The sequence below is a fragment of the Miniopterus natalensis genome, chromosome 1, assembly GCF_054644295.1.
Source record: "Miniopterus natalensis isolate mMinNat1 chromosome 1, mMinNat1.hap1, whole genome shotgun sequence".
Lineage (NCBI taxonomy): Eukaryota > Metazoa > Chordata > Mammalia > Chiroptera > Miniopteridae > Miniopterus > Miniopterus natalensis.
The window spans coordinates 14,974,729-15,046,817 of record NC_142081.1 but is presented as its reverse complement, the minus strand read 5'-3'; positions in this window follow the sequence as shown (position 1 = coordinate 15,046,817).

Sequence of the window (72,089 nt, the reverse complement as noted above, 5' to 3'; positions counted from 1 at the left end):
AGTGAAAAGTGTTCTATTAAAATTCAATAATATAATATTAATTAATAATGTAATATATTTATAGATCATAGAATCTATGAATGTACATGTAACTCCTAAATGTTTCAAATGGTTATATATTAATGGTGGGGTAGTAGATTAGTTTTATTTTTCTCATATTTATTTTATTTTGTAATTTAAGATTATTATATATTATCTTTATAATCAGAAAAAAATCAAAATTGTTAATGGCATGCTGTAGAACTAATTGAATCTCAGAATATCTAAAAATCTAGTAGAATTATAGCTATATATAGCTGATAATGCTAGTTTGCTTTATTGAACTTAACATTCAGCACATACTACATTTCTAAAGGGATGAATCTTGCAGTCATTCTCCACGAAGTTTCTATAGAAAAAAGACTGTAGAAAAGGCTCAGTCGTGGAACAAATTTATGTATGGGAGTTCATTTTTATTAGTTTCTTTTTCCTTTCCCAGAGTTACTGAGCTTTTTTTTTTTTAATACAAAAGTTGACCTTTTAAAGAAAATTTCAATCTCTAATAGTTTTAGTGTTTCACAGATCAGACATATACATCCTGCTATTGAATTGGAACAACTTTACCATGAGCGATGCAGTTAGCTGCTTTTAATGACTCTGCAGTCATGGCAGTGATTAAAATGAGTTAAAATAGGTAGAGAAAGTAGCCATTGGCATGCCATTGTTTCATATGCACAAAATAGCCTGATTATACACTGCAAAACAAGTGGCTCCTTTCTACCCATTCAAATGACAGAGAAGAGTATCTATAACTGCTAATAATTTCCTCTAGTAAAACATTGATCCAAGTGCTGGGTAGAGAAAGTAAGATTTTAAAAATATTCAAAATTGCACATCGTAAGCGATCATCAATCCTATTATCAAAAATGGTAAAATGACCCTGGAATGTCACTTATTTTGTGTATAATCCTATTCTGAAATCTAGAAAAGATAATATGGTTTTGTTTAAAATTAAATTTTATATATATATATGTGTGTGTGTGTGTGTGTGATATATTTTTTAAAAATATATCTTTATTGATTTCAGAGAAAGGAGGGAGAGGGAGAGAGAGAGAAACATCAATGATCGGCTGCCTCCTGCATGCCCCTGACCGAGGATGGAGCCCGCAACCCGGGCATGTGTCCTGACCGAGAGTTGAACTCCGATTTCCCGGATCCTAGGTCTTAGCTCAACTGCTGAGCTACTCCTGGCCAGGCTAAAGTTAAATTCTTGAGTCTCAAACTTTACATGTACATGGAAGCTAAATTATTTCCTTTGGACTCCATCTCCTCTCATTGGTCCTTAAACAGAAAACAAAGACAATAACTACCCTTTATAACAAAGATACAATAATCTTAAATAACCTTAGGTACATTTTACAGTGGTCTTTTTGCCATCTTAGGTAGAAATTTAATCAAAACAATTCCTTATATACAGGGTGGAGCAAAAGTAGGCTTACAGTTGTTCGCAGGCTAAATAATACAGTAATTAATGACTAATAATACAAGAACAAACTGTGTTTCGAGTACCCACAACTATAAACCTACTTTTGCCCCGCCCTGTATAACCATGAACAAGGCTTGAATTTTAGTGATAGTTCCACATGGAGAAGCAAGGGCAGTCATTTCTGGAAGCGTTAAGAAACACCCTTACCAGGAAGAGGGGGAGATGGGGTGGTAAGGCCTGGCTTGCTCACCGCCTGGGTGTACCTGGGCCAGTTTCCTCACCACCTGGGCTTTAGTTATTGGCTTATTTTCTCTAAAATGGAGAGAACAGGAATACCTGGCTTTACTGAGTTTCAAATCTAAAAATGTAAGTGAAAGAATTCCGTAAAAAAAGGATACTACATCTGAAAAAGAGCCCTGCAGTTTTGTGGTCAGCTATAGCAGGCAGAATCACACTGCTATTCTTCAAGGATTGCAACTGTTTACTCAGCATAATTTGAGGTGTCATCAGAATACCTTTCCATGAATCAGAGTAACCTCTGTGAAGGCATAGTATCGATGTCTTACATTCTGCCAAAAGGTATTTATTTCTCCAGGCCTTACTTATTTCCCTGGGTCAGCCACTGAAACCTCTGTTTCCCCAGAAAGGAGCAGATGGCCAGGCGTGGGCAGCTCTTTACTGCTTACTGAGATGAAGCCCGACAGACCTTTCCTCCAGGTAGATTCTGGAAATGGGGAATCGTGGGAACAGCGGAAGGGTCCCAGGTGTGTGGCGATCGTAGCACAAAGGGGGTTAGAAAAGGAAGACAAGGAAGCCACATGAGCTGACACGAACATTGATTTGGTATCACTGAGTGGAGGCGTGAACTTGAGCAAGTCATTGGATCTCTTTTAATTTTAAATTTTTCATCTTTAAAATAGGGATATAAACAATATATTTCTCCCCAAAACCCAATTATTAAGTGAAATACAATTTCTAAAGTGCTTACTGTGCTAAACCTTTTTCTATAGCTGGGAACACAGTATAATACATTTTGATTGCCTTTCCCCTGATTAAAGGTAGGGATGTTTACTGACAACTAGCCGCCTGTGGATGACTGTACTTGAGACTCAGACAGAAGTTTTCAGTTATGTAAAAGCAACCCTTTTTGTTGGTGTCTTTCTTGGGTTTTTATAGGCAGTTTCCTGTAACTCAGTCGCATGTGCTTTACTTTTCCATAAACGTATCTATGTTAAAGTGTAGTGACATCGCATGGATATTATTTGGAAGATGCAATCAGTATTTACAATGTGGCTGAAGGTTAGGGTGGACATGTAATGGTCTCTGAAAGGTATTGTATCATGTAAGGCCAAAATAGTATTTAGAGTCTATTCAATGTAAAGTGATGTCCCATAGGAAAAGTTTTTTTGAAAAGTATAGAGTAAGAAAGGTTCAGATTCCTTGTGTCTCATGGAAGACAAAAGATTACCCTTACTGCACTAGACATTGTTACTATGGGCCACATGTACTTGTCAAGTGTTGAGAAGTTCAGGTCATTATCTGTGACTCTTAACAGGTGTCATTTCTTTTTCTTCATTTTATTCTAAGCGGAGGTCATTTCATTTTCTCGCTGACTCTGCTGGCCCATTGGCAAATTTTTCACTGTATATTTTTGGAGTAAAGTCAGTTCTGAAGGAGAGTGTTTGATTAAGGTTGTTCAATGTTCTCATTTGATGAAGCGACCTGAAACTTCTCAACCTTTCCTACCTGAGTATTTGTCATGCACACTCTGTTTGCCCCAAAAAAGTTTTGATAATTTATTTTCCACAGCTAAACACTTCATATATACATGATTTTTGTTTGCGGGATAATTCGCAATAACCGTAAAATCATATGGATGAAGCGCTGCTTTTAGATGGAAATTGCTGGCTAGGAGGAGTCTTAGATGCCTTTCAGGTCAGGCAGTTGTGCAAGAATACATACACTCTGCGTGTCCCATGTTCTCCGGAGCTCTAAAGAGAAATCTGAATAATGCAGTCAATCTACAGAAAGAACTCAGCCCCATCTTCAAATTATCTAGCATCTAACATCTATAGAGATACGCACTCACATGCACAAGGACCACAATAACTTAAAATACACAGCCCAAACTTCGAGCTCCTGGGCTCTAGGCCCTTTGTAGGTCACCCCAGCTTTCCCCTTCTAATGGTAGCGCTTCTCTGTTCTCCTAACAGCCATTGCATCCTGCCTGTGACAAACCTGCTTGCTCACTGTTCCTCAACTGTGAGCAACAAATGAGGTAATGCCCGAGTAAAGTGCTTTCAAACCAATAACACATTATCTAGAGTATGAGTTATTATTATTTTTATTCATTGCTCACTTTTATAATCTAGGTCAAGTCCGATTTCCTCCACCAAGCTCTTTCTCAGCAGCTGAGGTCATGGCGATCAATCTTTTCTCTAACATCTCATAGGAGATATGGTCCTTATTTGCCTCTTCTATGACTCATGGCCCAAAGCAGAGTGCAGGTTCAGCAAGAGGAGAGGCCAAATGTCATTTATCTCTGAGTTCACCATGTCTGGCAAGAGGCCTCCCATAAAGCAAAATGAATGCACATTTGTTGATAACTATGTGCTGTACTCAGATGCCAATTAAGGCCTTTTAATAAACAAGTTACTCTTTTTTTAAAAAAAAAAAGGTTTTTATTGATTTCAGAGAGAGGAAGGGAGAGGGAGAGAGAGACAGAAACATCAGTGATGAGAGAGTCACTGATCTGCTGCTTCCTGCACGCCCCCAACTAGGGATCAAACCTGCAACACCAGACATGCACCCTGACTGGGAATCAAACCAGTGACCGTCTGGTTCATAGGTTGACACTCAACCACTGAGCCATGCTGGCTGGGCAACAAGTTACTCTTTTAAATAGTTTATATGATCTGCTTCAATAGAGACTTTTTTTTTTTTTAACTTTCAGGAAGTTTGTCGTGGAAAACCAATACACAAATACCAAAAATAAAATATACCTGCTTTTTGTGTGATGTGCTCGACATCACTGTGATTTTAAAGTTCCCTTGTACCATTGCCTCAGCATCTGTTCTCATTCTACTTACACATTGTACTCAGTATCACACAGTTTGTAATCTCATGTTTTTCTGCTCAACCCATGCTTTCCAATGCCTGCGTGTGGATCAGTCTCATCAGGTAGCAAACTGGCTCAAATGAAAAGAGTTTCTTAATATCATTTTCTTTCAAAAACGTCCCATCTCTTTTGAGTGAGCACTATATCCCTCCAAAATCAATCCAGGCCATTTCATTCATGCTGTTATGGTTTTCTTTTAATGAGGAACTTTGAAACCAGAAATGCTTTTTCATATTCAAGCGTCCCAGAAGCCTCCTACCCTCTATTGTGTCCCCTTTCTTGTAGGCTTTTCAATCCATTTCATGCCGGTCACCCCCTCCCTTTGCCAAACCAATAATCCTTTTAAGATGCAAATATTGATATTTAGAATAATGAAATATCTTTTGTAATTAGAATTGGGAGATTTACAAGCAAATGGAAATCTAAGCTTTGGAAACTGTATCAATAACTGTCTTTTTATTTATTTATTTTAAAAATAGGATTTCAGGGGTAGGAGATAATCCTATTCTTGTAAAAACACAGTAGGTAGCTTTTTCACTTATGTCTCTAGATGAAATTCAGTCCTAGTGTGGACAAGTATAGACTATAGCTTTTTACATAGACTATATTGTTACAGATGGATCTCTAGATTAAAGCCTTCAAACAATTTTAAAAAATTTACCAAGTAATGAGAAGATTATTAATATTTTTTTAATTTAAGCAAATTTAAAAATGAATAAATAAATAAAATGTGTCAAGTAATTTGCAATCTTTTGTTACAAATGATTTAAAAATTAGTGCCATTGCTTGGCCGGCATGGCTCAGTGGTTGAGCATTGACCTAAGATCCAGTTCAATTCCCAGGCAGGGCACATGCCTAGGTTTTGGGCTCACTCCCCAGGAGGGTGCGTGCAGGAGGCAGCCGATCAATGACTCTCATGACTGATTTTTCTATCTCTCTCTCCTTCCTTTCTCTATCTGACATCAATAAAAACCATTAAAAATAAATAAAAATAAAAATAAATTTAGTACCATAAGTTTATCACAATGTTTTAAGTACCAAATGCCAATATTTAACTCAAATTTTCTGTAAAGCTTCAGAAGTTGTATTTAATCAGCTCTTAATTAAAAACTGTTTTTCATGCTCTTCATCTTTAAAACAAACAATCATATTGAAAAAATAGAAATCACGATGTTACTGTTCTCTGATATTTGTATAGCTTTAAGATAAGAAATTTCTATAGGGCACCAATTGCAGAAAAGACTCCAATACATATACAAATGTGACAGACATAGTTCTGGACAGAAAACAGTCTTACCTCCTTTGCTACCAATGGATTTCTTGTAGTTAATCTTCTTTTCATGATGTTGTCACCAGAAGTAGCACTAGGATCATAAATTTTACTTGACATTATTATGATGAATGGATTACTAAGACATTGTAAATGATGTAGACATCTCAATAGCATTAAGAAGTCAAACTCAAATGTTTATTGCAGAAGATGTGTAGTAAGTCTAGACATAGCAAAGCAATAAAGAGCCTCAGAGAATAAAATATGAACCCGACTCAAGTTCTAATTGCAAGAAATATGCATTAAATTGAAGCAAATAATTATACTTAAAAGTGCATTGAAGAGACAATAACAAAATCTTGAAGCCATTTGGTTATCATACATTTGAAAATGTTAAAATAGATATAAAGGGTGAATCAGAGGATAAAAATATTCTTTAAGGAAAAAGTATTTAGTTAAAGAATAACCCCAATGTATTACAGTATTATTTACCTTACCAAAATTTTATCTGTTTTGTAGTCTGGTCCAGAATTGTCATTGAACACTAATAGTAATTTGACTTCTGTTTCTGGTAAAGCAGAATTGTCCCAAATCATTTTTATGGAGCTTATTTTTAACTCTTAGAATCTTACAAATTGTTCCTTTTGCTTTAAACATTATAATGCTTTCTACAAATATACTTCGTGTTTTATTCCTATCCAAGCCATAGGAGTTGGTCCAGCCATGATACTGACCTCAGTATAAAGTAATATCATTCATCAATTATACTGTCTAGAGCAAAAATTAAATTTCCTGCTATTTAAACTCAATTGAAATTTAAATAAATGCAATAAACTACCATTACAGTAAAATCCCTTTCCCAGGCACTAACACTGAGAAGATAACATCTTTGTAAAAGAAAAAAAAAGTCATCCAAAACCCCAACCAAATGCTGGCTTACTTTAAGTCATATTTAATCCAGTACAGGATGAGTCCGATCAAATAACTTAGATGCTAAGAAAATGTTGAAATGGCATCGTGACCTCAGGATACCCCAGAAGAGGCAGCAGCCTTATCCTGTTTTGAAATGTAATCGGCACAGATAGAATTGTTATTTTCAAGTTAAACAGGAATGGCTTGGGAAATACAGTCTTGATCAAATGCAACCTCAGACAATTGCATGAGGCAAATCAACCTTTCGGGACGTTGGGTCTGTGCTGATGTCAACGGTATGGTGGTTAAGAGCCAGACTTCGTGGGTTTAAATTCTGGCTCCATGTATCAGTTCTGTTTCTGTCCATAACTAGTTCTACCACTTTGAGCTTCCTGTTCCTCATGTGAAAAGTTGGAGTGATAGCAGGGTCCTTGTGAGGTTTCAATATGTTAACATACATAAAGCAGTTAGAAGTGTGCATGGTGCAGAGTTTGCGTTCATTCCAGCAAGAGCTCACTCTTACAAGGCTGACTTGTGTCTACCCAAAATTCGTATTTAAAGCCCTAATAGTCAGTACCTAAGAATGGACTGTAATTGAACTTAGAGTCTTTAAAGAGATAATTAAGTTAAACTGGGGTTAGTTAGGTGTGAATCTGGTATGACGGGTGTACTTTTAAGAAGAGGTTAGGACACAGATGTGCGCAAAGAGAAAACCATGCAAAGGCCTGGGGAGAAGACCGCCATCTAGAAACTAAGCACATGGGCTGCAGGGGAAATCAGCCCTGTTGACACCTGGACCTTGGACTTCTGTGCTCCTACTGTGAGAAAATAAGGTCTGAGGTCGCCCTAGAAATCTGCTGTACAAATTTCATTTAATCACCATTAATTATTCATTCTATTCTTGACGGATATTTGAGTTCTTTCAAGTGCTGCTGCAATCAGCATTTTTATAAATGACCTTGCATGAATATACATAGATGAATATACATATAATTCAATTTCTAGGTAGATGTTGAATATCTACCTAGAAATTGAATTATGGGGGCATAGGATATGTCTGTTCAGTTTAGGCAAGTACTCTGAAATGTTTCCAAAGTATCAATTTGTACTCTTACCAACAGTGCTTGAGATTTCCTTTTTTCATAAATTTAGCCTTTCTGATGGGTCGATAGTAATCACCTATTTTTGATTTAACTTGAAGTATTATTAACATGAAACCAATTGCACTCATTTTAAGTATAGAATTTGATCAGTTTAGATACATTTATCCATGTAAACACCACAGCAGTCAAAATGTAAAACATTTCCAGAATACCCCAAACTCTCTCATACCCTTTGTAGTCACCCCCTCACCTTCTGTCACCCTGTTCTGTGACTACAGATGTGTCTTTGCTAAAGTTTTACATGAAATAAAATCCTAAATATGCAATCTTTTATTCCTCTTCTTTCATTCTGGAAATTCCTGATATCCATCCCTCCTGTGTGTACCAGTAGTTCAGTCATTTTTTTTTTTTTTTGCAGAGTCATGTTCCATTATAAAGATCTACTACACTGTGTTTATTTCTTCAATTATTGATAAACATTTGCATTATTTATAGTTTGCACTATTATGAATAAAGTTTCTATGAACTTCCTCATACAAATTTTTGTGTTACCTATTTTTACTTCTCATGGTTAAATAAATAATTAAAAATGAAATGTTTGGGTTATATGATAAATATTTATGCAGCCTTCTAACACAAAGCCAAACTCTTTTTCAAAGTGGTTGGATCAATAGTGACGAGCTTGAGAAATGTTGCTCCAAGACTAGATTTGCCCTAGGTTTACTAAGCTCTGACATTTCTTTGGTCTATACTGAGTGCCTCAGGTGACCCAGGAGGTCTCTCTGTCTGGTTTTGTTAGCATCTCTTCCAGGCTTGTGTTAGGTGTTGGAATGGTTCACCTTTCTGCCCAGCCTTGTGCAGCGTCACCCTAAACACGCAAAATGTAATTTTTACCTGCGGGGTGAAGGGAACATTGTGAAGATTTCTGGGGCTCATTCTTTGCATAGCTTCTTCCTTTCTGCTTCTCTGCCCGTGACTCTCAGACACCTCAGGCTGTCTTACATTTCTCGGTGCTGTGTCCTGTTCAGACTCCCTGCCCAGGGACTGGTCTGGAAGCTGCCTTCCAGCAGAAAGCTGAGGAAATCCCAGTGTCCCCTCTTAGTATTCTCCTCCTCTCAGGTGTGACATTCTTGTGTTGTGCGTTGCCCAATAGCTGAAAATAGTTATATATGTTTTCAGGTTTCTAATTAGCTACAATGAGACTACGAAGCTGTCTCAATTATTTTATTGAGGCTGGAATTTGAAGTACCTCATTTTGGTTTGAATCTCCATTTTCATGATGATTAATTATGTGAAGAACCTCTTTTTAAATATCCATTTATATTTATATATCCTATTTTATGAATCACTTTTTAAATTTCCCCCCATTTATCTACAGGTTACTCTGTCTTTTAAATATTGATTCTTAAGATTTCATTTTATATTCGAGCTGCAAGTTCTCTGTTGTAAAATTATATTCTCCCAAACTGTGACTTACTTTCTATTTTCTTTAATGTTGTCTTTTGATGAGAAGAATTTCTTAGTTTTATTAAAGTTCCATTGATTTTTTTTTTGCTTTTCCTTCTTGGTAAGCATTTCATGTTCTTTGCAAGGAATCTTCCACAAGCTGAGGTCATAAAAATATTCTCTTATGTTTTTGTCTAAAAGCTTTATTGTTTTACTGAGCACTTTTATGTTTATGATCCACCTGAAATAGACTTCTATGTAAGATGTCCAGTTGCCATAGCAATTCAATTTTCCCAGCATCATTTTACTGAAAGGCCATTCACTCTCCATTGCACTTCAGTGTGTCATATGTGTGGGAAGCAGTGCCTGTAGAGTATTTAATTAAATTGTTCACGTCACTACATTTTTGCTGCTTTAATTGACATCACTTAAAATAAAGATTATATCTTGTATGTAATTCCTCATTTTTTATTCTCCCAGATATCCAAGATTGTCTTGAGATATCTAGGTCTTCCAAATTTCTGTATAAAGTTTACAATTGGCTAATTTTCACATGTAAAAAATGGGCTATGGTTTCTTTAATGGGAGTGCATTGACTCTATAGAACAATGAGTAGAGATTTAACTTAGCAATATTGAGTATCCCATTACCTGAAAAGGCTATATTTCTCCAGTTATTTAGATATTGACATGTTTGGTAGTGATTAGGATTAGTCAATAGGGAGGTTTCACAATCTTTTACAAGAGTCGTTGGAAAATATTTAATATTTTTTGATGATGCACAGGGTATATATTTCTTAAAATTTTTATATGTTTGTGAGTAGTATATAAAATAAAATTGAATTATCTACATTTACACTGTAACTTAAAATCTTTATAGATTATTAAGTCTCATAATTTCTTTAGATTTGCTAAACATGCATCATATTAAATGCAAATTGTGTCAGATTTATTTCTAATTTTCAAGTAATTAAACTTTTTATTTCTTTCCATTACTAATTACAATAGCTCACCACTAAGTCGGATGTTTGTTAAAGGTTAATGTAGGTGCTCTTTGTTAGACTAAGAAAGTTCTTTTCTAATTATAGTATGTTAAAAGGTTTTTAAAAATCTGTCATAGATGTTGAACTTTATCAAATGTTTTTATTGCATCTATTAAGATTGTCATTTTTCTATAAACATGGTAAAATAAACTAGTTTATTTGTTTTGATTTTATAAATTAAGGTACAATTTACATACAATAAGTTACATCCTTTTAATGCACACTTCAGTGAGTTTTGACAAATCAAATAGTTACCTAAACAACATCACAATCAAGATATAGTACATATATACAATAGAAACATTTTTCCTATGCCTCATCGGAATCAATCTCTCTGTACGTCCTGTGGCAAACACTGACCTTTTAATGTCTGAACAATTTTGACTACACAGATGCCATGTAGAGGATATCACACAATATGTAGTCTCTTGAGTCTGCCTTTACCAGATACATAGCTTGCAAATATTTTCTCAAAGTCTGTGGATTGTTTCAATTTTCTTAATGATGTTTTTCAAAGAGCAGAAGTCCTTAATTTTGATGAATTCTAATTTATTATTCTTTGCAGGGGGAGGGCGTGTATAATGATTTTGGTCTCATATCTGAGAAATATATATACATAGACCTAACCTAATATAATTTTCAAATATTGAAACCTACTTCCATTCTAGAATTCACATTTGATTATTTTGAAGATTACCATTATTGGGTTGTTAAAGTCCCCATTATTGATCTTTGTGTTCATTTTTTCCATCTTAATCATAATTTTACTGTCACTAGGCACTACATATTATTCATAAGTTTTCCCTCAATATATTTTTTTCCCATCACAGATCAGCAATTTTGTCTTCTTTAACACTTTTTCTGGTTCCCAGCTCAGAAACAGGGTCCCAAACATGGTGGACACTGACTAAACATCCTCTAAGTGAATGAATAACTAACATAGTTCCAGAAAAATAGACAAGTTCATCAAAATATGCCATCTTATTTTGAATGTGTTGATTTAACTCTAGATAACTATATTTTATGTCACTATTGTATCCTAACATTTGTTGGTAAGTAATTATAGGTTTAGTTTCTTTATAATTTTGATTTGTTAGTAATAAGATATTCTGTCACTATCTTATCTCACCTTATTACTGATACTTTTAAAAAGAGAATAAAAATGAAGACAAAACCCTGTTATAAACAGAGGTGTACTTTAAGAGATTTTCTGAAATTATATGCCTAAAAAATGTTTGTGTAAGTATAGGTGGGAAGGTAAAATCTGAATACCAGTAAATAAGCTCTCTCAGAAAATATATTATAATGCACAAATAATTTAGTTGCATATAATTTCTGTTAAACTATCTTGATAGATTTTCCCTACATAAAATAGTGCATCAGGAAACAGAAGAGAAAATTGCCTCCCGAAATGCTTTTATTTGAAAAGTATTAGTCAAATTGATTCCCCTGGTCACTAAAATCAAGGGTAGAGATCGACTAGAAATATTAGTCACAAAAAGAACAAAATGATCTTTTTATGCAATGTTTATTACTAGACCCTGACACAAATCCAAAGAACTTGAACTTTATTTTGAGTCCCTGGGGTAAGCAAGCACTTTTGAATTGGTATATTACCTTTTATTTGTTGAGAGTATAGCTAAAGAATTAATAATTATCATGAGACAGTGAATTTCCACTATCAGACAGAAGATACCTTAGTGGGGACAGGAATCATATAACAACGAACCTTAAACTTATACTTTCATGTTAAGATTTGATCATTTCACATAGTTCTAAGATGCTGGGGGTATGTGCCTGCATGTATGTGAGTAATATCTATTTTGTTTTTTTACATAAATTTTTATATATTTAATGCCTGGGAGAAATCCCCAATCATTGCTTTTATTTTTCTTTCATGTGTCCATTCTCACCTTGCTCTCACCATTGACATCACAGGCTATTACTAAATTTAAGAGAGTAATAAAATAAAGGAATTTTTCCTAGGTTTAACAAGTCAAGATAATTTGTCTGGAATGAGTTCTCAAAACTAGACTCCAAATTTTGCAGATTTCACAGCACAAGAGCTGTAATTTCACAATCTGAAACGCCTACCTGACCCTGGGTTGCTCATTTTAGATTATAGCCTTTCTGGTACCATTGCCCCTGGCGGCATAACTCCCTCCACTTTCCTGAAGCACCAGGCTTGAAGGGACCAGGGTTATTATTTAAGGACATTTCAAAAGGAAAGCTGACACTACCAAATAAACACATTTAATGAAGTGAGATGACTAGTCACTGAGGTGCTAATGAACTGTGAGATTAGCTGCAGCAAACAAACCCTCTCCCTGGCCCTCCTGCCAATAGCCAGGACTCCACCCGGAGAGATAAAGATGTAGAGTCCATCCCGTTCAATACCCCGACAGCTGCCAAGACAGAGTTTTCTTAACCTACAGCCCAGATGCTATCAAAATGGCAGCTGTGTCCTGGATCAAAACGAATATGAGGAGAGACGTATGCAAATTGGATTTATTTTTGTTTTACTTTTACAAGGAGAGTTCTTTGGAGTCTTTGAAATACCTAGTATATAATTATATATCTCTAAAATTTTCTTTTATTTTGCCAATTGTCTTCACTTCCAGGATTCTGCTTAAAAGATATAGCATGATTGATTTACACAGCAGGAATTCTGCAGAATCTTCTAGGCCTGTGTTGGGCAAATGTCATGATGAAATTAAACACACAGATGGTAGCAATGACTTGAATATTGCCAAAGAGACTGCAGAGACTGCATCTTCTCTTAACACTACACACACACACACACAGACATACACACACACACCCCTATCCCATGGCTGGCTAAAGACATACTCTTCTCCGCCTGCATGCACATAAAGCAAATAATTTGTGTGTTTTGTGGATGCATCCTTTGCCAACTGCCTGTCTCAGAGTGTGATGGGGACCAATAAATGGATTCTTAAATGCACTAAATTGTACATGCATACACGCACAGGGGACATAGAGTGAGAAAAGAAGGAAAATCTAAGGAGACTGAGCAAAGGAGGGAGGGAGAGAGGTAAAGACAGAGCAGAGGAAGGGAGAAAAACACACAACAGCGGTCTTAATTGGTCTAATTGGTCTACTCATCAAAGATATAGCCACGGCCTGTTGGCCAATTGAACACATTAAGTGGCAGTTATGCATATATATTTAACACACTAAGCGGCAGTTATGTATATTTTTAAAAAATATATACCTTGTAGTCTGTTCATTTTGGTTGTCTAAAGAATTGTTGTATAATCAGTTGGCTGCAGCAGGTGGTATTGATCAAAAACAGACAGATTGGCTGTACAGGAGCCCACCCAGTAAACTTGCTCAGTTACTGTGTATAGTTAGGGCTTATTTAAAATGGAAAGAAGTTATGCAAGGGTTCAGTCCATTAAAACAAAAACCCAAAAACTTTCTGCATGACAGTTAGGTTGCTAATGCAATTTTATGATCTAGTCTGTACCGAATTTATATTATCATAATGCTCACATGGCAAACCTACTATGGACTAATACAAATTATTCGCACATATTATAGAAGTGATGCAGGTCATCTTGGTTCATTTTTTAAAAAACTGGATCTTCGTTGTTGAAAGTTTTACAGATGTCCCATTTTTTGCCTCTCCCATTCACTGCCCATGCCTGCTCCCCTGGAGCTCTGTTCAAGGAGCATCACCATAAGGTGGTTTAAAATCATAACTTCAACACATTCTGGTTAAGGAGGCAGCGAGGAAACAAGCTCAGCATAGTCGCCCTGGGGGATCAGCAGGCTTTGCAAGATTTCAACGGTTCAGTTATTTTCATCCTGATGGAGGGAATTCAGTGTCAGCAGCACATTTGTTTGTTTGTTTTTTGTACAATTTGCTGGCCTCCCGCCCTTTGCTCTGCAAGCTTCCTGTCTTTAAGTATCTGCTTTTTTCTTGGGGAGTGGGAGGCTTCCAAATTAACACGTGCGATTGTATGCTAAAGATTTCTCAATCCTTTGAGCCTAATTCCAAAATTGGGCAAATCTTAAGACTCTCAGTGACCTTCACTTCCTTCAAGGTTCCAAAATGACAGGATTTAAGTCTTTGTGATTCTCCGATTTGCTGTAGAAGCTGCTTTAATGGCTTCTCAAACGAGGCCTCATGTTTCACTTTAGCTGGAGCAGTTTTGGAAAGAAAACATGAGAACCAAAGAATACTTCAGCAGAATTTGAAATAAAAGGAAACAAACAGGGCTTTTAGTGTTAAGATGTCAGATAATAGCGTCTCTTTGTTCTTTCTGGGAAATGCAAGTGATAAATATCAGAGACAGAAGGAAGTATATGATAAACAAGAACCAAATCCGGAGAAGGAAAGTAATCTTTGATGCAGCTGATAGTGGCAATAAAAGCCCGCCTATGCTTACATGTAAAATGAGAGCTTCTTGCTAAAATATATGGAATATTAGAAATCACTCAGAATTTTTGCTTTATTAAGATCTAATGCAACTTTTCACATAGAACGGGAGATTATCTCAGAAAGATAAATATTCCCTTTTATTTACCCAGGACAAAAACACAATCATTTTTCCCTGGTTATCCATCTAGCCAGAGCTTTCTCTGATCTCTAATTTCTATAAGGGTCATACCAGTACTTTGGGCAAATATTTATGATGTCAAGGTTCTCAAAAGAGCTTTTACACATCCTTGCTTTTTTTCATTGTCTGTTTCCAACCCATCGTAACTTTATTGCTAAGAAATGACAAACTGCCTCCGTGCTCTTTGAGGGAATTCTGAGAGACCAGGAAACTCAGAGACCACAGAGCACTTTTTTTTTCTTTAATTCAGTGAAGCTTGGAGTTTAACATATATCTGACAATTTCCTAATTTAGCAAGTGACTTACTTCTTCTTTGTCACAGTGATTCGCTTCACACAGTGAAAGTACAGTTAGAGGCGTGACTAAGAGGCAGTGTCATCTTTCCTGTGCGTTTGGCAAGCCTTTTGCTCCCCGACGACAGTGTGAGCAGGGGAGCCAGGTAGACCTTCAGTCTTGAGTCCAGTCCACTGGCTGTGTGACCTTGGTTAGATTACATACAGTCTATGAGCCTGAGCTTCATCCCTCCATGACATGGAAGTAATTATACCTCCATCGTGCAGAGCTGTAGTAAGGATTAAATTAATGACAAATATAGAAACCCTGGCATCGTAATATGCATCAGAATACTAGCTCCCTTATTTCCCGGTTTAACTCGATTTCTTATGTTTAAATTTCTGACAGATGCAGGGGACACGATGTAGCTTTGGAGGGCAGGGTACAGTAGACACATAAAAAAGGCATAGGTTGGAGTCTCCCAGAGTCGGGTCGTGAAGGCTTCACCGCTCACTTTTCAGAGTTGAGCAACCTGTCCGAGCCTTGGTTTCTTCAAGAATAAAATAATAACTGCCTAACAGGGTGGTTCCAAAGATCAAAGAAGACGATACGCAAGAATATTTCTGGCATATTGTAGTGGCTTAAAAACAACATAAACCTCTTCTATAATAGGAATTTTAAAAAATTCTGGATATATATACTAGGTATTGCATAAGATTTCTCTGTCACACTTAGAATGACATCAAACCCCTCTCTCTGGACTGGCCCTGACGCCTCGTAGACCTCGCCTCCCAGTGCCATGTTCACTCTGTTTCAACCATCGTGGGCTCTGCTGGTCTTCTATCAAATCAAGCTCATTACCAACTTAGGATCCTGCAGCCACTCATCCTTTTCTGAGATATTTGCCTCCCAGCTAGTTTCAAGGCTCACTTTCTCATTTTGTGTATGACTCTCCCGAATATCTACTCCACCCCATTTAAAATAGCACCTCACTTTCAAAAGCACTTCATAATACTTTACCATGTCGTACATGTTTTGATATATGTATTGCAAATTTAAATTAAACATGTACTATTTGTTTACTTATTTATTACCTACCTCCCTTGGACAAGAGTGGGGTCCTTACAGTTTCATTTCTCTGTATTTCTATCTGTAGAAGAGTCCTTGATGTAATAATTAGTTGATATATATGTGTAGAATGAAGGAATTGATCAATGAATCAATCAAATAATACTTAATTAAATGTAAGTCTAACATTCTTTTTTGCCCAGTCATTTTGCCAACATTTTTTCTCTGAACACATGTACAAAGAAACACTATATTCAACAAATAACATGTATAGCCATTTATCCTGTAAGACAGGTTTTTGTAATGCTCACATCATAGTCGGAGAGAGCCCCAGCAATAATACTTGCCTGTAAACACTAGTGTTAATGGTGGACTTGGAAGAAATAATTATGCTGGTAAATGAATTTTGACAACATAAGTGCATTTTATTGAAATACCACCATGCTCTCCTTAGGTGATGTTGAATCATACTCTTGGCTCTTAATGGTACCATTGAATTTCCACAGTTTTTGATTTTCCAGCAGCTAGGAAAAATAATAACTTTTTAGCACAGTGCCTCCTTTTCTCTCCAGTTTCTTCTAGTATAATCAGAGAAATATATATGGCATTGGAATTTATTCAGTGCAAATGACTTCTGTTCTAATCAAATGTCTCAGCTTTCTTTCACCATGTAGTCATCCACAAAAGCAGTTTATTGCCTTCTCTGCTCCTCTGCCATAAATGCTAAACTTTAATTAGTTTGGCAGCTCCTTAGGTTTGAAGCCCGGGTTTCTGCATGAATATTCTTTTCTATATTCTAGTGGTGAGTGAGTGTTATCCTACTTAATTTGGGAAATTGGCAGATAAAGAAAAAGTGAAAACTCTGGACCAAGGACAGCAAAAACGCAGTCAAGTGTAAATTGAAAGCTCACAAAAAGCATCATTTTGGCAGGTTATTGATGTATATATTAAAGAAGAGTAGCTATGTGGCTGCTTTCAGGGAAAAATGCAGAAGTATATCACATCTACACGGGACCATATTATGAATGCTCATGTGAAGGAATACTTGTAGGAGTCATTACACGTTTATTGAGCATCTACCATATGTGCTGTTTCAGGTGCTTTGCCTATGGTAATATTTAATTCCCTCTCTCCAAACCATTTAGCATATTATTATCATTCCCCTTTTTTACAAAAAGGAAACAGGTTCAAATAAGACAACAGGTATTAGGTTGTAGATCCTAGATCTGAACCCACCACACCCCAGTTTAAAAAATATAAATCTACTGTAGAGGAACTTAAACCTGGAAGGAGAAATATAATAAAAATTAATATTTGTACAAGAAGGCAATGAGTGAATGTGAGAGATTTCATAGAGGAAGTGCGACTCGTGCAAGGCCTTGAAGGATGGGGTTAAATCTGCTTAATGATGCAAAGTAATATCTACTGAATGCTGACTCTGTATCCACTTATTAATGTAATTCTTACAACAACCCTATGAAGTGGGTACTATTATATTTCCCATTTTACATATGAGGAAATTAGGCACAGTTACAGTTTATACCACTCCTGACAAGTTATCTCATCTCAATAAACATAGACTGTGGGGTTAATCTTCAGTCTATAAAATTTACTTCTAATTGGCCATCTCTGCCTTAAGATTGGACTTCAGAATATTTTAAATTCTGGGTAAATCAGCCAGAAGTGCCTATTAAATTCAATCCATAGGGCTGAGAAGTTCCAATACATTATCAGGAGAATTTCTGCTTCAAATATTTGGCTAAAACATTAATTTGTTCCATATATAGATACTATGTAAATTGTATATATCAGGCTCTCTGAGAGGAGAAATTTTGCTGTCCATTAAATGTCATTAATTTTCCTTAGTGGTTACTAATAAATAGATCACAGGCATTTTCTTTCTTTCTTTTTTTTTTAAATTCTCTTTTCTTTGACACTGTATAGTAAAACAGAGTCATCTGATGTTTAAAATGCATTCACCTTGGGAAAAGCTGTGATAATTCTTTTATATAATATTTATTTATTTATTTATTTATTTATTTATTATTTTTAAATATATCTTTATTGATTTCAGAGAGACGAAGGGAGAGGGAAAGAGAGAGAGAGAAAGAAACATCAATGATGAGAGAGTCATTGATCGAGCCCGCAACCCGGGCATGTGCCCTGACAGGGAATCGAACCCAGATCGCCTGGATCCTAGGTCGACGCTCAGTTGCTGAGCTACACCCGGCCAGGCTCTTTTACATAATTTTAATGATGTGACTTCCATTAGGAAGAATAAATTTCTGTTGTCACTAGCATTTTTATAAAGGCATTAACACAGTAAAATGAGACCTTGGCCTATTTCCTACTCATGGTACACTTTTCATGTATGGAATTCTGATTGGTGTTTACAGTTGAGCCTATAGAACATGGGGATTATTCAGACAAAATGTGAATTGATCCATTTTCCTGGTATAGAGTAGATAAAAATACCTGCATCATTTAGCTGATTATAGTAGAATCATACAACTAAAACCCAAAGTTTTAGCAAATTTTTATTTTAACAAATATATCATCACTTGATAATTCTTGATTGAATTTGATGCCAGTCAATGATATGCAAATAAGTACATTACAGTTTCTAGAAACTTCACACTTATCAGTAAAATTAGAAAAACAAACTGTATGTCCCTCACACGTTTATGAATAAACAAAAAAAGAAGACAAAATAACAACCAAACCAAAAGATCATCTGAGCAGTGCTCTCCAATACAAACATAATGTAAACTGTATAAGTAATTTAAATGTTCTAGTAACCATATTAAAAAGTAAAACAAAACGGTGAAATTAATTGTAATAATGTATTTTAACACAAATTATCCAACATACTAATATAGAATCACTACAAAACTGTGGAGAGAGTTTACATATTTTCTACTAAGTCTTTGACATTTGATTATATTTTTTAATTTATAGCACATCACAATTCAGATTCTAAATTTTTATTAGAAATATTTTATCTGTATTTAGATTTTTTAAACTTATAGTTTGAAAATTAGTTTCATCTACTCAAGTTATTCTAAGTACTTCTTATAGTAATCCAGGAACAGAAATATACTCCGAAAATAATTTTACTTTATATTTGTATCCACATCGACATAGCTGGTTCATTTTCTTTAGAAGAATTGATTTAGTTTAGAATCAACAGCGTATTAGTTTCAAAATCTATCTTTTAAAGGTAAGTAACTCCTGAGTCAACTCAATAACATTAACATTGATTTCAAAAGAGGTTTCATAAATTAAAAATAAATTCTAAAGTTATCAATATCACTAAAATTTTTCTTACAGTTTCTCTACCAATTTTCTTAGCAATGTTAATGAAAATTAAAAACTTCTGCATATTGATCTTATTAGAAAAATGTGTAAATCATTATTATTGGTTTGTATCTTGAAAAGTTTCAGTATCAACATAAATTCACTTACCTGTTTAGCTAGTTCATAAGATTTTCTTTTTCTTGGAGCTCCAAATTTAGCTCACTTACAAGTCACCTGAAACTGGGGAGAAGATACAGCTCGCACCACCATTTTTTTTGCCATTGTTATGAAATATTGGGAAAACATTTATTTTGTTTGAATTGTAGTTAACAACAGTACAGTAAATCTTTGAAAAACACTCCCACAAACCACTGAACAAGCCTTGTTACAGAGCATGCGATTGTTAACTCATTTTCTTCGGTTCCTTTCAATAGTTCCATGGGATTCAGAGCATTTTCAAAGTACCTACAGCTATAAATTACTCCTTTGGCCCTACTTTTGCTGTTTTCCATAAGTTTTGATATGTTGTGGTTCATTCATCTGTATTGCTAATTTCCTTTGTGACTTGTTCTGTGATCCGTTGGTTAAGAGTATGCTGTTTAATTTCTACGATATTGTGACTTTTCAGTTATTGATTTCTACCTTCATATTTTTTGTGGTTGGAGAAGATCCTTTTTAAGATAAATGCTTTAAAAAAATACATTGAGACAATTTGTGGACCAACATGTGCCTATGATGGAAAATTTTCCATGTACATTTGAAAAGAATGTGTTTTTTGTAGAGTGTTCTTTATACATCTGTTAGATCTAGTTGGTTCACTGTGTTGTTCAATTTCTCTATTTCTTACTTCTATATAGTTTTTGTTCATTATTGAGAGTGAAATATTAAATTCTCCAACAATTTTTGTAGATTTGTCCATTTCTCCCTTTAATTCAGTTAATTTTTCTTCATATGTTTTGATGGTCTATTATTCGAAGCATCCCATAGCTAATTTTTAAATTAGAAAAATAATGCATTTATAATTAAAACTATTATTTTAATTTAAATGCCAAATGTAATTTGCACAAGTATAATTGTAACTCAGGATCTCTGCATAAATTATTTAAATAAACACTTTACAGTGTTATATCAATGTAGGAAAATTTGTTCAATGAAATCAATTCATTAATATTATCTAGATCAGTGATGTGTTTATGTGCAAGACTATATATGATACAAGTGCCTGACTTACAGAGTGATAATAATGATGTCCTTTGCAATGCAGTGGCTAAAATGGAATATAGATCTATCAGAACATAAAATTGTATTTAACATAAGACATATTTACAGTGTTTCAACTTTTAGAGTAAAATTTCAGTTAATTGAAATAAAATAAAATTAAAATTTTAGTTCCTAGACTATACAAGCCTCAGTTTATGTGCTCAACAAACATGTTTATGGGATACCCTATTGTACTGTGTAGCCTTAGAGAATTTAAAGTGAAGGGGCACTTAATTTTTTACATGATAAAGTTGAAGTTGAGAAAACATCTCAATTGAAATTTTAGTCATTCACTCATGGAGTGGTTCGTGGACAAGTAACACAATCACATTCTTGATGATCCTTGATGACCTGGCTAGAGATCTTCGTGAATGCATTTGTTTCAGTGGTTAAGACGGAAGGTTCTGAGGACTCTTTGTGTGGCCCTGAATCATAAGCTTTGTAGTATTGTAGGGAGGGGTTAGACATATCTATTTTTTGATAATTATTCAATAAAGGGTATTGTTACAAGTATCGTTATTGTCAGAACTACTTAAGAGGCACCTTAATGAGACCTATGATATCATTTTAATGCAAATTTTAAAGCCTTTGATAAAAGGCAAAACATCATTGATGCATTAGCTTTATTTACTGTTATTTCACCACAAATCTTTATTTCTAACTTAGGTAACTTCCTTAGTTTCCTGTTAACTTTATATTTTTCTTATTTTGTTATTAAACAAAAATTTTCTCATGCTGCCAAACTAAACTAAATATGTGTATTCATTCTGGTTCTTTTGTGAGTAATTATTTTGAAATATGCAGGGAGGGCTAGACAAATAAACCTTTGGATGGATAAACAAAGACAAGAGGTGGCAAATGGAGTTAAACAAGTCTTAAGTTGTCTTTGGGAACATTTTTACTGGAAGAGGCAGATTCTGGAACTTGCATGATTAATAGATATAATTAGTTTACATAGGCTGAAAATCAAGGCTATCTAATGGCCAATTTACTCTATATGATAGCCCTGGCCGGATCAATAGGGTAACGATCATCCTTTTTTCCATTGAGAAGCGTGAAGTGCAGGATAGGTGTGGGGGTGGGTACAGGGTGGTGATGGCCTCGGTGGGTCGGGCTGGATCCAGAGCAGGACAAGGGCACGCACCGCTTCTAGACTGCCCGCTGTTAGATTGCCAAGGCATTCGAGTCCTGAACAGAAAATACTGGGCTTATCTGTTTTGAGTCTAATTGCTGTGAAACATAGTGAAAGATTAACAAATAAAAGATAATGAAAGCACATGTTCCTTGGGAGAAGAAGAAAAAATGGAACATTGACTTTTTCATTGCTGTTAGATAACCTCTGTACATTTAAGAAGTGAGATCTATTAACTGAAATCATTCACGTTTAATATCTCTAGCAAAGCTTCAAACTAAAATGGAACATTTAGTACAATTGCTACAAAAAGATAGAAATTACATAAAACATGCTTTTATGGAATGTTAAGTGTTTGTAGAACTAAAAAATAAATATGTTACATACTCTTCTGTTGACCCTGAGCAAATGACTTCATGTCTCTGAGACTTAATATTCTTATGTATTTAATGGTACTTCATAAGATTTTTTAGAACTGTTGTATAATTCATATATCAAAGAAATAGGCAGAGAATAAAGAACTAAAGTGTTTATTTTTGCAGCCTATATTATTATTATTATGATTTTTAAGTATTATGATTATCTCAAATATAAAGAGATAGGATACTATATATAAATATGTAGAGAGAGATGATAGGTGGATGGATGGATGAATGGATGATGAATGAATAGATGATGATAGATAGATGATAGATAGATATAGATGATAGATAGACAAATAGAGTGCAGTATATAGTACACTAGAGTATATTAGAGAGATCTCTTATACAATGAAATATAGTTAAAGAAGCTGGTGATTTCTCTAGGAAGAGGAATGTGGTGGCAGGATTATTACCCATTAGTTTGAAGTCTTGATTCCCACTTTAGCTCTGCTATTTGTTGATTTTATAAATGTAGGTAAGTTATCTGCCTATAGGTACGTTTCTTTTCTAGGAAAAGAAATAGAACTAACAATACCTCTTCTGGTCTTCCAAAAAGGATTATTTAAAGATTGAAATAAAAGATAAGTGCCAAGTATTTTATATTCGCGTAACTCTTTCCAATTTTCAAATGTTGTTATTAATAGAAATGACATATTAGGTGTTGAAGAAAGGGCACAGAAGTCACTAACACAAAATATTTAATGTAGAAATTAAATAAGTTTCAAGGAAAGTTAGTATATAGCTTGAAGAATGGAGGGGTTATGCTTTTAATCTCCTTAGACACTATCTGGTATAGCTCATGACCAACAGTAGAGAGGAAATCAAAATGGTCCCAGGTTTAAATTCCAGGGTAGCCATTAATGGTCTACTGCGTATAATACCCAGCTTTCAAGGTTGCTTTAAGAGTATAAGAAAATGTGTTTTTAAAGCACTTAATGCAGTGGCTGGAATATAGTCTCAATAATTTTAACTAATGAAAATTAATTGTGGCATGATCCCTCATGCACTCTTTAAAAAATAGATCTAGGGATTTGCCATGCTTCGGACAATAAAAAGGCAGAGTTTCAGAGATATTAGGATCATATGGTAATATCTGTCCCCATAATTCAGTACGGCAATACAGTCAGCACACCTATAATAAATTAAAGCCAGGGCCATAATACCCACAAAAGTAAATACAACAACCAGTGATAATGACAAATATGAATCACACTTGGAGAGTTGCCTCTGAATTGAAATTGCTTGGCCAGGTATCACCTCATTAATTTTCTTACCCTCAAGATAAATGAACCAATTTTATAATCTTAAGAACACTGAATTATATTGCAGAGAATAATCAGAATTACTGATAGAAAAGAACACACTTGAAATCTCCCCTACTCCATAAGGCTTCACATTTCAATGCAAAGTCACGGCTCTTTTAGAGGTTGAGTTCTATTTATGGCTGGACTTTCAAAAATTTCTTGATTACAGGGGAAAAGATTAAAATGCCTCATAAAAGGGCACGTGGACAACAAATGGGTCTCAGTTGACTGTATTTTTATGACTTTAGTATGAATTAATCATAGGCATAGAGGTAACATTTCCCTTGAAATACATATTTGGTTTTTAAATTAATAGGATAAAGTGCTTGGAAAAATTGCCTTTGGAGAAGGTAACTGTAAACTTCAAAGTGTTTTCAAATAGTGTCTTGCACCAAATTTAACAAAAAACAGGACACATTCTCTAGAAGTAAACCTCTATACTACTGAGATTTGTCCCTTACTAGTGTTCTTTTGGGTTGGTTCCTGGAACTTAGTGATTAAAATTAGCCTGTGGAAGGAGAGATATTAATGTTATATGAAACCTGGGTAAACTTTGAAGATGCACAAGCTTTCAATAGAGTTCTAGGCACACTGTGCTTTGTGAGGTGTTAGGGAACCTGAGGGCTGGGGTAGCTGAGAACTGAGGGGAAGAGAGCCTTATACATGCGACATGCCAGCATCGCATATTATCTCTTAGAAGTATTAGATGTTCATGGAAGATTTTATTTTGAGAGGTAAAGAAAACACAACAACTTGCCAAATAAACTTGAAATCCATTGAATTTGGAGCTATAAAAGTAGTCCAAGATTGTGGAGCACAAGTCAGATTGAAAACTGGGAACTGGAGAAATCTTTTAAAATGCCTTATTAAATAATTTTCCATTTTATATTTTCATTGAATTCCCCCCCCCATGAGTTTTCTGGCACTAATAATGAGGAGGAGAAGCGTGGTGGTGGCGGAGGGGTGGTAGTAATAATGGTAATACAACTTTAGCTCTGTTCTTTACATGCATTAGCCCATGGTAAGTCTTTCCACCTCAACCCATTTTTAAACGTTCACAACTCTCCTTCCACAGAGAAATTATCTTCGTGGTCTCATTTCATTTATGTTTTTTGGGGGGAATGCTCTGGTGGCAAACTCATAACTAAAAACTCACTGTGTCTTATTTTAAATATATTTTTATATAGACTCAACCATTTATAATACCTCATTCATTAGGAAGAGGGGGCCAAAGACATTTATTCTGTCATTTCCAGGTCAGCCACCGCTTTGTATGCGTTGGTCAGCATTAGGTCCAGTGTGCCAGCTCTCTCTGCACCTTGAGAAACAGTATTACCAGATAGTCAGGTCAAGAATGCAGATCATGGAAGGGAACAAGAACACATAAATGAGAAATTAGGAAGACGCAGGACACATTGCATTTCTCCATCTGTGGGACTCTTACTCAATTGAAAGCATAGTTAGGAATTTACTACACTTATTACCAATACATATTCTTTGCCATACCCTTCTATCCAAATCTATTGTTTTCTTACCCTTCTTTTTTTTTTTTCCTCTTAGAAAAAAATGTCTGATAGTTTAAAGGATTATCATTTCCAGAAATAGTTGCATTTCCCCAGGGGATGAAGCCTATATTAAAATGACGAGAGAAATAACACATAAGCAGCGGGGTGTGGCATGTGGTGGATGTGGCTTTCAGTGAGGTGAGATGCTTTGAGGGGCCAAGGGGGAGGAAGCTCATTTTCACCGTCGGGATTGGATTCCTGCCTCGCAGCTTGATGGTCATGCACATGTAGGCAATTGTTTGACTTGACGCTTCAGTGTGTCTTGCTGGAGTAAGCAGACAGCTTACATGGAAATACCTAACCAAGTCCCGCACGATGCTAGGGGCTCAGTAAACAAGCGCCCACTTCTTCCTAATACACTGTAACAGAGGCAGTTACAAACCCCGGCCTGTTGTTCAATTAGTAGTCAGAATGACCTCAAAATTTTCTTTTTGCCCTGACAGACAAATGATAGATTGGTTGGAAAAAGCCTAGAGATAGATGTGTCTTTTTTCTTGCTGTAAATAATCTGTAGATATAAATCCTGTCCTCTGGTTTTCAGTATTGCAATATAATTCATTTCTAAATTGTTGGCAAATTGTTCTTTCTGGTTGGGAGTGTTGCTCTGTATCCTTAGAATTAAAAAATTGGCAATGCTCTAGTCCATAAGTCTTTTGAATTATAGACCCAGCCTTTCTTCAGTTTAAGGGATTTATTTTTCACATATTTTTATTATCTGTCTCTTATGCTTCCTTTCTCCCTCTGGAATGCCTATTAGAGATGTTAGATTTCCTAGTTAGATCAAAGATGTATCACTTTCTTCATGATTTTCATCTCTATATACTTAGGTTGACCAGAATTTTCTTCTACCCGTCTAGTAAATTGCTCTAATGGTGAATCATGTTGTAACCTCTGGAAAGAGGTATTTTGAGAAGAATAAAAGAGGGCTGTATTTGAGTCTATAATATAAAATCTATAACCATCTTGCTAGTTTTCCTTCTTAACTTGCCATTGGAGTATAGCACCAATGAAGTACATAATCACAAGTGAACAACTAAACTAATTTTATATACATATAGATCCAAATCGTAATGAACACATGGACTAAAATGTAGATCCATTATCCCAGAAGCCTCCTTTATACCCTGACACCCTCAAAGGGCCTCCTCAAAGATGCCATCCTGTCTCAGCCACCACTGAATAGTTTTGCCTCTTTCTGAATTTGCTATGAATAGTATAGCACACTGCATTCTCTTTTGTGTCTGGCTTAAATTATTATGTTTGTGAGATCTATCCACATTCTGTATGCGTAGCAGAAATTTATCATTGCTGCATGTTATTGCATTGTATTAATAAACCATACATCAGGAAAACATCTTTAACTTAATGTTAATGGACATTTAAGTTGCTTTGAGTTTTTGCCTAGTATGAGCAAAGCCGTTATGAACACTTGGTATGTGTTTTGTGGAACACATATGTACTCGTTAGTATTGAAATTCTGAAATAAAATTGCTAGACTATTAAGGATGGACATTTTCATATTCTGAAGACGGTTTAAAGGATATTTTGTAAGATAATCCAGAAAATATTAAGAAATAGTCTCAGAAAGTTTTATTTGAGATATGGAGATGTAGCTTGTTAAAAATTGCAGTTAAAAGAACACATGTATACAGGTATCAAGCTAAGATAAAAAGACGGAACAAAATAAGAATGTAAGACGTGAAAACTGTTGTGCAACTAGGAAGAGCAGGGTCACGGCTGAGAAAATGCTTTCTAAATGAACACCATAAAGGGAAAGTTTTCCAAGATTTTCAAAATTTTTGTTAGAAATTTAGGTCATTCTTAAGAAATAGAAACTGGAGGCAAAGATTTTCTTGAATGTGCAAAGGAAAAAAAGTAGAGTCATTTCAGAAACCATAAAGTAAAACTAGTTTTTTGAAGGGATTTTCATTAGGGTAGAGAAAATTCATGACAATTATTTAGAGTGAGTGTTTTCTTAAAAAGACTTGGTTGTCAAAACATTGTTTATTCTAGAGATGAACACTGTGGACGGGCTTTGAAAATCTCTTCTATGACATGTCAGTCATTCCCCATGGGTGATGCTTAGACATTTTGTGTAAGAACATCTATTAAAAATTAGGAATCTAAAAATAATTTGCATTTCCTTTTATTTAATTTTGCCTTATTTTATTTTACCATATATTTCATTAGATTATTCTAGCTTTATTATTAAAGGTAGAGTTTTGATGGTAAAGGCACACTTTAAAGCCCCCCGAAGTTTAAGTCTCTTAAACTAGTATCCATTTTGCAATGTTATTTTATTTTATTCCTCTTCATGTACCTGAGATAAATGAATTAATGAATGCACTTATGTAAAATATTGCCTCACTCCTATGACCATCCTAAAGCCCAAATTTATAAAACCACCTTAATAATGATTGTTGACAGAAAAACATTAAGAGAGTAGTAATTAATTTCCTGGAGAAAGATTCAAGCTGACTGTTGAATTATAGACAGTTGCATTATTATATTAACAAGCATAGTGCTAGTGATATTTTACAGTTCTTCAGGATAAAATAAAATCTTCGTAACTCTTTTAAATATTTTCTTATTTTTCTGAAAACTTTATTCTTTTCCAATAATCTGAAAGTATATAGAACAATAATGAATGCTTACATTTATTTTGGGTTACATTTGGATGCTTCACGTTCATTATCTCATTTAATTTTCATTTAATGGATATTAACAGCCCCGCTTTACAGGTGCGATCTCTAAGGCTAAGCAGCCTGTTAGTATGTCTTACAATGTTATGTTGACAAAATATAACCTCTATTCCTATTTGATTGTTTCTCTTGGTTTTAGTGCCTACCATCTGAAATGTGTTTTTCAATAGGTATTTTATGTTAATATTGCTTTAAACAAAGAAGGCAGATATCCATCCCTCAAGAAGTTCATTCTACAAACTACCCAATACAATGGTCCCAAAGCCTAGTACATAATATAGAATTTCAGGGTGCCAAGTTGGCAAAAACAATGTGCCTCTTTTCGTATTTGTATTTCTCAGATTTGTGTATTTAGATCTAATTTAAAGAACATACTCCAAGAGATAATAAATGACAAAAGAGACTAGGGTATGTTTTAACCACTGTGCTCTATACTCGGCAAAAAAACAACAAAAACACACTGACAATTCCATGAGAAAAATCAGTGACTTTATAGATTCTGCTTCTCTGCTTGTCCTGAAATGCTTATTTACTACTTAGCATGTAGACTCCCACCAGGAGACTTTGCCAAGGAGTATGTAAAAAAAGGGGACATCTGTAATACTCTCAACAATAAAGATAAATTTAAAGAAAAGAAGTGTGTGAATATAAACTTAGCAGGGTGAAGCTGAGGAGTAAAAGAAATAAAGTTTTGAGATAGAAGGCTGTAATAAAAAAGCACACGCATAAATCTTGGAGCATTCCCTGAGTTCCTAGGTACCAGTTCCTTAATCGTGCTCCATCGTTAACTTCAGATGAAAAGTCAAGTGTTTGCCAAACTAAGGTTTTCAGCTCATCATTTCATAGTTTTGGGTAACCAGATAAATTCAGATAATGAAATTAGTTTTTAGCGTGCATCATGAACGATTTGCTATAGGGAGGAAGGAAGGGCGAGGAAAGGAGTGAATGGGGGACTTTGTCATTAAATGCAAATAAATGAATGCACATTGTCCAGAATTTGAAATCAAATACTATAGAAGTTCAGAGTTTGGGGTTTCATTAAATTGTGCATGTTTTGAATCACAGGGAGTGGAGCTTGGACTTCTCTTAAGCAAATGGAATGAGCACCTCTGTCCATTACAAATTCCCTCAGTAAGCCTTTTCAAATGCTGGCTTCTATCATCAAAGAGGTTCTAAAAACTTTAGGGCAGCTCAGCATGTATTTCTAATTCCAAAATCCCTCATCCAGTTGTTAGGTTTTGAGAGTGAAGCTTGCACTGTGTTCACGTCAGGACTGCTGGGCCTTTAGTGGACGGTGCCCCCTGCAAAGCAGGATCAGCAAATGCTTGCTAGTCAACCCTGCCTTGCACAGTGCAGAGATACAGTACATAAAGCAGATGAGGACTTCTTATTAAGATATTTTTTTAGCGTTTTAGGTTCACAGAAAAATTGAAGAGGAGGTACAGAGATTTCCCACAAAGCCTTTGCCCTGACACATGCATAGCCTCCCTGATTATCAACACCCCCCGCAGACTGGTACATTTGTTACAATTGATGAAGACACTGACACATAATCCCCCGAAGTCCATAGCTTACTTTAAGGTTCTCCTTTGGTGCTTTAGATTCTACAGGTTTAAACAAATGTAAAATGACATATATCCATTATTACAGTATTTTCATTGCCCTAAAAATCCTCTGTGCTCTGCCTCTCTCCTGCCAACCACTATTTTTGTTTTTGTTTGTTTTTAACTGTCTCCATAGTTTTGCCTTTCCAAAGCGTCATCTAGTTGGAACCATACAGTATATACCCTTTTCAGATTGGCTTCTTTCACTTAGTGATGTGCATGCAATGCTCCTCCATGTCTTTTTATGGCATGATAGCTCGGTTTTCAGGCTCTCTCCTCTCTCTAGAGGAAGGGAGCAGGGGTGCAAAAACTCCAAGCTTCTAATCATAGCTTCGTCTTTCTGGCAACCAGACCCCATCTAGGAGTCATCCAGGAACCCACTCAGGGTCACCTCAGTAGAACAAAAGATGCTCCTAGTGTCCATATTTCTTAGGACATTGCATGGGTTTTAGGAACTCTATGCCATGAACTGGCAGCAGGGACCAACGTGACATTTTCGATTATCTCACACTGACACATGCAATAACATGGAAGAATCTCAAAGTCAATATACTAAGTGAAAGAAGCTAGAGTTATAAATACTGTATAACCCCCTTTGTATGATGTTTTGGAATAGAAAAGATATTAGGTTGGAAAATAGATCAGTAACTGTCAGTACTTGGTGACAGAGGGAGAGACCACAAAGGGCCACAAGAGAGTGAGCGTGCATGCTGGCCCTGTCCTGTACATCGATTGCGGTGGTGATTGCACGACTGCAGGGCTTAACTCACAGAACTATAGTCTACCAAGAATAATTGTTATTATCTGTAAGTTACACCTTAATGAAACATGCACATATTATTTAAAATTTTTAGATATAAGATGAATGGAAAAGACAGAGGAGCATATTTACTAGTAACATATCCCTCAACAAATCTCCACACTTGGTGCTCTAAAACAACAGAAATGTATTATCTCACAGTTCTGGAAGCTAGAAATCTGAAATCAGGGTAAGCATCAGCAGGGCCATGCTCCCTCTGAATGCTCTAGGGAAGCTGAAGGCAATGGGACACCAGTTTTAGAATTTAGGGCCTACCCTAAAGCAGTATGAACTCATTGTAACTTAACCAATTACGTCTATAAAGACCCTGTTTCTAAATAAGGTCACCTTCTGAGTTTCCGTGAGGACATGTTTTGGGAAATTGGGGGGTGGGTATTCAATCTATAATTTCCTTTTGGAAATTATAGACATTCAAATATACTTTGGATGGCATAGATATTTCCAGGTATTTTTCCATACCATTAATTATCTTGAGAGAAATATAAGTGGCTGAGATTCCCATATCCTAATTGTGTGTAACAGGTTTTAAATTGAGCAGAGATGTGAGCAAGGTTAGGTAGGTTAGGTTCAGCATCCAAATGCAGCAGCTGGGACACAGTGGGCAAATGATTAAATTCTAAGCAGAAATTGCAAGAATATTTTGAATAATGTGAGCGCTTTCTATGAAAATGTCAGAGGACCGTTTTATATTTGGTCAGAATTTCTCTGTAGCTTCTGTCTGGAAGCAGTGATTCCAGCAGTGCTTGTTCAAATGACTTCTTTTGCCAATCTCCCCAAATCCCATCTGGTTCTAGGACTCCGACCAAATCCATACAGGAAAAATAATTATGGATGCATCACCCATCCCTGAGTGAGAGCAGATAAGCTTACTTCATAATAAGAATATCAACATTTTCTTATACTCACCAAACACTTATTCACAAATGCATGTTGCCTGTATGAAAATTCAACCCTAATGCTTGATATTTCGGCAATTTCAAGCCTCTGTCTCCAATGCTTTCATGCTTCCACTCTTTGTCTCTCCTGGAACCAAGCCTAAACAAATCAGGGCTAAACTACTATACAGAAAGAGAAACATATTGCCAGTTTATCCCATAATTTTCATTGACAATCAATTCCCAGATATGTCAGTTCGGCAATCCTTGTGCAGCAAGCTCCAGCCAAGCTGACCTTCACACATCGGAACAAGTAGAGCCAGGGATTAGCTTGGCCTAGATCAGCAAAACTGACCTGCTTACCCGAAGATGTGTGAGCAAAACCAAATGTCAATTGTTCCAATACACAAGTTTCACAGTGGCTTGTTGATAGCAATATATATTGATAAAATAGTATTAAGAAATACCCATAAGCACCATAAAAGTATATTTGATGAGTACCTGTTAGATCAATTTTAATATGCTTCCATATTTTATTTTAGTAGGAGAAATGTGTGGGGGATCATTAGCACTTAATTAATGAAACCAAACTTTCCATAATCAATTCTTTTCTAAATCAATATACTCAATGGTCAATGATTTGCTTTTCACTGTGGCTCTACCATTTAACTTCTATTAAATTGAATTCTGAAAAGTATTTATGTTAAAACATAGAATTCATTATTGTTTTTCTGTTCTACATTATTGTGTATCTTAAGTGTTCACTGTGACAATATCCACCAGAAACATTCAACAAAGGCCACCTGTGATCTCTGCAGTCAAAAGCTCTCACAGAAGTTGTGGTCATTTTCAGGCAATTTATTTACACCATTCAGTTCGTGTCCAAATTATAACAGCTAACTTGTTTTCTAGGCACCTTAATTTTAAAAGATTCTTTTCCTCGCAGATTATTTCTTCCATCTACCTTACAGAACAAAACAGAACACAAAACTCACCAGATATTTAAGGGAAAAAGAATTCATTTCATTGTAATATGTCATTTCCTGATGATTTTGGGAATGAAACTTAACCACTTCTGAACCAGTATGTGAAATTATGTCCACTGGAAAGTTGACCTTCTTTGATGAATGGCATTTCATGATAATCATTTATTACAGGGTCTTTTCAGATATAAAATAAAGATGCCCAACAATGAGAGATTATGGATACATACACTATGGAGTCATACTAGGGTTTAAAAACATGATGATGGAATGTAGTTTTCAGAGAAAATAAGATGGACATTGCTTCCAAAGCCCTCCCTTGTGTCAGTAGTTCAGAGCAAAGGTACTCATGCTTAAAGGTCGATTGCTGTTTTATGATTATGGCTTAAGGAATAGGCTGACATGGTCTGATTCCAGAAGTCCATGAATCTATCTCACATATTTGACATTAATTGACTTCTGTGCCTTTACAGAGGCCAATAGTTGAATAAGCCTTGGAGAGTGAGCTTCTCTATCACAGGTACTATTCTTTGCTTTATTAGTAGACACAACGTGAAAGTGTTCTGTCTTACTACTGTGTGCAAAGCATACAAAATGAAAAATCACTTTCTGAGATGAAAATACAGCACAACAATGACAAAACCTCATTTTTTTTTTAAACGTATCTTTACTGATTTCAGAGAGAGGAAGGGAGAGGGGGAGAGAGATAGAAACATCAATGATGAGTCATTGATCGGCTGCCTCCTGCACGCCCCCTGCTGGGGATCGAGCCCGCAACCTGGGCCTGTGCCCTGACTGGGAATCAAACCGTGATCTCCTGCATCCTAGGTCGATGCCCAACAGCTGAGCTATGCTCAGCTAGGCACAAAAACCTCATTTTTAACCATGATCATTCTAAGGTTCTATCATCTGTTCCAGTTCTTTAGAAAATGTATGGGAGTCTTTTCCAACTGTTTATTACTCTTAAGATTAAGGTCTTCTATTTTAGGACCTATATGAAGTTCAACACCTCTTTTCAATCTTATTTTTCTAAAAAATAAAATAATCCAAGTATATCTTTATGTTATCTTATTGTTTGTTTTGTCTTTCTGTGACAACTGTTATCTCTAGCAATTTCAGATCTGCCATTATAGTTCAGAATGCAGCTCCAGGAATGTATACTCATTGGAAATGCAGAGCAAAACTCATCCTCGCGTGCTCATAGAGCACTTCTCTGAAGGAAAGCTTGAAAGGTCCCTATAAATTGATCTCAGCCTAGTTTTCCCAAGTACAAGGCTGTGTTACCTTTGCTTGATCCAATATGCTTCATGAAGGAGTGTAACAGGTTGCTCCAAGGCCCACTTATGATGCTAATTTGCCCTAATTACACATCTCTCAGGCAACTAACTTTTAGAAAAAAAATCATATCTGCAACTTAGGATATCCTTATTTCCCTTTCTTTCTTCAAAAGCTATACGGTTATTTCTTGCCACTCACTTTATTATTTTTTCCCCTTCTGGCTGTTTTTCCTAATTATCCTCAAATTAGTTTTCATAAAATTAGTGTTTTTTGAAGTTTTGCATATTAAATGAGTTTTATTTAAAGTATTTTCTTCCTTTTAATTTTGAATACTTCTCTACCTTATTTAACATTCTATGAACATTCGAGACCAAAAAAACCACATGATAATTTAGAATGTTACTGTGGGTTGTGTCAGTTGTTCTAATTGAATGAGATTGTAAAATTTAGGTTGTTTGAGAAAGTTGCAGGGAAAATTTAATGCTTCACAATCAAAGACAGTGCACTGGTGCAGATCTAATAACAAAAGTAAGCCCAGATGAAATAGAATACTCTTCGAGTGACGCTGGGAGGATACATATAGCTCAAAATATGTTTCTGAGAGTTACTCAACAAATAAGCAGAAAAGGCAGGGGGGGATTCGGCAAGGTGGCTTCTGCTGGAATTAAGAAAAGAGGGTGATAGCTGGTGCTCTTATTATGTCTGATTTTGTCAGTCTGTATTGAGGAGACACAAAACAGCACGGGTAGAATTCACTAGTATTCCGCAGAAGACTAGGAGAAAAGACACAATTGTTAAAATACCAGGTCAATCACTTGCTCTTTCACCTGAAAACCTTTCATGTAAAGAGATCCTAGGAGATAGATGCTACGGTGGTTGTGTTATGTTTTCTTTGGTATTTTTTTTTTTTACTATCATTGTAATGTTTGAATGAAAGTCTTATAGATTTGAACATTTAACCAAAGGGCGTCATAGACATAATATATAAAAATATAATGTCTATATTTAGAAGGAGAAGGAAGGGAAGGAAGGGAGAGTATAATACTCAAATTCCTGTTGTTTGTAGTAGCTAACAATGTGCAATGTTATAAAGATTTGTGAAATGACTTATGCTCATTAAAGATTTGCCGCTTCAGGAAGGGTAAATTATTTACAGTTTGCTTTGGCATGTATTTCTGAGAATATTTGTACAAAGTGTCTTATCTAATCTACACATTACAAACAATAGTAATTCATTCTAAAGCAGTGCCTTTATCTCTGATTCTATCCGCTACTCTTAAGAAAGCAGCAGTGTAAACTTGAGGAGCGCCAAGAAGTGAAGGCCTGAGTCTCAGCAGGAAAGTTGTATTCCTATTTGTGTAACTCAGTTAACACCTTAGAGACAAATCTGCAGAAGTTCATGGTAAAAACTGTACAAATTCACTTTATGGACCTGGCTCAGAATTCCCAAATTTAATATGGTTGCTGTCTGTACTGTAATTAGTGGTGAGGTATATCATAAATTAGATCACTCTTCATCTCAAGCGAGTTACTGTTCTTAATTCTGCATTTTTCACCTATCATCTGCAAGCACTTTGCAGAAAGGCAGTTTATAGGCCACTCAATATAATCAAAGATCTTCATAATGTGATGTACAATTAAAATGCATCTAACCTCTAATACCCACCTGGCACCATACATAGTTTTTACAATATTATTGACTGTATTCCCTATGCTGTACTTTACACCTGTGGCTATTTTATACTCTCCAGTTTTACCTCTTATATAAATGTCTAACCACTGTGCTGTACACCTGAATCTAATATAAAATTATATTGAATGCCAACTGTAATTGAAAAATTAATAAAAGGACACACCTTACAGTACTAGCTCTCAACCCGTGTCCCACTGGCACATCCATGATCAGTGACATTCACATCCAGAACACACTCCCTTCCATGAACGCTGATATGCATTCCCCATACGCTCCATCCTTGCCTTTTCTCTCAAGAAAGCCTATTCCAGTGCAAGTGAGAATTACATTAGTACAGGAAAAATGTCAAATGTGAAGTTATTAAAAGGACTAATCATTTATAAAAAATAAAAATAGTAAAATATACCTAACTTCAACTAGCTGATAATGTTCAGCTTTTCAAATTTTCTCAATTATAATATATCAGGTGTTTCATTTTTAATTTTAGTTATTTTACACAAAATTGTTGAAAGGAAGGTGTTCTTTTACCTGTTGTTGCTTTTGTGCGTATAAGCTTACCCGAAGAATAATACTAGCTTCATATTCAAGAATCCACAATGCTTTTCCAATATTTCCTTTAGAGGACATGAAAAATACTGTTATTTAGTCCTATTTTAAACATGTTAACAGAGGAACAGAATTGTTTCAATACATTGATAGAGCGCAGAGCCTTAACCCATCCTCATAAGTCATTCATTCATAGGGAGTAAGCGGTTAAGTATAGCTACTATATGAAAAAGACACAGAATTGGATTCTTCTCTTATCTGTGACTATGTGGGGGAAATTATGCAAACTAATACATGAAAACACAATTTAACAATATGTTTGTGATTTTTTAAAAAAATTCTGTAAGATACCTAGTACCAATTCTGTTACTAATAGCTATAAATTCTTAAATAAGAAATTTACCATTTCCTCAATTAAAATTTTATTTATAACCATGTTTTCAATATATATAATAGAGCATGATGAGAAGATTTCTAACTTCCATGAAATTGAGACATTCTAAGAGATACATGGACCTTAAGAAAAAATAACATATGTATATTTACATCAGTTCCTCTGAGGGATAGAATTAGTCAGGGTTCAATGGTATTGCTCTCAGGTGAACACTTCTCTCTTGTCTTCTCCCTGCCATATCCCATCCGTGTGTAGCTTAGATACGTCTGCTTGCCTCTGATCGCACTGTGCTCATTTTCACCTGAACATCTTCCACACAGTAGAGGCCTGGAACAGAGAATTAACTACACACTGTAGTGCTAGAAACAGTTAACATAAAATTCATTCTTGAGTTAGTTACGTTTTTTTTTCCAGATAAATCTGACTTTTTATTGCTTAATTTACAGATCATGAGATGGATTCAGCTATAATGAAAATATGGGAGAAACCAGAATGATGAAAAATAAATGAATTCTGGTAAACTATTTGAAATCAAGCACAAATTATTGAGAGCATCAGAAAACAAAAACAAAAAAATCTATCATCAAAAATTATTACAAGCATCATCAGTTAAGACTCAGGGAAAAATCAGTATCTCTTCCCAGAGAAGAGCACAGTGGCTTGTGCCATTGTATTGTCCAGGTATCACCCCAAAAGTCAACCTAATGAAATCTGTTGGGAGAGAAGTAAGCTATTCAAGTTACATTTCCAAGAACAACTGTACTTCAGAGAACAGTGAATCACATCCAGGTGTGATGTTCTTCATTCCGGTGACAAAAGTCTGTGACAAAGGAGCATGAAGGGAGAATTAGCCTCTCATTTTATGGAAGAACATTCCAGATGGAGAGTAGTCAGCAAGCACACAGGCTGTTTGTATGTGCACACGTGGGTTCACATTTGCACGTCTCTGTGTGTAAATTTTCCCTGCAAACTTACTTAAATCACTTTAAAACGAACAAGTCAGCCTTCTCCTGATATCTTCCCCTAAATGTATTCATTTCCTTTTAGTCATCAAAAACATAATGTTATCAGAAATACATTGAGCTTCAAGTTCAATTTTAACAAAATGCAAAACTAAAGGAGACAGACCACATTAATACCACATATCTTAAAGCCCAAAGTTTCCTTGGGGTGTAGGGTGATGAGGAGACGGAATAAATCTGGTAATTCGCATCCAAATATAGAACTGCCCAGTGACCTCAATACTAGGAGAGCTCTCTGGGCAGAAGAAAGAATTAAAACTCGTCTCTGCAATTTCACTTGACTGACACATTCGTCAGTGTCTCTTCTGATCCTGCTGACCCTCGTTGGATGGAAAGCCCAGCTGTGTTTTTGGGATGTGATGAAGGGCTGTTGTGTTGCACTGCGAAAGTTAGGGGCAATCTCACGTTTCATATTGTGGGTTAAACGGGACAGCAGCGGGTGTTGAATGAGGCTGTGGTTTTGTTTTGCCACCAAGGCTGATCTTATGACTTGTCTTTCAGCTGCTGGAAGGAAAACTTAAAAAATAATTTTAAACTTTTCATAGTTTGCCTGTATCTTTGACCCTACAGGATGAGAAACGGCTGCAATATTTTTCAAGATTATTGTCATTTGACAGTTTCTGCCAAAATAGCAAAGACTCCAAATGTCTCCGTCTGCACTTGATGTGGATACGTCTGCAGGCTTTTATTCCCAAAGGACACATTTCCAAAAAAATGTGGTCGTATTTAATATTTTAAGACTAATTAATTAGAGTAGGGTTTAGGTTACAGCTGGTAGTTTCAAGTGATGGGTACTGTAGTTCATTTTCTACTGAGGACTGGATAGGTTTTTGCTCTACAAAATTGAAGGTAGGGCAAAATAATTCTAAGGCATGTTTTTAAATTTCTCTTGAGGTAGCTATTGTAATAGATGAAGTGCAAGTCATGGCCAGCCTTTTGGCTAAAAGTAAAACTACTTTTAGTAGAAATGCTATGTGAGTGTTATTTGGCTCTATTTTTTCCCTTCTTTCATTTTCCATTTCAAAGATTGTCTTTACCTCTGAGAAACTGTATCAGTGGCTCTCCACCTGAGCTGAGGGGAAGTCATCGGATTCTTTTCTCTTGAAATAGACTTGAAAATTCAGCTCAAATGGACTGAGATAAACTAGTCACCTGCATTATGAGAGGAGGTGGAAGGTGTCTAGGAGATGTTCACCCTGGGGTCAGCAAACTAGGAAAATTCAAAAAAGGACAATTACATTGAGCCTCCCTAAATCTCCCAGGCAGAATCTCTATCCAATATTTCTTCTCCATGAGCTATTGCCTATAAATTGGTTACTTTCACTCCCAGGTTATTTCTGTGGGGTGTTTATCCTATTAGGGGTCCTTGGAGGCTTCAGTGCACTTGGTTTAAGATTTCTGATGACAGCCACCGGCTAATTGGACTTCTTAGTCTTTAGAGTCTGATTCTTCCTGTGCAAAAAGTGCTCTTTTTAAAGAATACAGTACTCCAAGACACACATCTTTATTCAACTTACTGAAATTTATGAAAAACAAATCACGCTCAACTATTGTTTCCTCTCAGAATGAATGTGGAACTTATTTCACATCCATCTGAAATCATGAAAAATGATTGGGATAAAAGGGACTCGTTTGTATTTTTATATTATTCAGTAAATGACAAAGTTGGTCTCTTTGCAAAATAAATATCATAGGTAACATGAAAAATATAACTACTATCTTGAAAGAGTGCAGATCATACAAAAGCAGTAATTTGTCTTTTCTATGCCTTTTTGAGAGTGGCTTCTTTTCAGATAATCGTGAAGTTAAAGAAGTATCTTCTTTTTATATTTATTTAACAATTATTTATGAAGCACTACAAAGTATTCATAATACTACAAAACATTTATTAAGCATTTTCTGTCAGGCATTATATTAAGAATTTTCTAAGCATTGGCTTGTGGTACATGCCAATTTCATTGTGAAGTGGATAATCCTTAGATTAAAGATGGTGAAATTAGGCTTAGACGTAGTAAGTAGTATACTCCACATTCTCAAAGCAGGGGCATGCAGAGCTGAGATTGCGCCTGGGTGGCTGGGACTCCAGGTGCCGTGATGCCTTCCTGCCTGCCATGTACAGTGGTAAGTGTGCAATCCAAAACTGAACAAAGTAGGATAGTATCTATCCTTATAAAGCAAACTGTTCTTAGGAAGAGAAAAATATTAATTATAAATAATAGAAAATTGTAAGTGATATGACAGACAAAAGTGCATAGTGTTATGGGAGGAAACAGAACACCTAACCCAAGCTTATTGTTAAGAAGATGCCAGGGGAGCCCGGCCGGGCGTGGCTCAGCGGTTGAGCGTCAACCTAAGATCCAGGCGATCGGGGTTCAATTCCCGGTCAGGGCACATGCCCAGGTTGTGGGCTGCAGCCGATCAATGACTCTCTCATCATTGATGTTTTTGTCTCTCTCTCTCCCTCTCCTTCCCTCTCTATGAAATCAATAAAGATATATTAAAAAAAAAAAAAAAAAGAAGATGCCAGGGGAGACATTCACACCAAGAACCAAAATATGAACAAAGACCAGCTAATGGGCTAGTGGTGGGGGGAGGGCAGGGTGGTTGCATTAGTTAGGGCCCAAATGAAGTGAATGCCTCCCACAAAATAGGATACTATAAGGATAATTTAATAAAAGGATATTTGTAAACTGTGGGCATGGTGTAAGGAAACCAAAAGAATAGTCCTGTGTCTCAGGACTGTAACAGTGGGCTCCATGGATGCCATGCAAACGGTTAGCAGCACCTTGCAGAGTTCTAGTGTCCTGTTCTTTAGTTACACAAATTTGAGAAACACTGAACTAAAATGATATCCCTTAGTACTGGGAAAGTTAGTGTGATTTCCTATAGAGAAAGATGAAAAGGCAAAGGATATTTTGGTTTGGAAGAGGAATAGATCTCAGTGACCAATGACCAAGGTGTAATATTTATGGAACACATTCATCTGAGAATATTTTCTTCAAGGCTCACTTTTTTAAAACATCTAAAACTTTTAATGAAAAGGGCTGTCAACAAATTTTATGAGAGTTTCATGGAAAAAAATTTCAAACAATTGAATCATCACCACCGTTTTCTAACTTAGAAAACTCTTTGTGACAGACAGTAGTGTGGTGAAGACCTGAGGGGGGAGATGTGGAGTGGAGGGGACCAATTGGGGGGGAAAAGGGATATCTGTATAACTTTCAACAATAAAGATTAAAATAATAATAATAATAAAAGAAAATCATTGAACTTATTTTCTCTCTAAATATGACCCAGTTGTGTAAAGCAATCTTATACTTGCCTCCTGATTGGCGGGAGCAACAGGCATATGATACAATGTGTCCAAACTTGACTTAGAAATGGTGTCAGGCAATAAGCAAGGAATCTCTTCCCAACTGGAACTGAGATGCCTAAAGCAGCCGTAGTATTCGCAGGTTGAGCTTCAGCATTGCCTTTTGTTTTCTAACGCAGTTTAGATTTCTGGGTCGTGCCGGTGGCAGCAGCTCTGAGTACTCGGTTAGGCTTTGGCAGGACGGGGTAATAAGTGTAAAGGGGGGTGGGTGGGTGAAGTGAACTGAGCCAGAGGTGGGAAACTTTGAGTTGTGGCGGACACAGTGCAATGGGGCTTTCGCTGCTGAGTGCTGACACAGTAAAGCAGAGGGATCTCCTACCCTTTGGGACAACATGGATGGACCTGGAGAGTATTATGCTGAGTGAAATAAGCCAGGCAGAGAAAGACAAACTCACATGATCTCGCTTATATGTGGAATCTAAAGAGCTTAATAAACTGATGAACAAAATAAATCCAGTGACATGGAAGCATGGAGCAGACTGACAAATCTCAGAGGGAAGGTGGGGGTGGGTGGGTGGGTGGGGAGAGATTAACCAAATAATTTATTTGCATATATGCATAACACTTGGACACAGACCATAGTGTGGTGAAGGCCAGGGGCAGGGAGTGGGTGTGGGATGGAAAGGGGTCAACGGGGAAAGAAGGGGACAGCTGTAATATTTTGAACAAAACAAAAAGTTATAGTCTGGTGATCTCATCCTATTATTGTTATGGGACAGATTATTAGATGGATGGTTTCCTTCTCATTGCTGGGCTGGGATGGTTTCCCATGATGCTGGGATTTTAATACTGTATTCACAATTGTGTAGATTCAGAGCTGGAAGAAAAAGAGGAAATAACTAGCTCTGAACATAGCTGACCTAATCCTGGGTTATATTCATATATATATATAGCTTTACCTGGAACTCCATGAAGCAATGTGCCAAAGAAGAATGACTCATACACAGGAAAGTGTACAGTTGAACAAATGCTACAATGTAGCCTGAGGCTTAAATTGAATCTGGACAGAGGCAAGGTTGATGGAGGCAGTTGAAGCTGCTAAAGTGCCCATCTGCACAGGGTCAGAAGAGCTTGGAATTCGAGAATTCTAAAGTGGTCTGGGAAAGACAGGTACAGGAAGCCCAAATCAGAAAAAACAAAATTTCTGCCTCAGCTTCACGTGGAAATACCAAAAAGCCTACTTTTGGGTTACCCAATTTAGCAAATAAAAGTATAGGCACTTACCCTGTATTTGAATTTCCAATAAATAATATTTTAGTATAGTTATATCTCAAATATTGCCAGGCATACTTACATTAAGAAGTCATTTGATATTTATCTGAAATTCAAAATGAGCTAAGAATCCTGTATTGAACCTTACAACTCTCCTCCCAAGCAAATCCTACTTTCCTACAATCCATGGTTATGGGGGTTAGTCATCTGGGACGGCCTGAGAGGCACCGAATCTCTTGAGATTTTAACACTTCTCTGTTGTAGGGCGAGTCTAATGATGCTGGGTGGAGTAAACTGAATAGAAGATTCAGTGCAGTTAAAGAAGGTAATACAAATTGCTATTAGGAAACAAAAATTCATCTGAGTCCTCTGATTATGGAGCCCTCTCTTTAAATCAATATATCAAAGAATCTGAGTTAACTATCTCTATTTTATTTTTAAAAATGAATTCTTAATAACGATGGTAGAAAATACCACGTTGGCATATGTTTCCTTCTCAGATGATCTCTTTGGCCTATTTGGCCATAAATACCACAGAAGAGCCTTATCTACGACATATATACATAGTTAGAAAAATTAGGTAGTTGGAAATATTTTAAATGGTCCCATTTTGGCCTACAGAGTAGAACCATTTACGATCTCAGATAAATAACACAGTAGTCACAAAAATTCTGATCACAGCAATCTTGCCATCCCACAGCCTGTATAAGTCCTCTAGTTATTGCTGATCTTACTTTTACTCTTTGGTGCCCAGAAAGACATGCAGATCCAGGTATGTGTGAAATAATTTTGCACGCCTGGACAATGAGACATCATCAGATATTCACTGATAGGCTAATGATTTGTGTAAGTTATAGTTGATCTGCAGGGTAACTACATTTTAACCCAGTTAGGGCTCTTGAGTAAACATTTATTGAGAAATCATTAATCTTAAAAGATTAAAATATTATTGCTTTGGTGATAACGCTAGAGAGACTGACACGACACACAGTTGAAGCTGTAGACAGCTTTGTGGCAGAGACAGGAAATCACTGGCCCAGACCTGTGCGCTCTGCCCTGCTCCCTCTCAACCCACTTGCCGAGAGTGGAGAAGCAGTTTGTGCCATTCCCACGACGAGACACAGAGCTGCATCTGCCACCCACTCTGACTTTCCTGATTGAAGGGACATTAATTCTCCCAGGTGGCTCAATCTCTACTTATTGACAATGATATCACTTATCAGCTTGGGCTGTAATAAGCTGCCTTATTGACTTCTGCCTTGTCACTCCTCCAGCTAGCTCCCTGTCACAGGCACCACTGCTTTTGCTTTATTGGCTTATTGATAGTCCCATCCATCTTCTTCAAGGGCGCTGACAGGCTGGCATTTGACTCTCCTGTCTTTCTGCGATTTTTACAGCCTGCAGGATGGCTGCCCACAGTCTTTGAAGTTCTGCCCAAATGCAGTGTGCAAAATACTCCTCCTCACTACACCAAAGGATGCTATAAATTCTTTATTGCCGAATGCGGAATTGTTGACAAATCTTTGTCTGCCCAGATTGCTGTGCAAGGGAGAACAGATTTTTGACCTAGTAACTATTACGACGCAGCTTCAGGCTGTTGCTCCAGGTGCTTCCTGTGAGAGCTCTCTGATGGTGGCCCTGGCGGTGGCCCTGGCAGAGCCCTGTTTCCCCAGGTATTCAAACAGAGCCAAATAGCTGCAGGGGTGTGAGTTACTCGCTTCCACTTTGCACATCAAAACCATGTCAGAGGGGCTCTGACAAAATTCTTTGGTACTGATGGAAAGAAAAAACGAATTCCTAATACTAAACTCCATTGATTTCAAAGACAGAATAACTACTTGATTTTTAAAAATTTTTTATTTAAGGTCATTGTTTATGCCTCTGGCATGTGGAGAAATCATTTGACTTGTAAACTGAGTATGTTTGAGTTGGAACTAGTCAAATGATACAGCATGATGTAATGAGTTTTCATGGGGGGAAAAACAGGCTCTAAAGAGTGGGAACGCTTTCAGGGGTCCATGCCATTATATATTAAACATGCATTTTCACTCCATACTTACTAGATCTTATGCATGTAAATCATCTAGGCAGCATCTGTAGGAGATAAATTAAGGAGTTATTTCAGATGCAACCAAAAGTCTAGGAAAAAGTGTTCTTTAACTCTAATTGGTCTCTTTAGGATTTTCCTGTAGCCCATGGGTGAGCTTCACACCAAAGCTTTTAAAACATGCTCTTTTCTTTGAAGAACTACAAATGCCTCTTAGGAAACAAAAAAGTAAACAAATAAATATGAACAAGACCTTCCACTTATTACAGAATTATTATTATTCTCACAATTATTACATGATTTAATTCTCATTAAAGTTCTTATTGAAATTTGTATAAGGTAAATATCAATTTTCCATTACCAGATGAAGAAATTGATGCCCCATGAAGTTAATGAAGTTGCCAAAGATGCACAGTTAGAAAATAAGCTCATCTAGGAATTAGTCCTACGCTCTGTCTCTCCAAAGCTCAGGCTTGTAACTGCTGTGAGGCTTTATCTACACCCGGTGTGTACACTTTCCAATTTTTTATTATGCAAGTTTTAAAACAATAAAATCTAGATTATCTAAGGCAGACCATGTTATGCTTGGCTAAGAACAATAAGCACAGGCTTTTAAATAATTTGACATTTGAGGATAGTTAGGAAACGAGGCTGATAAAAAGGGTAATTATGAGAAACTGGTAAAATATCAGTATCAAGATGGCAACATTCATTTGCTTTCAAGCCACTGCTCCATGTTTTTACAAAAACAACTAAGGAATCTCTGTTCCCACCTGCCACCTTTCAGAGTGTCTCTGTCAGACGTTTGTTGCACTCTGCCAAGCTTTTGGGAAGATAAAATATATTTCATACTCACTCTTTTCTATGCTATGAAACAAACATTTGTAATTTATTTGACATTTTGTTTCACATTTTGTTCTTAAGCGGCATAATAGGAAAATTTTAAGGACCCGGTGCACAGAACAACACATTATATGTGACTAGCTTAATGACCACAGCAACAGAAACGCAAAATTGTATATTCAACCATCCACCTGAAGGTAAGCATAGTATCCGGAGATCAGAAACCAATGTAATTACATGGCAGTTCACCAGGGTTTCTAGAAAACATCGATAAACAACCACCATGACAAAAAAATAATAAATTTGCTCTGCAAAGTTAGTAATAGAGATCGTCAGGCCACGTGCGGGTGGAAATCCTGCGAGCACCTACACGCCACATGACCGCCCCAGCCTCGGCAGCTCTGTGCACCCTCATTTCTCTCATCTCCTCTCATGGTTCCAGAGAGCACCAGCTTAGGGAGCAGCACCCTGCACGTGTTTGCTGGGGCCGCCGTAATAAATCACCGTAACCTGGGGGCTTCACCAAGACAAACCCATCTCCTCACAGTGCTGGAGGCCGGGAATCCAAAATCAAGGGCTGAGCGGGTCCACGCTCCCTCGGGCGGTGTCATCCTTCCCGCCTCTTCCTGGCCTCTGCTGGTGACCCTCGATCCGTGGCATTTCTTGCCTCCCATCCTTGCCTCTGTCACCACGTGCTGCCTTCATGTTACCGTCCCTCTGTGTATGTGTCTTCGTGGTCAAATCGCCCTTGAAGGACAGCAGTCATTGGATTAGGGGCCCACCTTAATACCTTGTTTTAACCTGACTGCTTCTGTAAAGACCGGATTTCCAAATTAGGTCACATTCGGAGGTGCTGAAGATTAGGTCTTCAAGTGATCTCTGATGAGGGCACAAGCTAACCCACAACACAGACCACAAAGGGCACAACAAGTGCACTTCCCGCGCAGTAGGAGTGCTAAAGCCACACTTTGCTTGGAGGAGGTGGGAGAGTATGGGGGAGTGGGCCAGGCCTGCTTTTTCTACTTCTGCTGGTCTTAGAAACTTCCTGCCAAAGCAATCATGATAGCAGCCCTGGCCGGGTCGCTCAGTTGGTTAGAGCGTTGTCCCCATATCCCCAGGATGTGGGATCGATCCTGGTCAGGGCACATGCAGGAAGAGCCAGTGAGTGCATAAAATGGACAGAACAGGGAGCTGGTGCTTCTCTTTCTCCCCCTCTCTCAGCAATAAATAATATATATATATAAAACTGTGGGGACACCTTTTTCCTGCGTGCTCTCTGCTCTCTTTCGTGTGTCAGAAGATGCACATACTTCAATGCATGCTAGAAACAAGGCCCTGTCCTCTTACATGAAAAGCCCGCTGTGTCAGCCCTCCCCCTTGTTAATTAAGAAAATCCACAGTCTCATTCACTTCAGCCTGAAGCATAAGAGGTTCAGGGATGGACAGTGGAGAGATGCTGGAGACCAGGAGTTGCTAACACCCAGTTGCTACTTAGCCAAGTTGAGGTAACACGATTGAATCTCATTTATATCGTGGAGAAATAATCAGTCCTTGAAGTGAGATGGTGTCTGGGTCATTTAACATGAAGAAATAATGGAAAGAGAAGTTACTCAGCTTAATCTGAATCGTGCTGAGTGGAACTTAGTTTTAGTTTGACCTCCAAAAAATGAAGGCCTGGTGATGAGCCCCTGCTTTTCAAACGGTGGACACCAGAAGCATGTTTACAGCAAGAGGCAAGAGCGAGCCCGGGGCCTGCACAGTCTCCAGCTGTCTCACGTCAGGGTAGACCAGGCAAGGATCAAATTAAAGAATAAGTTGGAGACATTCAGATTCCAGGAGAACATTCTCATTTACCGAAATTGAATGAAGGGGAAAATTGATGATTATTAATATTGAATTGTAATTTTATTTTGGAAAAAGTGGCCTTGTTTTAAAAAGAGTGCAACATCTTTTAGAAACCACGTGTATATCTGGTATCTGAAATTAGGATTTGCTCTAAATCAGATTAGCACGTCCTTACTAAGTGCCTACTGTGTTCAAATTCGCGTACTTGGCTCTTAGCCAAAGTTGAAAGGCCTTGGCTCAAGGTCGGTTTAAATGTTTTCACCGCCTTGTATTGTGCAATGTCCATATTAAGTTCATCGGTTGTGATGACAACCAACACGGACAATTACTTTAAAGGCAAGGGGAGCAAATTTGGCCAAATGCTGCACTTATTCAATTAAAGACAGGCCATCTGGACAGATAATTTCTCCTGTTAGCTGGAATTCTAGAAATAAAGTCAAACCAAGCTAGAGAAATTTTCAGATGATGCGAGTAAAGCAACAATTTTCTTTAGCTATATTGCCTGTCACTTTGCAAATACATTCAAACTCTAGAAGGGAGTATTTAAATTGAGCTTAAAAACAATTTTCCTGACTTTGGGGGAAAATTTATCAATTATTAAAAAAACATTTTATTGTATAATTTTTAAAAATTACTTCTATTGTTGATTTTTAAATCAAGCCCCTCCTCTTAAGGTTAATTGGGGATATAAAATAAACAAATGGCCATAATAGTAGGGAAGTAGGGTTACAACATTGTCGTCACTGCTGCTGGACACCTAATCTGTGACAGTCACAGTTATGCTACTGACTCTGGACCCTGTCTCCTGAGTCACCACTGTTGACTTGTGCTTAAGTAAATCCTCTGTTCCTCCGCGGCCACTTACTCCAGGGTCAAAATTGTGACTGTGAGTGCCCAACTGGTTAAATCATGCCTATAATTTGCTGCCAATAGCAGGGAGACTGAGCGGTGGGCATTTGTAGTTTTTAAAATGAGAAATGAAGTTCTGCCTTCCACCAGCATTCATAGAGTAGTCAATTCCCCAGAGGCAGAGGGGTATCATATCACTAATGTCAGTGCCTGGAAATAGTCTGTAACACGGGCACATTTGCAGAGATGACTAAGATATGCCTCTGTCCGTGAGAAATTCACAGTTCATTTGGAGAGAGTCTTACACCAACAAATCAGAAGGCGGTGTTCTTGTACATATCATGGGGCATTTCACAGATTACTTTGGGATGAGAGACTTAGGAGGAAAATGTCCAGCATACAGTAATCTGGGAAGACTTCACAGAGGACATCGTATTTGTTCAAAGTATAATACTTGTGCCCATTTAATAATTGTTATTCTTAATATTCTGATATATATAAATTCCTCACATATATTAACATTTTCTAACCTTCTCTTAGCAATCAGAGGTAGGTGTAATTATGGTCATTCTATAGATAGTAACCAAAGAAATTTCCACAAGATTAAACCATTAGCAAATGACCAAATTAGAATGAATGTAAACTCAGGTTTTCATAGATATCCTTTGTCTTCTAACCACTATACAGAATAAAAGGAGAAAAAGAAAAGACCAAACCAGGCTTAGTGTTCATAAGGATAAATGTAAGAGCTATGAAATGGCCTGGAAAATTTGGGGAACTATGAAAAGTCAGTAAAGTAATCATAACAAATACTTTATTGAGGATTACTGTATGCTAGACCTGGATCTAAGAGCTATGCATGCCTTGCTCATTTAATACTCACACTGATACAGTGAATTAAATATTTGCTAATGAGAAAATAGAAACTTGATAAGGTCAAGTGATTCCCAAGGTTTCATAGTCAATATGTGTTCTAATAACCTATTGCTATCCAACAAACTAAACTAAACCTCAGTGGCTTAAAAACAAAAACAAATACCAGGCAAACAGACCAAAACCCCAAGCATTTTATTTATTTGTCAAGATTCTGTGGCTCAGCAGAAGAGTTTCTGTTTGTTTGTTTTTGTTGTGTTGTTGTTGTTTTTATATTTGGTGCCATTTTGGGGGATGTCTGGAAGGTGGGGCCTCCGTCCCTAGTCTCAGGGCCTGTATACCTCCAAGTGGCCTCTCCATCTGGTCGATGTCGCCATGTGCTCTCTGTCAGGGAAACCAGGCCTTTCACATGGCAACTCAGGACTCCCAACAGCTCAAAAGCAGAAGCAGTAAGACTTTCTTAAGGCTCGGGTCTGGAACTAGGACAGCGTCACCTCTACAGCATTACACTGACTAAAGTGAGCTACAGGCCCAGATCAGAGTCCGTGTGCGAAGGGACTATACAAGAATATGAATCGGGGAAAGAAATGTGTATGGGGCCACATTTGGGGAACTAGTTGCCGCAGTGTTGTGTAGTAAGACGGACAACCAGGTGTCCTGACCTGGAGCCTATTCGTTTTCACACAAAGCCTTTGGAAGTCAGGAATAGGAGAGGGTGGGGAGCGAAGGGAAAGACAGGGGGCAGGTTGTGGAGTCAGACTCAGGACAGTGTGCAAAGGATCTGTAGCACAAGCAAATTGTTCTTCCGAACTATGCTATATTTTGGAAATGAGGGAGGAATTTTTCAGGTTCTTAAAAATAGTCATCTTTCCCTCTTAAATTCGGAATGGTGCTTCTTTCTATAGTTCATATTCATGGAGAAACGAGCTGGGTTAGAGGTAAGGAAAGGGAAATGCCTTACTGATCAACTAGTTCAGGGAGCCGATTCCAATTTAATAGATCCCTCCTCTTTCTGTTTCATCTTTCATTTTCTGCCCTTCATAGCATTTCATTCTGCAAGTGGCAAAAATGTGTATTATTATATTTTCCACATATAAGTGTGATATTCCCCCGGTGTTTATTGGAATCTCTGTAGGTACCTAATTTAGGAACACATATTTGAAGGATTTCATTGGGAAAAAAGAAACAGTGTGGCCCGTGAGCAGCGGAAAGGAGAGTATTAAGGGGGTCGATGATTGGTATGGCCCCCTGATAGAGAACATCAATACAGAGAATGAATAGGTACTCAATTAAGTTCAGTTGCCACACATTTTACATAAATATCTGATGGTTGCAGAGTTGGTGCAAGGCTGTGCTATAGATTTTTAGGAATCTACGACTTTTCCATTTGAGAATGCATTATTTTTAATTAGTGTCACCTGCTGACTCTGTGATACATGAAATACTTCAAGATCATATTCTAAATTCTCACAATGAAAAAGGAACCATTTCTTCATTAATCAGCAATCACATTCCAAAACATTTCTCATGTATTGAATACCTTTGTCTTAGTTCATTTAAATGTAATAAAATTTTAATTTCTTAACAGAATGAGTGATTGTTTACCAATTTACCCTTCTTAGAGTAAAGTAGCTCAGAAGTCCTTCTAGATATTACATTCAAAAGGAAGCAGACCAATTTATGTTCATGAAGGAGAGAAAGTTTCAAACTGGAGAGAAGTATTTGTATGCGCTTAGTCAATGATGTATACATGAAATAGGTGGAATTGATTTGAAATAAAAAACCAACACACACCTTTGTGAATTTCCTGCTAATAAACAGTTCTATCAAGGAGTTCACTCTGTACTTGCAAACTCTATCAGTCTTTAACAATTAATTCTATAATAATTTATCCTATACACTCAACTAAAAGATGTATGTCAGAGAGAGATTTTTAAATCACCCATTTTTGTTGTTGTTAGAAAAGTTATACAAATTGCAGTGGACTGAATCAATGATTTCCACTCAGTGTGCTGCTAGAATTTAAAAACATGCAATACCTGACTATTTAGTCAGGGACACTGACTTCTTTTCTTTTATATTGTCAAATAAAAAAAAAGAGAACAGCCAACACAAGAGGAGCGATTCGGTGTCAATGAATCAAAATTATAACAATTTTTTGTCAGATAAGCAAAAATATATTTTTTGGTGTGCCACAGAGTTTTTGTAATTAGTTTATGTGTGCCATGAGATGAAAAATGTGGGAAATCACTGGATTAAATGTTCCTATTCCCCCAAAATGCATATGTTGAAATCCTAACCTGTAAGGTGATGATATTAGGATATGGGGTCTTTGGGAGATAATTAGGCCATGACAGTGGTGCCCTCAAGAATGGGATTAGTGTCTTTATAAAAGAGACCTCAGAAAGTCCCCTTGCCCCTTTTTGCTATGTGAGGACACAGTGAGGAGATGACCAAATCTGTTGGTGCCTTAATCTTGGATTTCTCAGCACCCAGAACTATGAGAAACAAATGTTTGCTGTTTAAGCCACCCAGTTTACGATATTTTTTATTATAGTAGCCCAAAATGACTAGTACACAATCAAATTCAGCTTTTTAAAAAGAAAAATACTGAATATGCCTAGCTCTTGAGAATTCTTAGAATGTTAGGAAGACTGAAAGTCAAGGGAGATACCAAAATATCAAGTCTGTGCCAGAAATTATATGGCATTTTCTCACTTTAGATTCTCCACAGTGTTTCTCCCTCGAATCTCTGAACCTTTGAATCTGCCTTTAGGAAAGATCCAGGCCTTTCAAACTTGATTAGGTTAAGCCCCTCCACCCAGGGCAATCCCCCCATCAACTGATTTGGAACCTTAATTATACCTGCAAAATTTCATTTGCCACATAATGTAACAAACACAGGAATGATATTTCATCATATCTCAAAGTTCTGTCCTCACTAAAGTCTGGTTATCATAGGTCAAGTGTCAAAAAGTCAAGTGTATGTCCCCCATTGCACATTGACTTGCTTTGGGTTGATATATCCATATCTTCCAGAGATAGATAAATAGCGATTGATAGATACAATTTTGAAAATAAATATATTCATAGTTTTATAATTATATGTATGATTTACAGTATGTATATAAAATCCTATAGATGTTTGAACTACATGAGTATATATAATAAGAAAATATCCCTATCTTCGATTTTAAAATAATTTTAAAAATCAAGACTTGATTCTAAATGTTATCAATTAACTTTTCTGAGGCTATGAAAGGTAATCAGAGGTTTTCAAATTAATCTATTAATATGTATATTATGTCAATAACTATCTTTCTTTCTAAAATTAGTGCCCCCCGTCGTTGGACAGGGAATGTCCATTGTTTAATGTGCCTCTAGACTATGTCTTAGTCTTTATTAAATATTTCTATGTCAGTGTTCATAAGTAAAATTGGACTTCAATTTTCTTTTTGTTATTTTTGTAGGATTTTGGCATCACTGTTATGCTAGATTTTTTTAGAAGATGCATTTTCCCTACTTTTTTACTCTCTGAACTAATCTAAAGACACTTAAAGGTATTTGTTCCTTAAATGTTTAAAAAACAACAGTAAAAATTATGAGCATATTATTTCTTTTCTAGTTCTTCTTTGGAAATGATTAGTCTCTAGAATTTCTACCTTTCCTAGGGGACATTTTGGTGATTTAAATTTCCTTAAAAATCGTATATTTCATCCAGATTCTAAAATGAATTTACATACAACAGAGAAGATGGCCCCTGATGGTTTTTTAATTTCCCTCCTTTTGGTAATTTCAACATTATAATTTCATACGTGCATATTAATGCTTTCTTCTCATGTTCCCTTTATTATTTAAAGACTCATTTATTGTTTTCTGTTTTTGTTTTTCCTCAATGAACCAGATCTTGGATATTTATTAGTTTTAAAGATATTTTTCTGTGTTGTTTCATTTCAGTTGTTATTGTATTAATGTCTCTTTTTTTAGTTTGTTATTGTTTTTTTAATGCTTGAAGTCTAATATTTATTTTCATAATTTCAAGCTTATTAATACATACTTTTAACTGAGTTTTCCTTTTGGCCTTGTTTCATCTTCCCATATGCTCTGATTTTGTCATTTTATCCATATTAAACAATTTTGGTTTTCATTTTTACTTGAACCCAGTGATGCTGATGCTTGAGATGAGTGTTTTGTTTTTTTTTCTGTTTAATAACTAGGTGGTAATATCTTAGATTTTATTTTTTTTGATTTGTATTTTGTTTCCAGTTCTGTTAATAATTTATAGTTTTATTGCACTGTGAATACAGGATACTGGCCATGCAATTACTCCAGTTTTGGAATTTATTAAATATTAATTCTTAATTGTACTACAATTCCTTTCAAGCCTTCTCCTCAAAGAATAAACATTAAAAATTAAGCGTGTCAATCTAAGAAGGGGAACCGTTGGTTGACACGCTGCCAAGACTTTCTTGAGGAAACTTTCCACCACCTACTCCTCAAAGCAGCTGCAGCTTATTGTACCCAAAGAGAAAGTGAACAGGGCCTGACTCTCACTAAGCAGCTACAAGGTGTCATTTAAAGAACATCAAGTTCACAACCACACAAAGACCTTCCTGGAAGTGCAGGTTGTCGCCTTTGTACAGATGTGACTTGACTTTGATTTCCAGAGTTATTTTTTCCACTTAAGGAGCACTTCATGTCTCAAGCAGGACATTGCAAGACAGAGCTTGATTTCCCAAGATCAGACAATATTTACTGTCCCCTTGTCATTCTGTCAACTCCGTCGCATTCCTTGTCTTAGTTTGAAGAGAAAGGAAGAAATAAACAAGAATCTCGTGATGATATGATGATAACTAAAAGTGCAATAGTGTTTTTCTATCACCTGCCTAGCTGTGATGGTCTAGGATAATGTTGGCATCGCATATTTCATCATAACTAAAACGATGGCCTTGAGCTTTCCAACTTCTCCATCCCACAGCATAATGTGGCTCGTAAACAAAGGGTGATAACAAAATTTAGAGAGGGCTTCAAGGCAGTTTGACCTGCTGCTCTTTATATGTGTTGTTTAAAATTACACACACACACACACACACACACACACACACACACACACACACACTATAGAACCTGAGCATGAATGTTACTACTGAAAAATAAGTTTAACTTCTTTAATATCTGGTTCAATGACATTCTGTCTAGTTGGCATCCTTTTCATCTTTATGTTAAAATGCAGTAGCCAACTCTTTACCCTGTGTAGTTAAAACTCATTCTAATAAGAGAGAAAAAATCAATGATATTTAATCAAAAAATCCAAAGACAGAAGACTATTTGTGTTCCAAATTTAAGACTAGTTTACATCCAAGTCTATTCTTCACCTTCACTTTCTGGTAACATGAACCCATTTCTCCTACCCCTCGGATGCACTAATCTACCTCTTATAGCCTATGAGAATTGACTGTATTTTGTTGCCTTAAAGACCAAAGAAAATCCAAAACTGGCTATTTTGTTCTGACCCAAACAAAAGGCTCCCATGACTTACGTAAACACAATAAACATGTATTGAGGAAAGTTTTATCCTGGAGTTTTAAAATTTTTCATGTAAGATTTTATTAGTCTCATCATTCACATATTGTAATGAAGCAAGATTATTTCTCTTGGAAAATTTGTTCCCAGTGAGGACACAATTATTAAATACCATCATCACTGATGATCATTAAACTTTATTACCACAGTTTGAACCCTGTCAGATCAGTCTTCAAAGGGGTGACTGCATGTGAGAGGCTTTAGAAAAGGGTATAGTGACTATACAGTGTTAAAACGAGCTGAACACCCGATCAGGGTCAGAGCCCGAGAGCCCAAATACTGTGCTAAAGGGCTCTTTGGCCAGGTTTGCAGCGGACTGTGTTCTGTTCTTGCTGCCTTAACCAGTGTGTGGAAAGGAAATTCCTTCCTGGGAAGAAATAAGAACCTTAGGTTTGAAAGTTAAAGCAGATTGGAAGGTGACAAAGAAGAGGTCATTAAGAGCCATTGTTTTTGAGATTAGCTCAGAGCTGGTCACTTTCCTCTCATATTTAAAACGCCTAGCCGGAGCTAAGTAGGGGCTCATAAAGATTAAGTGATTTGCCAGAAATCCACTTAGCTAATAACTGTTGCAAGCAGTATTCAAAACCAGGGCTCCTTGATACAAGGTACATGCACCTTTTTTCAACTACCCTATGCTGTCTTCTATTGGTGGGAGGAAGAAACCATATATGTGAAGGTGTTGGTAAATATTTGGCTGCAGTTAATTTTAACTCAGCTGCTTAAAGTGCACAGTAATTAGCATGGTCGCCTTGAGGATAATCTTACATGAGGATGCCTGGACTAAGATTGCTGTTATGAGCAAATGTAATCAAATTTGTGAAGTTGACAACTATGACACGAGGTGAACAGGGAAAAGCAAAGTACAATCTTGCATGCTGGAGACTTAAAAGCAAAACTCATCAACCTCACAGGGCAATGAAAGGCATGTTAATCCAGCCCAGTGGAACCTTGGGTGCAACCTCAGCCTTTAGATACATAGGACCTCACCTGACCACATCAAGAGGCACAGTAATTATAGATTTACAATTATCCATGCAGCCCTTATTATTTGCCTTATCTAATGTGAACTTGTTAGATTCCTGCTTTCTTAATTTTCATAAAATTTGAAAAATCATTTGCTCAAGGAAGAGGACCTTCATCAGAACCCAACTCTGCTGGAACCTTGATCTTCACTTTCCCAGCCTCCAGAACTGTGGGAAATACATTTCTGTTGTTTATGAGATAACCAGTCTGTGATATGTTGTTATAGCAGCCCAAACAGACAAAGAAAGTTTCCAGAATTATAGAAGTTACAAGTAGGAACAACAGATTTGGCAAAAACAAACAAACAAACAAATAAAATAAATAAACAACAATCAAGGCAGAAAAATTCAATATGCTCAGTTAAATTTGAATTTCAGATAAAAAATGCACTTTCCCCCACCCCCCCGCTATAAGTATATACCATAAAATACTTGTTATGCAATACTTGGGAGCCTAGAACTTTAGATCTGAAAGAAACCTTAGAGATCATTTTGAGATTTTCCATTTTATCAATGAGGACTTTGAAGCCAGAAACATCCATTGTCTTACCCAAATTGATAGAGTCTTGGGTTGATAGTTGTAGGCCTTCAGAGCTAGTGTTATTTCCACTACATCATTATTCTTCTATATGAACATTACAACAAATTGTAAATTACTGCTTGTTTCTTTTTTGTGTTCTGATCAACCTATTGTTTTGTAGACAAAGCCTCCCAGTACATTCATGGGGGAGTAGAATCCAGGAGTCCACTTGCACTTTCATCTCTACTGACTCCAGTCACTACAAACAAAAGAAGCTGTCTCTGTGTCTGGAAGCCATCATAACTCATTATTTTAATGTCTTTCATTTTTTTGTTTTTTGTTTGTTTCTTCTGAAGAAAGTCTAACTAGCAGAGAGAGTATTTCTGTTTTGTTTGTTTGATTTTGCCCCAAGTGACACAAGCAGCATTGTTAACAGTAATTTGGTCTTAATTACCACAATATCAAAAGAAAACTCTTGTGAATGAGGTTGCTTTTTTTTTTTTTTTTTAAAGAGATCAGGAGGAAGTTGGTAGCTATCTTCAAGCTTTTAATTCCTTGGGTTCTGTACTGGTCTCAGCATGAGACTAGAAAATGAAAAAACCAAACAAAAAACCTGGAAATAATGCATGCAATTATTTTGTTATTAAGATTTTATGGGTGGAATAGGGAGGGGGGAAGTAGCTAAGAAAACAAAACTCAAGTTAATTCCAATTCATAACTTTCATAGCATTTGATAAATCTTCCTGGGAAATAAATAGCAGCAAGGGATAGTGAACTGGGACATCTTTTCAGTTTGTTTTGTAAATGGAGGCAGTATATTGGAGCCTAATTAAAAGCTTCAATAATATAATTAATGCAATTTTGAATGTCTATCACTAGATATTAATTACCTTGTAGCCACCAGAACAGAAAATGATGGTACCCTCCTTCATGACGAGTGTGGGGTACACATTCTGAATATGAATGCTGTCACACTAAGATAAATTGGTTGTCAAACTAATTTTTTTTTTTTTTTAAAGCTGACATTTTCATTATTACTAGCTTAAGGTGTTAAAGGATGGTGGAATCTTCCAATGAAACATGTTTGTTTTTCTCCTGGGCAAAAATCAAGTTTATGGAAAGTCTAAGGAAAAACAATTAAACTTAATTTAAAGAATAAATATAACAGAAAAAGAACATGATGAACATCAATTAATTCCACAGGAGAAAAACACATGTCCTTTAAAGGTAAAGAAAAGAAAAAGGCTGCAGTTATTAATTTAAACAAGGAGACCATTAGAGAGTGGTGGTTCTAATGCCTTAGCAGCCTGTGTAAGCAAACCAAAGCTAAGGCTGTGCATGCCTCAAGGTTAAGGACTTGAAACCTAAGGATAGCCAGTCACAACCAATTATGCTTTGCCAACAAGGCAACCACATAAGCTTTTCAAATAATTTCCTGGCTTTGCTTCCATGTCTTCTCTGACTTTGCCCTAGATCTGTCTGGGGAAGGCCCCTAACCACTTCCAGTTTGGAGCTACCTGATTGAAATAGATTTTTGCTCACTCTTAACGTTTTTAACATGCCTCAGTTTATCCTTTAGCATGTTAAATCAGGAGAAAATTAATTGCTTTCAATTACCCTTTCATTTATTCTCACTATTCAGAGCTTGCATAATTCCTATGATTTCATTTTGAGAGGAAGCCTTCATAATCTTTGAATTCAAGAGAAAAACATCTAGCAATCTTCGCATGTGTTCAAACCTTTTAAAGACCATTTTAGGTTTTAAGTAAATTCTATAAGATTAAATGTTTTAACTTAACATAATTCTAGAAATAGTGCTATTACAATGTGCTAAACTCTCTTTATATCTTTCAATATCCCACAATCCTGTGAGGTAGGAGGTATTGGAAAACATTTTACAGCTGATAAAGCTGATGATTTAGAGGGTAAATAACTGACCCAGAGCACTTGGTACAGAAAATTACAGATCTGGGATTTGAATTGCAGATGTTATTAAAGTTGGATGGTAAATTTCATGATACTTCCCTAGCTCTATTAAATGTTAACCAAATATTTTTCCCATTTATAAAATAAAATGCCTCAAAATTGAATTACTTTTTTACCACAAGACACTTTTATAGGCCCAAAGTAACAACATTATAGGGATAGCAGATACTTTTAAAGTGTTAGCTTTTACATAGGAAAGCTCTTAATGAAAACACGTATTCCTGAAGAAATGTGATTTTTCCCTCCACTGCCAAAGAACAAAATTATCAATGAGTCATGGTTTTCATGGCTTATTTCTTGAACTATTTAACAATCTATCACTTTTGTTAGACACTTGTCCCCTTAGCACTGGCCCAGTGGTTGTAGCTTCTGTGTAGAATGAATTGCCTGGTGCCAAATGTTGTTATTGTTACTTCTGGACTTCAGTTCTGCTACAATAAATCATTATCTCATCCCATTTGAGAAAGGAATAGAGTGGGGCTGTGGCTCATGATCAGCTGCATTGTTATTGTTTTTCAGGGAAGACCAGATTCTCTTTGGCTCCTTTTCCCCAAGGCTGTTCTATTAAAAGCAAAGTCTTGTCTTACATGGGCTTCTTTCCCAGGACTCTAAGAAGTACAGAAGTCTATATGCTCACTGTTATCTTACTTAAATAATTTATATTTAAGAATTAAACATTTATGACTGACTTCAATGATAGAACTGAATCCCTATAGAACACCAATCTCAGCAAGAATAATGAAAATAAAAACAAGAGAGTGATGCAAAGGGGTGTTGTCATGCCTATGGCAGGATAGTAAGAAACTAGGAAAATTCCTGGGCAAGTGGAAGGGGGACTTGAGACAAGAAAATTAAACTAGGCCAAACAGTTTGGTTAGCTTGCAGCCAGTTTCCCCATCCAAGGACAGTTGAGAGGAAATGATTAATACCTCTCCCCCCTAACCAGAGAATACATAGCTTAAATCATCTTGGTCTGGAAAAATAAAGAACAAAGACCCAGTTAATACCATTTGTGCCAGCTAAACCCAAGGACAAATATCATTTGGGGGATGTTAGCCATGAAAGAAAACTGCTAAGGCAGGAGGTGGGGAAGGAGAAAAAAGGGGAGTTTATCTCAGCCACTGAACAAAGAAGTTAGCAATCTTGGGACTTGCAAAGATAAAAATCACCAAATGTTCTCATAAATTCTGGGGAAAGCCACAACAAAGTAAAAGGGGGACCTTGAAATCTAGTCTGTTGCTCAAGATAGCAGGCAGAGAAACCTTGAAACCTGTAGACAGAAAAGTATAAAAACCCTAAACCTCCACCAGGTGGGTGCTCAGAGCAGCTGAGTTGTCTGCTTGTGCTTTATGCCAAGTGTATTTTTAATAAATTTGCTGCCCTGCTCCCTTAATAAATTTGCTTGCTTTGCTTCAATGCTGCTGTCTGTCACTTGTCTAAAATCACTCTTATGAGATTGACAAGAGCTGAGGAGGGGACAGCCCTCCCCCTCCAACTCAGAGGGCTATCCAGTAACAATGTCTATATTCCACCACCATCAAACTGATTAAAAAAATGGCTTGTCCCTCTAGAAATGCAATGTAGAAACTCAGTTCCCATGTAGAATACAAGTTCTGGGAAGCAGATTCATGTCATTCTTGACATTGTACAGTTTCTAAGTGTAGCTGTTATTTTAAGGCAGAAGACATGATGGGTTCATCTCATGTGTCTGAGCTACAGGGTACCCTGAGCCATGAAAAAAATAATGCTGTATTAGGTATGTTGGAATACTAACACTGTATAACAAACATTGGGAATCTCAGTGATCTATAACAATGAAAGTGGATTTCTTACACATCTGCAGCATTCAGCATGAGGTAGTGTTATGTAGTCTGTGCACAACTGGGCAGCTCTCCTTCACATATTCCTTATTCTCCCCCTGAGCTTAGTAGGCTGGTCAGGCATACTCATCTCCTGGCCATAACCAAAGCACAAGAGTGAGTCCAATTGCACAAGTACTTTCTATGGAAGTACTTTTTCTAGTAATCTCATGGCTGCTGACATTCTACTGGCAAAAACTGGTCAAATGATTGAGCCTAGACTGTGGGAAAAGAAATGCACTCTAGGGTTTTAGTGGGAGGTGCTACAAAGTCACATGGCAAAGATCACCTTTACAAGGAGGGGTGAAGAACTGAGGCCTCTAATATAATTTATTATAGCAAGAAATGAAACATATAAGCAGCCATAATGAATGTAAAGAGTCAAGAGTAATATTAAAATTATTACCAAAAATATTTTTTTAAATCAGTCTATTATTAGAATGATTAGATATCATTATTTGCAGTTATTGTCAATTGTGACCGTGTCAAAGTTGCAAATTACTCATTTGGGTACATGCAGAAAATGTAGGTACTGTGCATTCACTTTGCTTCTGATTTTATCTTATTTTTTTCTACCTTTATCTCCTTCAATGCTCACTTAAAAATGTGATTTTTCTGTGTTCACTTCCGTGAGGAACAACATTACATATCTTGGAGAAATGAGGTAGGATATAAACAAAAAAATTATTAATATAAAATCTTAGAATCAAAGCCAAAATAGAAAATAAAATTAGCATAGTATCTGTTTTTCTCTCCTCACTTTGTAGATGACGAAACTGAGATACAAAGATGTAATATGACTCATAAAGATTTAGATGGGATAGTTTGGAAAACAAAATCCTCGGTCAGTGACCTAATATCACTTTATATTTCAGTTTTATTGACCGAATTGAGGATAAAGACCTATTTTTCTTTGCTCTTCCTCTTATTCTACATCATACATAGCTATTCACCTTTATGTAAATGTCTAGAAAAATTATGAACTGAAAATGTTAATTATATTTTGTTGGATTTTATCAACACAATTACATTTGTTTGCAATGAAGTTTCTAGCTTTAAACTTCTAAATTCTAGAGGCTGCTTTTCTCTTTTTAAATATATTTCAGGGATTTGGATAAGAGTTTAGTCAAAGTCCTTTGGCTATATGACAGAGAAATTTTTGCTTATATACATGCCCAAAGCTAAAACACCAAGTTAACAGATTCTAACGATGGAGATATTCCTTGGGACTATCATTGCCTCCAAGGGTCAGTGGAAATTCAGTATTATAAGAACCCATAAAGAAGAGCCAAGGTGCATCGTGATATCACCTGAGCAGGGACACGGGGACTCTGAAATAGCCATGGCACACTTAGGTAGTTCCAATTATTTGCCTCTCAGACAAACAAAAACAGTGGCTGTTGAAATAATGGGGAGAATTGTTCTAGGGTTTTGCCCGGTGGCTCAAGACAAGCATTAACATTATTTAGACACTCAATGTCTCTTCTGACTTATGATTGCCTTACAATCTATGAACTATATTTAATGTCCCCTTGGAAGCAATTACACATTGAAACATCAAAATATACTTACTTAGTAAACAGTATTTTCATAGGTCCCTGCAGTATATTTGAACAGTAGTGGAAGCAAAAATTTTGGTGCAATGTATTTTTTATCTATCATTCAGATCAAAGAAAACCCAGTACTGGTAAATTTTGGAAAGCAATTGAAACTTTCATAAAGTTGTAGAAAGTAGTAACAGGGTAGAAGTTAATTAAAAGTAGTAAGGTGTAAAAGTAGGAAGTAGAACTGTTTTCTTATTGTGGTAAAATACACATAACATTTACAATCTTAACTACTTTTAATTGTAAAGTTCAGTTGTATCAAATGCATTCACATTGCTACGCAGCCATCACTACTGTCCATTCCCATAACTTTTTTCACCGTGTAAAACTGAAACTCTGTCTCCATTAAACAAACACTAATTCCCCATTCTCCCCTTCCTCCAGCCTCTGGCAACCACCCTTCTACTTTCTAAAGTCTATGATTTCGATTACTCTAAGTGCCACATATAAATGGGATCATAGAGTATTTGTCTTTTAATGATTGGCTTATTTCACTTAGCACAATGTCCTCAAATTTTATTCATGTTGTAGCATATTTCACTCTGTCCTTTATACCGCTAATTAATCTTCTCGTGTATGTATTCGCAGCATTTTGCTTATCCATTCAGATGTTGAGGGGAACTTGTGTTGCTTTCAACTTTTAGCTATTGCGACTTATGCTGCTATGAATCTGGCTGTACAAGTATCTCTTGGATACTTTCAATGCATTTGGGCTTATACCCAAAAGTAGCATTGCAGAATCATATGGCAATTTAATTTTTAATTTTTTAAGGATTGTCATAGTATTTTTGACAACTGTACCATGTTATATTCCTACCCACCAACAGCGCACCAAAAGTTCTAATGTCATATCTTCATGAACACTCATTTTCTGGTGTTTTTTTATTGTTTGTTTGCTTACAGTAGCCATCCTAGTGGGTGGGAGGCGGTATGTCACTGTGCTTCTGATTTGCATTCCCCTGATGCTAGTGATGTGGAGCATGTTTTCATGTGTTGTTAGCCATTCCTGTGTCTTCTTTGGAGAAATGTCTATTAAATTCATTGCTCATTTTTGAATCATGTTTTTTGTTGTTGAGTTTTAGGAGTTCTCTATATAGTCTAGATATCAATCCTTACCTGATATATGGTTTGCAAACATTTCTCTCATTCTCTGTGCTGCTTTCTTATTCTGTGGATAGTGTCTTTCGATATACCATTTAAAAATTTTTTCATCAAGTCACTTTACCTATTTTTTTGTTTTGCTGCCTGAGTCTTATTGTCGCATCCAAGAAATCTACACCAAATCCAGTGCCATAAAGCTTTTGCTCAGTGCTTACTTGTAAGAGATTTACTGTTTTACGTCTTGCATTTAGACCTTCTATTCACTTTTAGTTAATTTTTGTATATGGTGCTACATAAAAATCCAACTTCACTTTTTTGAATGTGGATACTCTGTTTTCCCAGCATCATTCGTTGAAAAAGACTGTCCTTTTCCCACAGTATGTCTTTGACACTTTTACCAAAAACCATTTGTTCATATATGTGAGGGTTTATTTTCTGAACTCTCTATTTTATTCCACTTACATATATGTATGTTTTTATGAGAGTGCCACACTTTTAATTACTGTAGTTTTGTAGTAAGTTTTATGGTCAGGAAGTGTGAGAACTACAGTTTTGTTCTTTTTCAAGATTGTTTTAACTATTTGGTGTCTATCGAAATTCCATATAAATTTTAGGATGTGTTTTACTATTTCAGAAAAATAATCATAGGGATTTTAACAAAAGATGGCAGGAAACCTGTAGATAATTTTGCATAGGATTGATATTTTAATAATATTAATTCTTACAGTCCAATAACATGGGAAATGTTTCAATTTATTTGTCTTTCATTTCTCTTAGCAATGTTTTGTAGTTTTCATTGTGCAAGTCTTTTACCTCCTTGGTTAAGTATTTTATTCTATTTGATGCCCTTATAAATAAAAGGTTTTTGTAATTTCCTTTTCAGAATATTGATTGCTTGTGTACTGATTTTGTCTTCATATCCCGCTATTCTGCTGAATTCATTAATTAGTTCTAACAGTTTGGGGGATTTTTGTATGTGCAATATTTAGGGTTTTCTACATATAAGATCATATTCTCTGCAAACAGAAATAATTTCATTTCCTCCCCTGGAAGTTGCAAGCCTTCAGGGAACTCGCAAGTTCCAAAATAGTTCCATCAGACAGGTCCTGTCAGTGCCTCAGACCAATCCTAGGAGGGGAAACAGATTCCTAGGCTTCTATCCTGCCATCTTCCCAGAATCCTCCCAGGAGAATGATTTTAATATTAGGTTTCCAAACAGTTTTTATTTTAATATAATCCCAAAATGTAGAAGTTAGCCATTAAGTGAATTTATAGGTAATTCATGTTAAAACAGTATTTATTACCCAAATATCCAAGCCATTGAGTTGAAATGCTTTAGTTATTTAGTCTACTCACTTGGTAGACTCTCTTAGATCTCTGTATATCCAGAATAAAATGCACATAAAGGTAGAGTTATCTCAAAGCAATTCACATCTCTATATTGAAGATGTCCACTTTCTGTCTTACAACTTAGGAATTTTGATTATTAAAAAACAGTCAAAGGGTGAAAACAAATACAAAAAATACGTGGACATTCACTGGCATTAAGGCCTTCCATAATGTGTTTTTCATGGAAGATGTAGGTGATTGATTAATATGAGCTTCAGGCTGTGTTTTGCCTACAGGGTTTCTCCATTCCCAGAGCTTCTTACTACTCTAATCTGTTCTATAAAGTTAGCCATTTGGGTGTTTGTCTCCCCATGATCCAAGAGAAGAGGGGTTACTAACTGATTACCTGTAACAAACTTGCTATGATATGCTCAAATTTGGGTTAATAAGAAGTCATTAAAGAGATCACTGTTTGACTATAGATTAAATGTTTCAGGTTTAAGATAACATTTATTGCATGAAATTAAGCCATAGTAACCCAAAAGCGAACATAAACTCATTTGCTAGTTTCTAACAATACCAAAAATGTTTTATTCACAAAATTTGAAAGGCTTAACAGCCATCAAACAATCCAGAAAACATCTTGTATATAAAATTCTTGAGAAATGGTTATTTACAAAATGACTCCAACTAATGAAAAACCAGGACACCATTATAATTTACTTACTAAACTTCCACAAATTAGATATAACCTTAAAGTTCTTTCAGCAATAAAGATTCTTTATGAATAAAGATAAATCAATGAAAAATACAAGTGTTTATAACCTTTGTTTCAATAATTCAGTTTCTAAGAATAAAATCTTAGAGGAATAATTAAAATTCTCAAAGATTTATTCACAGATAAATTTAAACTATACCAGATATAAATGCTCATTGGTAGGAGAAACAATTAAATTATAGTATATCCGTACCATAGAATACTATGCAGCTATAAAATGGATGCTAATACTTTTTTAAAGAAATAAAAATCTTATTATATTGTTATGTGAGAATGAAGGCTACCTAGGTTTATGTGCAGTATGATATCAATTATAAAAATAATGCACAGAGTAGGAAATAGAAGGTCTTATATTTTTTAAGTGAGCCCATGCAATACTATTATCATTTTAAACATATTTTTAAATGTTTTTAAAAACCTTAACATTGGACATCTACTTAATATAATTAACTAATTATGTGCTGAAAACAGCAACATTTTCTACACCCATTGCTCTGGATTTCGATTTTGTTTTCAGAAAACTGAGTTACTATGAATGATCAGAGAATGCAAAACATTATTTTATTGAATATTTATCCACTCTACCTAGTAACAATTTCAGAACTGTTATTTTCTAAGAACCTACTTCATCCTGTAACTGAAAATAATATTTAAGGTGTTTTCTCCTTTGTAACTAAATATGTCTAAAGATTTACTATACTTTTCTTTTACTGTCCAAGGAACCCAAAATAATTAAAGAAAGTAGTTTCATAGGTCACTTGATTACTGTAATAATTGCTTTAGGTAATACCTATTAAGTATTCATAATGTACTAAGGTCTTTAAAATGTTTTTTAAACAGCAATTCCTGTCTTCTAAGTATTCCCACAATACAAAACAACTAAAGTTTCTTTCCTTACTTTTAATTGAGTTTGTCTACTTGTTGGAAAGTGGTTGCATTTTAGTGACATGCCTTTTTCAGGCATATTTACGATTATTAAGGAATAGACTGCATTGTTTTCATGACAGAGTTGAACTTCTGTCCAAATAGAACCCAATTGAAAACTTTAGTGTAATAAATCCAAAGATGATCCAGCCCCTTCTCTTTCTAGAATTAGGTTCTCATTGATTTCCTAAAGTGAAGAAATACAGGTGAGATTTCTGAAATCATTGGGACAGTGCCAGTTTGCCAGATCCTAGCAACTCAAATACCCTTGTTACTATTTTCCTTTGTTAATGATCGAGCCTACAACAGAAACAATGGTCTGTAATGTTCTACAATGTAATGTGAGAAGATGAGGTGGGAGAGATTTAATGACACTAACGCTGAGAAAGTTCACCCCTCAAATGAGCGTAGAGAACAGACCAGAGGAGATGCAACATCCAACGAGACCTTCACTTTCCTTGCTGTGTAACAGAGTTTTCTGCAACTTATGTTCCTAATGCGATTCTAAGACTGCAGGGGTCTTGAGGTCCTACCACTGTGCGCTCAGGGAGAGAAACATCTTCTGCAGAACAACCTCAAGATCACTGCAGAATCAGTGAGTGCTTGAGTAACTGCCCTACAAGCAAGAGGAATTTTTATGAGAAAGAGCTTATTCACTTGGAATGAAAATAGTACACCAGAGGCTAATGCCACCAATCATAGCAAAAAGTATTACAGAGTCAGAACTGGGAAGAAGTGTAATTTATCTAGATCCTTCTTCAAGCTCCAGAGAGAATTATAATTAATTTGAGGGCTGTGAACTAAATATTGCTCCCAAATATTGTTGACCAGAGTGAGTTTGTTCCCCTATGATTTTGACACTAATGCCATGGACTCTGTAGGTATTCAATAAATATTGATTATTTAGTAATGCTTCTATAACCAGTGAAATATTGTCCAACCTACAATCCTTCAAGGGCCTAATGTAAAACTTTCCTGGGGCAACAAATGCTAATCCTATTCTATTCTATTCTATTCTATTCTATTCTATTCTATTCTATTCTATTCTATTCTATTCTATTCTATTCTATTCTATTCTATTCTTTCTATTCTATTCTATTATTCTATTCTATTCTATCCTATCCTATCCTATCCTATCCTATCCTATCCTATCCTATCCTATCCTATCCTATCCTATTCTATTTTCTATATAAAACTTATAAATGACTAATGGCCTCCTTAGACAGTTACCTTTATATATACAGGGTAATATCATGGCCACTGTTTTCTCTGACTTTCAAATATTCACTATTAGTTTTTGCTTTTAGTCCATCACCTTCTTCACCCTTTACTAAGTCAATGCCAATGAAACATCACTGAAACCTACTTGCTACAAAATATTCCCCTTCACTAAAGTCAGGGCATAAAAAGAAAAACTGATATTTATATTTTTGTTAATAACATTTAAGAAGGCCCTTTCTGAAGATTTTAACTGTGTACCCAATATTTGCATTCCATTGTTCAATCATTATTTATTTATTGTTCTATGTCCATGAAGACTAGGCAGAGCTGTTCCTTCTTAAATTGCGAACTCACCTGCCAACTTATTTGGGTCTTCTCAGACCTTCCTCACACCCTGAATAACCAGCTCTGGCCTTTTGCTTTTTCTATAGTTCATGCTGTGATAGGAGAGCAAGAACATTTGGCTACAGGCTAAAGTAAAATAATCAAGATCTATTTGAGTGTCTTATAGATATTTCAAGGGAAAGAAAAACATATCCAATTGCATTACATAGAAAACAATGCTCTGATAGTTTAATTCTTAATACCTTCAAGAAGTAATTCCATCCTAATTTTACCTTTAATATATGAATATAGGTCAGTAATGTACTGGGCATATATAACTAATGAGGAAGCATTTTAACTTTCTAGATTGCTATTAATAAATCTAGGGAGATGCAACCTTGTCTTTAACAGTATGGAAAGTGATGTTAAAAGGTGATTTCAGCTCATGCAAGGTTTTGAGGTCTGCAAGGCTCTTTGAAAGCCTCGTACTTCTTTCCTCAGATTTATCCATTTAGTCTAATTAGGGTGGAGAAGGCACGAGGCCTGGCTTAGAACCAGATAGAAGCAGGCAGGTTTGCGGCTGCTTAGGAGAATCTGTCTTAGCCACACTGTACACTAGTATAGAAGGGCGCGGGTTGCCCTTCAGTAAATACGAGTGTTTATCTTTCTTAACCAGAGAATTTACATTGTATTAAATCTGTTAACATCCTATTATAACTGTGCTATTCAGGGAGCCATCTATAAAAGCTAATCCAAGCCAACATCCTTTTTGACACATAAAGAAAACAGAAAATAATTAGTTAAATATCTTTGTCCAAGATTACAGCTGGTTAACAGCATAAATTGATGTAACTCAGATATCCAGGCATAGATACAAATGTCCGTTCATTGACTTCATGGGAACTTCATTACTCAGTGTTCTGTAATTGTAAATTAAGTCACTTTTCCAAGTACATTAGAGATTATTATGAAGTTATCTTCAGGTGGGCTCATAGCTAAAATCTCTGAAAGAGTTTTCACCTTTTAATAATGATACTTTTGTTATATTAGTAACTACATCACATTGAGTGAGACTGATTGTCTTCTATTAAAAAAGTAAATAAATAAATAAATAAATAAATAAATAAATAAATAAATAAAAGATACAGTGCTTTTCCAGTGAAGTTTCCACAAAACACAAAGCCCAGATGTTTGTTTCAGTTTCTATATCTTGATTTGGACAAAGAACTTCACTCATATCATCAGATGTATGTCTAACCTCTGGGTTTATTTTCATTTCTGTTTTACCCATTTATACTGGCCTCTGAAAAGAATCAAAACAGCCGAAAGTAGTGTTAGAATTCCCCCTTTTTTTACAGAATTATTTGGTGTAATGACACCAATTTTGGGGGGTCCACTTCCTGCTTATCTTTTTACTTGGACACCTCAGCCAAAGCTCCTTTTCCTGGATCAGACTAATCAAATATAATGAAGCCATTCTTATTTCTCTATATCTTATTGGAATAAATCAGTCAGTGATGAAGCCATCTCCATTCTGAATGAGGGTTCATTTTAGGGGGAGCCATTCATATGCCCTCAAAATATTCATTTTGTATAATTCTGCCAGACTCTTATTAGATGTCTACTGTGTAGCAGTCACTATGCTTATGGAGATAAAACATACAAGCCCAATTTTCAAAAATTCTTATTTTTAAAAGAGAGATGATAAAGAAATAAACGAATAAAATGTGGCATCAGAAATTGCTGCAGCAGAAGTGTGCACAGGGTGCCGAGAGAGAGAGGGATTCTAGAGGAACTAATGTCAGGTCTGTGACACAATTTCAGCAATATTTCTCACCCCCCCTTCTTTTTATTAACTTTCTTTTTCTGTTTAAAGAAATTAGAGGAAAAGGTGATTAACAAATATGTACTGGACAAGCACGTGAGTGTGTGTGTATTTAGTAAACTTCAGTCTGAAGAATATTTGTTAGGAGCAAAACGTCCTAGTTTTACAAGTCAAAATAATAACTGCATTTTAGGAAAGGTCACTGATATTTTGCACATGAAAAAACACCCTCACTCTTGGAGCTCCTGCCCTCATTGGCTTCTCCACCCCTACTTGGCAGTGTTAACAAGAAATGATTTTCTTTCCTTGCCTGTGAGTACATTCATCATGGATTTTATTTAACTTTCCCACAGGCTACGTGAAACAGAAGGAATCTAAGCAGAGGCTCTAATCCTCTCTCTTACCGATTCAATAGACACTCTAACCGGCCACTCATGGAGTGGGAGTGGATAACACGCCCTCTGCGGGGTTACCTTGCTGCTAAGGTCCAGACAGGGCTTCAGACAAATGCAAGCAAAGCCTGGGAAGTAGATGCAGGCCCTAGATCATTTAGTTCTGTTGGGGTCCTATAAACGAGAACTGCTTAACCGCTTTCAACTGTAAGATTCCTAATGACAGTGTTCTGCTCAGTAACTAATTGTCTAGAAAACAGAATAAGTCTCAGACATGTAAAATTTTAAAACAAATAGTAATCCTTATGGAAAATGTCTGCATAATGAAACAGACTTAGGATAGGATCATTTTTCTCTCCTCCTTATATATCTCTCATAATAGTAATTATAATAATATTAGAAAACTGAAAATTAGTGTGGTAAAAATGATTTAATTGTTAATATTGAAAGTGCCTGCACCACTCATCACTTTGTTAGGGAATGAGATAAACTTATGCGTCTATTCTGAAATTCTGTATTCTCCTTCCATCCCTCAATCTGTAATTAAGGTATCTGGCATTAAAATCAGCAAATAACCAGAAACAGACGCCAAGCTCACCCCACATGACTTCCTTAAACCACCAAAATGTTTGGTGGCTGAATGATCTGGGCTTGATGTGTGTTTTTCCTACAGAGGATGAAGCAAGCATGGGAGAGGGCCGCAAGGGGAAGATGAATTTCTCTCACCCTGTTTCAACACAGTGAGGTACAATGGGTGATATTTTGAAGAGACAAGACTGACCAAGGAATTTCAGCTTTTTTATTCCATATTGTACCTCTTACTACATTCCCAAGTCTCTATCATAATCTATAAAAGCCCACAAACACTTATTTCATCACATTTCCTTCAGGGTTCCTATTATATTTTGTGGTATATTATCTATATTTTATGTATATAAAGAGGAGTATGTTGTGAGAATCAGAACTTTACAGAGGACATCTAGAATATTTGCTCTCAAATTTGCTATTGTTTAAAACTCAGAGCTGAACATAAGGGAGAGGTCAAGCTATTTTTAGCTTTAAATAACAAAAAATATTTAAGTAACTTAAGCAGTAAAGTTATTGTTACTGGACATTGGGGTTAGCAAGCATCCAGTTCCCAGATGTTCTTTTATCTTCTATTTGACTACCCTCAGCATTATTGATCTTATATTTGATTGGTCCTCATGTTTCCAAAAGGGCTGCCATTGTACACAAGTGCAGCCAGAGGTGCAAAACACTGGAGCATTTTCCTTTATAAATGTGTTTGTTATACGGAGGAAACTGTTTCATCGGAGCCTCACCCCAGTAGACTTCCTTCTTGTTTAATGATGTCTAATGTATCTCATGGCCATGCCTAAACCAGTTACTGGTAAAAGAAATAAAATTCCATGTTTGGCTTAGAGTCATCATAATTTGTCTGCTCAAGTGAGCAGGACTCCCTTGCCCCAACCTTCCCTAAGTACATGCCCATGTAAAAGCAAAATCAGGGCATAGAAACAAAAAATAAGACAGGGGCATTCACTGTTAGGAAGACAGAAAAATGATCTGTTCCCTGCCTCCTCGCATGATGTCAGATACTTTTTATCAGAACACAACATCCTGACCCCCATGCCTGTACACACATTACCATAAGTCCTTAGTTGGAGAGTAAGATAACAACTTTCTAGACAACAATATGGAATATGTTTCAAAATCCTTAAGGATAATTGTTGATTTTTGATTCAACAATTCTATATCCAAGAGCTTAAGATAATAATTAATTTTATGAACACAGTTATATGAATAAGGTAATCAAATTGGCATTATTAGTATTATATTTGCCATTATTGTTAGTAAATAACATTAGCATTTGATTTGCACCACAATTCCAAAAATATAGGATTGGAGTTAGACTGAGATGCCAGCGGTGTGCCTAGTTACATGACGCAGTAACCTCCTCCTGCCGTTGCTGGGGACCGTTGACGAGGCCCCTGCTATCTGTGTGCTATAGCAATGACCTTATCATGTTAATGGGGTGGCTGTTGGGTGACGGGATCAGCAAGGGGGACATTCCAGAGCGAGTAGTCGCCTGTCCACAAGAGCACTCAGAAAAATAAGGATTTATTTGTTGCCTGTGCTGCCCAAGTCTTATACACTGTAATCGCGTAACCTCTGGCCACCAGTATCGCCAAATCACAAGAAACCTAAGAAAGTATCTTTATCATCAGAAACATATTCATGAACATTTGGATGGACTCTCTCTCTGTCCTAGGCGTGGGCACTTTTTATCTAGTCTCAATTTAGTGACTCAGGGGAAATCTGTGGGTCTGTTGAGTCCACAAATAACCTTTTGCGTCACGGGAGATTTTTTCTTAACGATTTCAAGGGTTAAATATTTTAGTTCCTTAAAGCTCCTGCCAGGGTAGCTTCTGTATTCACCGAAAAGTATGAATTTCACTTTGCTTCATTGTGTGCTCTAGATTTCTGTGTCGTTATTTCAAACGACAGAGGGTAGACATATGAACTTATAGTCCAAGGTCACAGTAGCCCTAACTAAATTGACTTTTTTATTCTTTATATGATCAGGAGTGTCCCCAATTTGTGCTTCTACTCAGTAGGATTTCTATTCTCTGTTGTGTCACTAAAAATGATACCGTTTCTCAAATCTTAGGATCACATCACTTCAAATTGTAACCTCACCTTTCTACCACCTAGTTTATTCAAATGGATCTTGGTACAATATTAACAGATAAAGGTTAAGAATATGTGAAATATATATATATATATCGGTGTCAAAATCAAGCCTTAAAAAGTTCAGTGAACTGAGTTATGAGATGTTTGTAAGATAGAAACTAAATATGATTTTTCAAAAAATCAATAAAAATTCAGTGAATGCCTGAAGAAAAAGTTAAATAGAGTCAACCATAATGTGTGGCTGTGCATTTTTATAGTATTATTCTTAACCAAAGAAAACACCAAAAGTCCCAATGCAAAATCATTTCAAATAATGTGGATAATGTTACCTGCCCACTCTGAGATACAGCTGGGCAAAGAACTGAAATAGATTAGCGTGGAAACAGGCAAAATTAGACAATTCCAGTACTGTGGCCCATTGAGTTTCATATAAAACCTAGGTAAACCCCATTGAAGAAATGCTTGGAAATTCAGAATTATTACTTCTTGATCATTCACAAGGGGGAATGACTGTTACTCAAGAAACAGAGACAAGATAGCATCAAACTCGAAACAGGATCCTGCTTACGAATTAGTTTTGTTAACACCTGCGATTCTCTTTAAGCTTTTTTCCTCTAAGGAAAGATGACACATTACTTACATCATGGGACTTATTTAAATTTTTCCTCTGTTCAATTTCGGTTATTACTAATCCAAAAAATCTGA